Source organism: Olea europaea, chromosome 16 (assembly GCF_002742605.1).
Source record: "Olea europaea var. sylvestris chromosome 16, O_europaea_v1, whole genome shotgun sequence".
NCBI classification, from domain to species: Eukaryota; Viridiplantae; Streptophyta; class Magnoliopsida; order Lamiales; family Oleaceae; genus Olea; species Olea europaea.
Window position 1 is genome coordinate 14,122,376 of NC_036252.1, and position 67,133 is coordinate 14,189,508.

The following is a 67,133-nucleotide window of genomic DNA, read 5'->3' on the forward strand; positions in this document are numbered from 1 at the left end:
TTGTAAGGGGGTTAAAATCGTCCAAAAAATTATTCTCTCTTGATGTTATATTTTAATATATTATAGATTATAGATTAGGCTATTACCCAATTTAAAATTCACACATAAAAGCATAATAATTTAGGAAATTGTATATGAGATGTTGCAATGTCATTTTGTATTAATAAAGACATACTTGAAATGATTTTTTTTGTTAATTATAGTAAATCTTTTTTAAGTCCAAGATAAGGATTAAGTGGCTTACATATCTAGTAGTCATTAATCAAAATCTCCATTTGGTGGGATTAAATTCAAATTTTTAGTAAATTTTGATAAAAGTTAATAAAATGTGTAGTCGAAGAGTTATGGGTTCCAAGGTTAAAATTAATTGTTGGCTTTGACTTTTAATCCCTACAAAAAAGGATCTAAATCAAAGTTCAAAATTTTCAGTTATACAAGACAATGGCAAATAAAGTGGTGCGTCACTTCATTCTGAACTAGAGTGTAGAGCAACCAATGATGCATAGACCCCATCTTTCATTTTCATAAGCACGCCGTGACTTCCCTTTTCAGCAATAATTCCATTCTTCACAACAGCAATGGTGTCTGCCCCCATTATCGTAGTCAGGCGATGAGCTACAACAATGGTAGTTCTGTTCACCATAACTCGATCTAATGCTTCCTGCACTATACGTTCTGACTCAGCATCCAGTGCACTTGTAGCTTCATCGAGCAAAAGGATCTTTGGATCTTTCAATATTGCTCTTGCTATGGCAATTCTTTGCTTTTGTCCACCAGACAATTGAACTCCTCTCTCTCCAACATTAGTATCATATCCTTGAGGCAATCCTGATATGAAGTTGTGTGCATTCCCAGCTTTTGTAGCTGAAATGATCTCTTCTTCCGTTACGTCTCCCTTCTTCCCGTAGGCAATGTTTGTGCGGATTGACTCGTTGAAGAGAATAGGTTCTTGACTCACTAATCCCATTTGTTGCCTCAGCCAACTTAACTTGAATTTTCTGATTTCCATTCCATCCAAGAATATTTGTCCGAAGTTGGGATTGTAGAATCTCTGTATCAAACTGATAACTGTGGACTTCCCACTTCCACTTTCACCAACAAGAGCCATTGTCTGCAAAAACAAAAATGATCTAAATTCAAACAAAACGACAATCTAAAGCAATAAAGGAGAGATCAGATGTTGATCTATTTGGTTGAGTGAATAATACCTTCCCGGAAGGCATTCTCAGGCACAAATCCTTGAAGATTTGGATATCTGGCCGAGTTGGATACTTGAAGCTTACATGTTGAAATTCAATGTCACCTCTAACACTAGCCAATGTTGTGCCTTCTTCGCTATTTGAATCAATTTCGGGTTCACTATCCAGGATCTCAAATATAGAAGCAGCAGAATCCTTAGCTTTGTTCACATCTGGAGCCATTGCACTAGTTTGAGAAACTCCAATAGCTGACATTGTTAGAGCAAAGAAAACCTGCAGAAGATTTTAGTTCAATTGAAGATAAGTTCAGCAAGAGAATGATAAGAACAAGAAATCTTAAATTTACCTTGAACACGTCCCCAAATGATGCTCTCCCATGTTGAATTAGAACAGCCCCAATGTAGAAACAGAAGGAATTTGTGCAAAATAGAGCAAAAGAACCGGCTCCAAAACCTGCTCCACTAACAAGTCCAATCCGAACTCCTTGCTTCACAGGAGCCTCGCATTTTTGCTCATACATTTTCATCACCTTCTCTTCTGCACTAAATGACGCAACAGTTCTGATGCTGCTCACAGCATCATTTGCCACTTGACTAGCTTCTTCATACATCGCCTGAATTTCGTAAATTGCATCTTTACTTGGATGTCTGTATTATAAACACAAGTAGCATTTGAATGATCATAATTTATAGTTATGGTACAGAAAATAACCTTGGCATCTGCACTGAACCCTTTGTAGAACCTCATCTGGAGGAATCCTTGCAAACCAACCAGGGGGAGAACAAGAAGGATTATGATGGCTAGCAACCAATTAGCTGTGAAGGCTATAACGAGACCTGCTATCACCGTCGCTACGTTCTGGACTATTAGCGCTAAAGCATCGCCTACAAGGCTCCTTACAGTTGAGGCATCGGTAGATAACCTTGCACCAACAGCACCACTGCATCCAATGAACACTACCCTTTTAGTTTTAATTGAATACAATTAATGAAATAAACAATTTGATTATTAGCAGGAAAATAATTTACAACCTTGAGTTGCGAGGATTATCAAACCAACTAATCTCCTGGTGCACTACCTTCTTGAATGACAAAGAACGAATTCTTTGTATCAACTTACCACCAGCAATTCCAAAAAAGGAATTTTGTATTGGTACAACCACCAAGGTACATATGCCAAGGACAACTAACATGAGTCCCCAAAACCTGGAATCTTTCCTAAGCTTGTGTGCAGGTTCAAAGAAAATTTTAATAGCTGATGAAAGCAAGAGTCCAAATATTGGAAAAACTACGCCATGTGCCCCAGCTGCCAATGATCCTAGCAGTAAATATGGCAACTCGGGTTTGTTTAAGTATGCAAGGCGTCTAATAGAAATTTTCTTATGTTCCTTTGAAACCTTGAGTTCCTTTTCGTCTCTGGTATCTTCAGTTTGAGCTTCTTGATAGTCAATATGACCAGGAACACCAAAGGGAGAGGGAAGTAATCCGTTGCTTGTTGATCTCCTCATCGAAATTCTCTGACTTGAAGACTTACTTAAGTTGCCTTCTGAGTAAGAATCCATTTTCTGCAAGTCCGTCCCTTCATTGTTATCAACCTGTTTAGTACCTTCTTGCATTCGAACAAGCTGGGAGTATGCCCCGTTGGGATTTCTTACCAATTCAGCATGAGTACCTTGCATAAATTTTTGGCAAAATTATTTCAAATTGATTACATATGCTTAAACTCAAAATCTAATTTAACAAATTGTGATGTTTTTACCTTGTTCTACTAGTTTTCCAGCTTGCACTACTGCTATATGATCAGCATTTCTTATAGTTGTCAGACGGTGTGCAACAACCACAGTTGTTCGGTCCGTCATAACATTTTCAAGTGCATCTTGCACGAGGCGTTCTGACTCTGCATCCAAAGCACTTGTTGCCTCATCAAGAAGAAGGAGTTTTGGATTTTTCAGAATAGCTCTAGCAATTGCCACCCTTTGCTTCTGACCACCGGATAGCTGAGTTCCATGTTCGCCCACCATTGTATCAAGCCCCTGTAAGCACGATGTTGTTATTTTCTAAAAGCCAACGTCAAAGAAAACTGGGTATGCATGGTTAGTTCAATGAATAAAACGGTGAAGACGTGTTACCTGTGGAAGCTTGTCAATGAATTTGGCTGCATTAGCAAGTTCTATTGCTGTTCTAATCTCTTCATCAGAAGCATTTTCTTTGCCATACAATATATTTTCCTTCAAAGTAGTTGCAAACAAGATTGGTTCCTGGCTTACGAGTCCCATTTTTCCTCTGATCCATTTGAGTTTCAACATCTTCAAATTAACTCCGTCTATAAGTACTTCTCCAGCATCAGGATCATAAAATCGCTCCAACAAGCTAATAACTGTGGACTTCCCACTTCCACTCTGCCCAACTAGAGCTGCAGTTTTGCCGCTTTCAACTTGCAATGAAAAACCTGAAAAGATCTGAACTTCCGGCCTTGCCGGATATCTGAAATAAACATCCTTAAGTTCAATTTCACCTCTTATATCTTCCAACACAATTCCTCTGTCATCATTCCCATCAATTTTCGGTTTCCGTTCAATAGCCTCAAACATCTTGTATGCTGCTGCTTGACCTGCTGCGAATGCATTTATGCATGGAGACGTCTGTCCAAGTGATCTGTATCAAGAATATATTAAGTGAGACAGTGTGTTATGCTTAAAATAATAAATGCAAGTTTGGTAAGCACAATTGAACAGTACTAGATAATCTAATAAAAAAGGATTTGATGTTTTACATACATTCCACCAGTCATTATGGCCATCATAACATTGATAACCTTTCCACCACTGTATCCTTTTTCTATTATCAATTTTGATCCATACCATATGGCAAGTCCATAAGTACTAAATACCATTAGTAAAACAGTGCCAAGTCCAATGCCTGAAGCCAACCCTTGCTGAACAGTGGATGCATAGGCTATTTGCAATTTGCTATCGTACTTTTCTTCTGCTTTCTTCTCTCCGGTGAAGGATGCGACCTACAATTGTTAAACAGAAGCATAAAATATTTCAGGAATTCACTTGTAATTCGAGAGCAAATGCAAACTAGTTCTGTATTGATTGCAGCACGTCAATTACCGTTCTGATTGCTCCCACTGTTTGTTCAACCACATTTCCAGCTTCCGCGTAGGCAACTTGTCCTCGACTCGACATCTTCGTCATAAGCAGTGACATGCATCCTCCGGCTATGGCAAGTGCAGGAATGCAAGAGCACAATACTAAGGATAGAAGCCATCCTTTACAGAAAGCAATTATAAAGCCTCCAATGAATGTTGATGAAAACTGAATGAACTTCCCAACCTGTGAAAATCATTAGTTAGCAACGATCTGGTAGTTGGCATATACATGTTTGTTACACACTATCAGGCTAGACAAAATGATAAACAAGATTTAGTTTCTTTATTCTTCTTCAAACATTTGCATGTCCAGTACTGTTAAGTTCTATGATGAAATAGGTAAAATGTACTCAAAGTTTAACTGCTCACTTTTTCGCCCATGGCCTCTTGAATGAGAATGGTATCCCCAGACATCCTCCCAATGACCTCTCCCGTCGTTGTTTGAGTGTCAAAGAACTCAATATCCTGCCTTAATAGGGTTCTCAAGTACAACCCTCTTATTCGAGATGCGCGTCTTTCTCCACTCACCATCCAGCATGACATCTCTGTGATGCACAAGCAAGCAATTTCCATTAAATTCATTTGTGGAAATTCTTGAAGGATGTAAATACCAAAATTCACAAATTATTAAATATGGGAGGAAGTAAATGCAGCTACAAGTACGTACGAAGAAATGAAGCTATGCCAGCTCCAATAGCCAAGTAAACATATTTGAGAGAGACCTGAAAATTTCCAAGATAATGTGAGCAATGTCTATGTCTTCGTAACTTCTCCACAGTGAAAGCAATTTTTTATCCAGCTTTGATCAAGGTATCCTAACTATTTTCCGGATTCAGAACCAGAAGTAAAACCAAAGATGCCTCGAATATTGACAAGAATCATTTTACAAAAATTTACTTAATATCCTTTTTGCTCAATTTACGGAATTGCTTATTGCCACCATAACTTTGTGTTTGTCCCCAATTATGGAAGAATTGAGGAAAAAATAATTTGAAGAAGGCGAAAAAAAAAAATTTAATTTGAAAAATGTATAAGCTCAATATCAAATAATTAGATCGGGTCTAGTTTCCTTCCATAAAATATAAGAGCTCCTTAAAGACGAAACATAATTCCAAATTGTTCGTATCAAAAGGCTTTAGTCTTGTTTATTTTTTCCAACAGATTTCATATTACAATAAATTTATGCATCATTTTAATATTAAAAAAAAAAAAAACTGGAATTTAATTTGTTCATATATTTCGAAAAAGCTTTAAAAATTCCAGTTTCTTCTAATATACAGATGGAAGGAGACCACTCAATTCACATTGCTTATGGCTTAATACGACAAACATTTACTCGCAAGTATAAACTCTATTCTTAAAAGGAAAGAAAAAATGACCTTCGAAACTTCATGCACTACGTGAGATGGCTCGGTCCCTCCGAAAGAATTGATTATCTGGCCAAAAATAAGAGTCATGAGCGGCTGCGTCAATCCATTGCCAATGGCAGAAATCGTTCCGACGATTATAAGAGCAATATCAAGCCTATCTGAATAAGCAAAAAGCTTATAGAATGGAACTTTCTGATCTTTCTTCCCAGATCCTTTCTTCGCTGCCCGCCCTTCATCCGCCATTTTCTTCTATCAATACAATTACACCTAACCTCTCTCTCTCTCTCTGTGTATATATACGTGTGTATGATTTCGATTCAAGAATTGAAGACACGGACTTTGAATGATCGTTAAAGGCAAGATTTGCGATTACGTGTGAGTTTAAGGGTTTTTACCAGTGCGAATTCGTAGTCCCTATTTTTTCGCAAACTTCGTTACTACTCAATTGCATTGCATGCTTCTAGAAGATAATTTTTATTTATTTATTTACTATTTATTCCTCCATTTCTGAATTTGGAACGAATTTGACTCTCCAATCACTCTGTTGGGCTCTTAATTGTAAAGTAATAATTTTCTATCTAATAATTAGTAATTAGAAAACTTTTGAGAGAGAGAGAGAAGAAGAAGAATTTGACACTGAAACTTGTTCATGCACATAATGTGATTATTACTTCTTTCCCCCAAAGAGTGATGAATTTTGTGCCACACACAAAATGCAATGAATTTCTCTAATTAATATTCCTACTAAGAGTAATGCTATTTAGTTTTATTGGGGTTGCAACTCCAGTCCAGATAAAGTTAATGTGACATTAAGTGATAAATGTAATTGAATGATCTATTTAATTTCACCATTCATTTAACCTATCATCTAGCATCACCTAATCTGAGATTAAAACCCCAGCGAGGCTATATAGCATTATTCTTCCATGAATTAATCTACTTGTACCAAATGTCTTACCTAATTTTTTATCGAAACAAGTGGCGCCCCCCCTATTGGAGGGGCGTCTATCCACTCCAATAAGGACGCGACACTTGTCAATTCAGTCATCCATTTGGTAAACAATTTGGTACATATAGCATCTCCCTTCTTCTATTAATACAAAATAACGTTTATGTTTTGTTATTTTCTCTTTCAATGAACTTCACTTCAAAAGTTTGTCTAAAAGCATTTATTCTTTTGTTGAAGAAGAAGTTCTTCCTTTAAATAAAGAATAATGTTATTCGTAATCGCCCTACGTGACATACACATGGCAGGTGATTATTTGATACATTAATATGGTAGTTTTTTTTTATTCATTAATGTATCAAATAACCAGCTGTCATGTGTATGCCACGTAAGGCAATAAGCGATTGCAAATAGCATTATTCTTAAATAAATGGTGAGAATTTGTTAAGCTTTTAATAGGCATAAATGTGTTTAGTTCCAATACTATTTGTACCCCCAATGCCAAAAAAAAGGAAGATAGAAGCAAGATTGTTCATTTTAGCATTTCATCTTTCCTACAAATTGAAAAATAAGAAAGAAATTGAATAATATACTCTTCATTTGAAACAAAACATATCCAGTTGCTTGTTACATGTAGTATTGAAATTTTCTTATGATCTTTTTAACTGCAATCTTTGGTTGATTCTCTTCACATTTTGCATTGATATATTGTTCCCACGCGAAGATGAGTAAAGACCTTACTCTTTATAGATAACTAATGCCTATAAAAGTGGAAGTGAGGATAAATACTCTGTGGTTTGTAAAGATTCCTCTTTTAAATAAAAAGTTAAATTCTCTCAAAATCTATTGTTATTCTTATTCTTTTATATTTTGTTCATAATTTTCTTAAGTTTCAAGTGTAGTGATTTAATCTCAAAGGTTAAATTCATGCTTGGGGTTAAAGACCGACTTCACGTGAATCTTGAAAGAAAACTATCCAATCAAATTGACATACAACAAACAGCGTTATAAAATATCACTAACTAGACAAATATTTTATAAGAGTTAAAATGAAATGGGATGCGCTTTTTTTCATAATTGTAATGATTTTAGAAATAGCTGAAGGAACTTAATAATCAATTTTGTTAAATTATTTATCGTCATCCTAATTAACATTTTTCAAAGATTTAGGATGTAAACTCACTAGCATTAACAAGTTACACTTTCCTAATAATATGATCTGAAAGTTATGCTCATAACTTAAAATTTGAGGAAGAAATGTCGCAAGTTTCAAATTGCGAATATGTAATAATACCAAGCAATCATATTAGATGTATTATTAGGTACAGTTAATATTTAAATGATCAATATGGAGGTTGATGGAGTCCATATTACCCTATTAATTCTGAAATACAGAAAATTCATTTCAAATTTTAGTTAGTAGAGGTCTACTAGTAGACATGCCCTGAGAACAAAGAACACAAGTGAATCCATTGAAAGGATCTTCTAGTTTTTTAACATCATTATTGAGCGGGAAAAGTTAAGTGATCATGCCAAAAGGTAAAATCATTTCAGGATATTGAACATCTAGTTCAATATACTATATATTTCAATTGTACTTATAATTGTAAATTATGAGTACATATTTGAAACATAACCTATTTCTTTTTAATATGGTGAGAGCAAATGATTAAGGATTTAAATTTTGGTCGCCCATGTAACAAAATAATGATTATTTTAGAACCTTCAATCACATCTGAAAAATATACTTATATGGATCATTATATGAGATTAATTATATTAAGTTTTGACAATTTATGACTTAATTAGATGTTAATTTTGTTTATTAGATAAAAACTCGAGACAAATTGGTGGGATTGGAAGAAATGAGTAAAAAATTGGCCAAAATATACTGAATACAAAGTTTGGGGACTAAATCACAGAGTGCTAATAGTTGATTCGGACCTAAGATTGGAGAAGGTGTGGAGTCAATTAGGGTTCTGTTTGAACCACATTCTTTCAAAAAAATGTATTTTCAAATAATGAATTGACATCATTTTAACTACACATTTTTCAATAAAATTATATTACACGCAAATTCAAAACTTTTTTTCATTTTTTAACAATACGTTCTTCATCAATATACTATTCCAAAATACATTCTTCCAAAATAATGTGGCTCAAACACACAATAGATAGAATTGGAAGATAGATGATCAAAAAGATATCAAAGAGAGCTAAAATGAATGAAGAAAGAAATTGAGGGATTAAAGTGCAACAAATGGAAGATTTTATAACGGTGCGTTCGGGACCTTGTTGTGCATTTACCGAGAGTAAAACCAAGATGGCGTATGCGCAGTGGAACATATGGCACGTGCACGCGAAGGCCATTTCTGGGCTCTAACAACCCAGCATCCTCTTTTAACCTAAACTTGTATGGAAATCAATTTTAAGCTAAAAGGGATAAATTGAATGGAGAAATAGATGTTATACATATTTTTCTCCATAGAAGAAGGATAGCACGAGATTCAAAGGTGATTTACATAAGAGATTGAAAATTAACAAAGAAGAAATTGATTTTTCACTTTTCAATCATTGTTTTCAGTTCCGAGTGATTTTTTCCAAATCTTTTTGTATGATATATTAGATAATATGCTAGCTTAATTCTTTTCATGTATTGGATGAAGATGAAACATTTTATTATTTATTTTTAATTCAATACAAATAGCTTAGTTATTCTTGCAACTCTTGATTAATCTTGCATACTTAATTTTATTATTTGATTGATTGATCACCAATTGAATATATAGTTGTTTGTTATAGTGCTGGAAGGCTCACAATAAATTTAGAACACTGCTTAATTAACATACTTGCAATAAATGTTAGGAATAATATTTATTACGTGTGCAATCGTTAATATAATTGTGAAATAGAATGAGTTCTATTCATTTGAATTCGGACAAGGAATAGTTTCGAGTCGTGACTAGAATAAATTTAATTTGTTTGAAAAAGAAAATTAGAATACTTGAGAGAGAGAGAGAGAGAGAGAGAGAGAGAGAGATCATAATTTGACTCTGAAACTTGTTCATGCATATAATGTGATTATTAATTCTTGCCAAAGGGTGATGAGTTGTGTGGCGCGCTATGGACACACTAAATGCACTGAATTTCTCTAATTAATATTTATATTAAGAATAATGTTATTTAGCCCCCACTATGGTTGCAACCTCGGTCTAGGTGGTATTGATGTAGCATTAACTGATCAGTGGAATTGAATGACCCATTTAATTTCGCATTTTATTTAGCCTATCATTTAGAGTCACTTACCTCAGCAGGGCTACAAAGCAATATTCTTTTATTAATACAAAATAAAGTTTTATGTTATGTTATTTCTCTTTCAATGAATTTCACTTCAAAAATTTGCATAAAAGCATTTATTCTTTTGTTGAAGAATAAGTTCTTCCTTTAAATAAATGGTGAGAATTTGTTCAGCTTTATGTGTTTAATTGTTATAACATTTGGACCCCGATGCCAAAAAAAGGAAGATAGAAGCAAGATTGTTCATTTTAGCATCTTTCCTGCAAATTGAAAAATAAGAATGAAATTGAATATAATTGTCATTTGAAACAAAACATATTCATTTGCCTGTTACGTGTAGTATTGAGATTTTTATGATCTTTTTTAACTGTGATTTTTGATTGATTCTCTTCAAATTTTGCATTGATTGTTCCCACGCAAAAATGGGTAAAGACCTTACTCTTTATAGACAACCAATGCCAATAAAAGTGGAAGTGAGCATAAACACTATGGTTTGTAAAGACTCCTCTTTTAAATACAAAGATAAATTCTCCCCGAACTCTATTGTTGTTCTGATTCTTTTATATTTTGTTCATAATTTTCTTAAGTTTCAAGTGCAGTGATTTAACCTCAAAGGTTAAATTCGTGCTTTGGTTAAAGACTGACATAATGTGATTCTTGAAAGAAAACTGTCCAATCAAATTGACAGACAACAAATTACGTTATAAAATATTACTAGCTAGACTGATATTTTATAATTCTCAACATTCTTTAATGTGTATATGGGTGCACTATAGTGGAGAGATACATTGCATTATCAAAAAACATTAGATATCAATTATTAGGCTTTGAGCATAAGCTAGCTATAGCATAGAGAATTTTGGTTTTAGTGTAATGCTTATAAGTATTGCTCCATATAATATAGCAATCCCCGGAAAGAAATGGGATGCATTTCTTCATAATTGTAAAGATTTAAAAAATAGCTAAAGGAACTTAATAATCAATTTTGTTAAATTATTTATCGTCATCCTAACTAACATTTTTCAAAAGTTTTGGATGTAAACTCTCTAGCATTAACAAGTTACACTGTCCTAATGGTATAATCTGAAAATTATGCTCATAATTTAAGATTTGAGCAAGTAATGTTGCAAGTTTCAGAGTGCGAATATATAATAATACCAGGAAATCATATTAGGTACAGATAATAATTAAATGATCAACACGGAGGTCGATGGTGCGAGTGAATTACCCAAACGGTCACTGAACTTTGCAAAAAGTTTCCACAAGGTCACTGAACTTTAAAAATCACTCAATTCATATTTGAACTTTGCAAAAGCCTGGGAACCTTTTGCAAAGTTCAGGGACTCTGTGAAAATATTTTGCAAAATTTAGTGATGAATGATGTGATTTTTAAGATTTAGTGATCCATAGAAACCTTTTGCAAAGTTCAGTCACTAACCCTGGGAACATTTTGCAAAGTTTAGTAATGAATTAGGTGATTTTTAAAGTTCAGTGACCTCGTGAAAACCTTTTGCAAAGTTAGTGATGAATTGGATGATTTTTTAAAATTCAGTGATTCCTTGGAAACCTTTTACAAAGTTCAGTGACCATTTTGGTAATTCACTCTTGATGGCACCCATATACCACCCTATTAATTCTGAAATAGAGGAAATTCATTTCAAATTTTAGTTAGTGGAGGACTACTAGTAGATATACTGTGATAACAAACAACACAAGCGAATCCATTGAAAGGATCTAGTTTTTTAATATCATTATTGAGCAGGATGAGTTAAGTGATCATGCTAGATAATGATTATTTTATAGCCTTCAATCACACCTAATAAGTGTATTTTGGACCATTAAATGAGATTAATTGTAATAAAATTTGATGATTTATGACTTAATCAGATGTTAATTTTGTTTATTAGGTAAAACTCAAGACAAATTGATGGAATTGGAAAAAATAAGCAAAAAATGGCCAAAATGGACTGAATGCAAAGTTTGGAGATTAAATCTCAAAGTTCTAATAGTTGATTCGGACCTAAGATTGATGATTGGAGAAGGTGTGGAATTAATTAGATGGAATTGGAAGATAGGGGACCAAAAATATATCAAAAGGAGCTAAAATGAATGAAAAAGGAAATTGAGGGATCAAAGTGCAACAAACGGAAGATTTTAAGGACACGCGTGCATAGGCTAATTGTAGCCTACGGAACCTTGTTGTGCATTTATCCAGAGCAAAACCAATAGATAGCGTGTGCGTAGTGGAACATACGACGCGCTCAGGGGCCATTTCTAGGCCATTTTGACCTAAACTTGTATAAAAATCAATTTTAAGCTGCAAGGGACGGCTAAAATGGAGATCCCATATTATACATATTTTTCACAATAAAGAGGCTAGCACGAGATTCAAAGGCGATTAACACGATAGATTGAAGATTTAAAGTTCGGGTTGAAGATTAACGAAGAAGAAATTGATTTTTTCACTTTCCAATCATTGTTTTCAATTCCGAGTGATGTTTTTCCAAATCTTTTTGTGTGATTTATTAAATAATATGCTAGGCTAATTCTTTTCGTGTATTGGATAAAGATGAAATATTTTACTAATTATTTTTAATTCAAGACAAGTAGCTTAGTTACTCTTGCAACTCTTGATTAATCTAGCAAGCTTAATTTTATTATTTCATTGTTTAATCACCAATTGAATATATGATTATTTGTTGTAGTGCTGGAAGGCTCACAATAGGTCTAGAATATTGCTTGATTAATATACTTGCAATAGATGTTAAGAATAATATTTATCACTGTGCAATCGTTGAGATGATTGTGAAATTTAATGTAATTTATTCATTCGAATTCAGACTAGGACTAGATTCGAATCATGACTAGAATAGATTTAATTTGTTTTAAAAAAAAATTAATTACAATAGAATTGTCGACTGTCAGGAATGATGAACAAGACTAGCTACGTAATTTAGAATTGAAATAGATAATAATAGGTAGATTCGTAATCTGATATACTCATTCCATACACATACACAATTCGAATTTTACAAGCTTTCGTATATTAAGTTAGAATAATTAATAACCACAGATCACTTTTGTTTGATCACTTCGAATCTAATTAAAGACTACTACAGTCAATTGAATTTTATTCCTCATGAGACTATACACGTTACTTATCATATGTATTACTTGTCAACAATCTCGTACACTTGTGAGATTTTACCTAGCTACATCTACAAACCTGATATTGTATTAATATTTATTTTTATCAATGTTTTATTTCTCCTTCAAGGAGCTGTAATAAATTCAACTAGATAATTGACATATTACATGTATCAAAAGTAGGTAAGAGATCAAATTTGTAATTGTGCTAATATTATCGTTAGCAAGGAACTCGTATACATGGAATAATAAATTTAACATGTTAGATCAGATTTTTTTAAAAGAATAGTGAAATATCCAAACAAAATTGCTCAAATAATCAGTCGTATAGGTCAAATATCGGATTTATTTAACAGAAGTTTATCAAATTTTCAATTGTATTAATTAAAGTCTATTTTATGTGTCAATTCAATTTTGTGTAGAATAGTAATAAACACTAAAAGAGTGTCGATCTTACAATCGATCCATTTCAATAAGGCCTTTATATTTGAAATTAGATGTCGAGCTACCTTAGATTACAATGACCCCGAATTCTGTTTGGTTCGGTCTGAAAATATATATTTATGTAGTTAAACTAAAATTATGAGAATTTTTTAGGTTAGTGGTTGTTCCATCAGCCTGATCCCATAGCTCACAACCGATCCATTCAGGGGTGCAGGGGCAGAGAGCCTGTAGTATATATGATGTTTTTTCTAAAATTTTGTTATATTATTCGGAGTATACCAAAAACGCTCCTCTCTTTTACTCATCTTTGATATAATGAATTTTCTCCACCATGATTTTTTTCCATTTGGAGTTGTCACGTAATTCTTTATGTTCTTGATCTTAATTTTTCTATTGCTTATTCTCATTTTTGTTCTTTAACAAGCTCGTTCTTAATATATGAGCCCAAGTCATAGATGCCCCTAAAGTTCCAGAAAACTAATTTTGGTACAAAGACAAAAGTAAACTTATTCAACTTTTAAGTCAAATATTCATATTGTCACATTTATGAATGTGATACTTCATTACAATCTTTGTCAGGAAACTAAATGGGAAAATGAGTTAAGAAGTCCACCACTCAAAAGAAATCAGGTACATTGTCACTTGAGCGAATTTGTTGGAAATCGATGTTATCATTCTTTCGAAACTCATGTGTTTGAAAGAATTTTGGAGAAATATGCTTTGTCCTATCATGTTTGATATAATTCATTTGAGTTGTGTAATACAAGTTACATTGTTTTCATATATAAATTGTTGGACTATCTTTTGTTGAAATTAACCAACGTGATGCTTGGATGTAATTAGTCATGTTCCTCAACTATATACATTCTTGACCTACTTCATGGATTGCAATAATTTCAGAATGATAGATATTGTTGTTAAAGATTGTTTCACAAATCTCCATCATATAAATGTTTCTCCAAGCGTAAACATATATCATGTTTGTGATTTAACTTTACATAGGTCAAATAGATAACATGCATATGCATTCGCACTAAAGCAGATCCCGACTTTTAAGAATATAATAATCCCAAATAAATAGAACCCTTTAAGTAACAAAAATATGTTAGCATCATTCCAATATCTTTGAGTTAATGTAGAGTTATATCTTGCCATGAGATTTATAGAAAAATTATGTTAAGTCGAGTGCAGTTTGCAAAATAAGTTAATGCTCCAATTACACTAAGATATGACACTTTAGGACCAAGAATATTTATCATCTTCAAGTGAACAAAATGGATTTTTTTTCACATCAAGTGGTCGAACAACCATAGGTGCTGTCAATGAATGTGCATTATCCATATAACAACGTTTTAAGATTTTTTCTATATATGCAGATTGATGAACAAATAATCATTTCTGGGAAGTGTTCAATTTGCAATCCAAGACAAAATTTGAATTTTCCCAGATCCTTCATCCCAAATTCATTTTTCAAATAATCAACAGTTTTGTTGAGCTCTTTCGAAGTTTTAATTAAATTTAAATCATCAACATAAACAGTCACAATTACAAATTCAATATTTTTTTTTCTTTATAAAAACACATGGATAAACATTGTTATTTTAATAATCTCCCTTCAACAAATATTCGCTAAAGCGACTATAACACATGCATTCAGATTGTTTCAATTCATACATTGATCTTTGCAATTTAATTGAGAATATGGTTCTCGGACATATATCGTTTGTTTTTGGCACTTAAGTCCTTCAAGAACTTTCACGTTTATGTCACTATCAAGTGAACCATATAAATAGGCAGTTACTATATCTATAAGGCGCATATCGAGTTTTTGTGACACAATTAGATTAATTAAGAATAAAAAAGTAATGGTATCTATTATGGGAGAATATGTTTCTCATAATCAATTCCTAGTTTTTGTGAGAAACCTTGAGCTACAGTAGGGTTTTATATCTTATAATTTCATTATTTTAATATCTCTTTCATACAAAAACTTATTGTATCCAACATGAATTATATTTCCAAGTGTTCGAACTACATGTTCAAACACTTTTCGTTTCTCTAAGGAATTCAATTCCAGCTATATAGCCTTTTTTTCATTTTAGCCAATCATTTCTATTTCCACAGTTTTTAACAAACTATGGTTCAAGATCCTCATTTTGCATAATATTAAGAGTCACGTTAAAGGCAAAAATATTATATATAACAAAATTACTACATTCTCATAATTTATTAGATAACATATAATTTATTGAAATCTCATTATTTTCGAACATTTATAATTTTTCAGGATTCATATTTTTAATATTTGATTGATCAATCATTTCTAATATTAGATTTTCTAAAATTTTTGGTCGATTTTTCTCTTGTACTTTTCTTTTCAAGGCAGAGAGTTTTTTGAACTAACTGGTCGACCACGCTTCTAACATATTTGAGATTCATTTGCTACAGTAGATTGTTCTGCAGGGACATCAATTTTTGCTGAATATTTTTTGATGGTATATATGACTTCGTCACTTTTCGTCTACCAACAAATATAACGGGTAATTGATTTACAATTTTTTGCAAATAAATTATTTTTTCAACCACTTTTACCAATGATTGCTTGAGAATCAAAGTGAGATATGGTCATTTCATTCCAATAAATTTTACCTTGTTTTTCATGATATAATTTTCCTCTCCTAAAGTTGGGAAAGTTATTCATCAAAATGACAATATGTAAAACGTGCATTAAATAAATCACCCGTTAAAGATTCAAGATACCAAATAATAGATGGTGAATCAAAACTCATATAAATCTCAAATCTTCGTTGGGGACCTATTTAGTATGTTGTAGGGGTGAAATAGGGACTTGAATAGTATAACCAAAAACGCGAAGGTAAAAAATATCGGGTTTATGACCAAATGTCAATTACAAAGGAAAATATTGATGATAGATGGTCTTATAGAACTAATCATAAAGATGTAATATGGAATGACCCCAAACAGAAATTGGGAGTTTTGTTTACATAAGTAATGGTCTAACAATAAATTGTAGACATTTAATAAACACTCTGCTAAACTATTTTGTGTATGGACATGCATAATCGAATGTTCAATTACAATCTTAATTGACATACAATAGTTATCGAATGTTTGTGATCTATATTCACCAGCATTATCCAGGCGAATAATCTTGATTGAGTAATCGGGGAATTACATTCGTAATGTTACGATTTTAGCAAGTAGTCTGGCAAAGGTTACATTCCTAGTAGAAAGTAGGCAAACATGTAATCATTTAGTAGAAGAATAAATTAATATCATAAAATAATAACGAAATGGTCAATGTGGTGGGTCTATTAGCTCACATATATCTCCATGAAATCCTTCCAAGAAAGTTAGGCTTCAATATTGACTTTTGTAGTCGAACGTCTAATGACTAACTTGTTTTGCAAACAAGGTAAAAGAATATTCTAATTCTTTAAAGGATGTGCATGTGAGTTATTTATTATTCAACGCATCATTATAGTTCCTGGATGTCCAAGTGGATCGTGTCAAAGAATAAAACTTTTTGGGTCAACGAACTTCTAGTTTGTGACAATATTTAATTCAACAATTCTTATAAATATATAATACATACGAGATGGAAGTGTATGTAATTTTTTTTTATCTACTTTTGACTAGATATAAAAGAAGTTATGCAAAGATATTCAACATCGTTTTCTTGTACCGTCTCAATGTCATATGCATTGCAGCGAATATCTTTAAAACTAAGTAAATATCTTTTGAATTTGCTAGAATAAAATGCATCATGAACATATAATTTTGTATTATTTAGTAAGATAAAACAAGCTCTTCTGAAACTTTCAACTATATTCGATGTATCTGATATTGTATTAATATTATTTTCTGCTAATGTTAAATCGAAAAATTATTTTTTGTCTTGAAGAATAGTGTGTAGTTGACTATCAATCAAACAGCTATTTTAATAATTCATCATGAATCAATAAATATAAACAAAATAGATATATTTAAAAAACAAAACATGAATTTAAATTTAAAAGAGTAAACATAATTCAATACTATGAATTACGATACATAATAGAGTTTTAATTTTTTATTTTTTGTGAAAAAAGTAAAAATATATTTCAAACCAAAATTTTAAAATAAACGAAAATACTAGATACATAGAAAATAAGCTAATCTATATCTTCAATCGCACTATCTCCAATCAAATGGTCAATATTCTCATTTGGATCAACGATTGGAGCATTCAAATAAGTCACATCAATCGGACTATCAAAATCAGTAAAATTTGTCTCCACTTTTCTTTTCCCTTGATTGAGTTTTCGTAAAGATCAACAAGGTGTTTCATCGTATGACAGTTATATGTCAAATGCCCATTCATTTCACATCTAAATCAACTTTTTTCATCCTCTTTTTTAGATGTGCTACTTTTGTTTGCTTTGTACCTTTTGAAATTGATGCCTCGTCCACATCCATGTCATTGTCTTGATATTGCATTTGATTCAGGTAATGCAGTACCATTTGTTTCGATTAATGGTATAAAATTAGTTGGACGTAACCCATGACTTTTCCTCAGTAGTTCATTATTTTATTCAACTACAAGCAAGTAAGATATGAGTTTTGAGTACTTTTTGAAATCGTGCTCACGATATTACTGTTGCGGGAACATATTCAAGGTGTGAAAGGTGGAAAAAAATCTCTACAACATATCTTCATCTGTGATTTTTTTTTCTCCATACAATGTCAATTTTGAACATATTCTAATCAGTTCAAAATTGTACTCACTAACAATTTCAAAATATTGCAAATGAAGGTGCATCCATTCATAGTGGGCTTTCGAAAGGCCTATATTCATCCGATGATGAAATCTTTCGGTTAATTTTTTTTCCAAAAAATCTGTAGATCTTTCTAGGTGAGATATTCGATTTTCAATCCTTTGTGAAAATGATGACGAAGTAAGATGAGTGTTTTTGCATGATGCTGTAGGGATTTTTTTGTTTCATTCTTTTATTGTCTCTTCCGGACCTTTTAAGACAATATGGATATTAGCATTGAGTATCCATGACAGATAGTTTTTGCTAGATACATCAAGTGTGGTAAACTCAAATTTTGTGATATTTGTCATTTGATTAACTACACAATAAAAAAAATAAAATTAGTTTCAAAAAATATGATTAATCACCATGTGATGGTTAATCAAGTAGTGAATATCAATATGACATAAGTTACGTGTTTTTCTTCAAGGATAAGCAATAATTTAAAATAATATGTTCTTCAAAACATGTGTCACTTCGGGAGCACGTTATATTTTACAATTGTTTCTTCAAGAACGATATGCTAATATTCTTTTGAAATATTAAAAAAAATATAATTTATGCTTTTAAAAAGCAAGTAATATCAATTATAATGTTGTGTTATTTCAGGAGCAACAATAAATTATTTGTAATCGATAGATCTATAATTAATATTCTTCTAAAATATTAATTATATAATGTTGTGCTAATTTAGAAGCAACAACAAATTATTTTTATAATAGATAGATCTACAAGTATTAAATTAATATATTATGTCGAGTATTAAAAAGAATAAGAACGTGATAATTAATCGATAAAAAAATCTAAGACAAATATGGAGTAAAATAAATTATTCGTCACTAAACTTTAATTTGTGTAACTACTTACTAATCGAATTTTAAAATGAAACTCAATGCTCACTCAAGTATCATAAACGTAACCCATCCATCACTGAGATGAAATCCGTTTGAAGCCTTGGACGAAACTGTCCACGTGGCGGATGAAAATCTGATGTGGTATTATTTAATCGTTAATAAACTCCACTTCAACAACTCACCCTTCCAAACACCTCCTAACATCACGTAAACAATTGACAACACGTTCATTAACATTTGAGAGGATTAAATCTTGATGGTCGTCAGAGAATCACTCCCAAATCCTAACTCTAACCCCAAATCTTCATTCTTTCTCTTAGAGATGCTTAATTCATCAAGACATCCCCAAATTGTGGAAGGAGTATCATGTCTTTGTGGAGAAGTTCCTACTGTGAAAAATCATAGGCAAAATAATTTGGCGGGTGTTTAATGGATGCAGATTCATGGGCATAAAAAATTATAAGTTTGGATTTTGGGCTGTTTTTGTAAATGTTCTTATTCAATTTTGGTGGTTCAAAAAGTGAAGAGGGTATATCCATTGAGATGGGAAATAACCAGAATGATTTGTCTATGTATTGTTTGTCAAAATGCCTCTTAGAGCATTTGTTGTATGTTGGCCTATGTTTTATGGTCCAGTAGTTTGTATTAGGTATTTTGTGTCATTTTTATTTTTATTATCTATGTAAATCTACTTTGCTATATTTTTCTCTATAATACAGAAGCATTCCTCGGCTATGAGTTACATAAATGTAAAAATGAAGATTTCTAAATAAAAATAAAATATAACTATAGAGGCAACTAAATAGCAATGCTTCCATTACCACAACAATTCTAAGAAAATGCACATATTTCCATGAGTAGAAATATGGAACCATAGTTTAGAATCCAAGAATTTGCAAGTACAGACAATAAAAAACACATCAAGCAAAAGCTTCAATGAATTGGTCCATTGCCAATCAACAGGAATGTTGTTGCTTGCCAATCCTCTTAGTGCATTGCAAAAAGAAGTTGAATTTTGTTTTCACTTGGTTATGGTTGGGTGTCCAGCAAACGAAACAAAACCTCTCACAATTCTTCTGTTTGTAGATATTGCTTCTCTCATTTTTTAGTTCTCCTCAGCATCAAATTCTTGCAAGTCTTTTACCAACTCATCAACAGAAATGCTCTCAACCCGAACATGACTAATCTCGGGTGCTGCCACTCCTTTTTCATTGTCTCCTGAAATTCCAAGTGCATCAGAAGTTGGTCCTACCTTTCTAAAGATTGCAGATTGACTTGAAACAATCCCGAGTGTGGGCATGAACATGAATTCTGATATTGAAGGTCGTTCTTGGTTGGTTGGCATGTTATTCCTCCTCTGAGGTACAAGTTTGTTCTATGCCAAGAAACAAAAATGAAGATACAATAAAAGTGAATCAACCAGCCTTCAATACAAATTAAGCAAATAAACTTAGCAATTTTTCTATAATCGGAATATAAAAATTAAACTGAATCTTCAATACATTACCTGCCTTTCACCCTTATCTGTAATGGGACTTGTCTTATCATTCTCGTACCGATCCTATCAAAAATGACAATGATAATAACATATTATGAACAATGTACAAGTAAATCTTAGCATGCTCCTGGGAAATGTTTAGTGACTTATCGCAACAGGTGCATCATCTCTTGCATGGTACCTCTTATTATGGTCAGTCAATCCACATGCACCACAAGTCATTTCTACCATATCTTTTCTTTTCATCTTTGATGTACCACCAATATGAGTAATTACATCTTTAGCTTGTCCTCTTCTTTTCGTTTGCTTTCTTCCCCTTTTAGGTATATACCAGCCAGGTGGTTTGATTGGGAGTGCATCAACCTTAGGCCATAGGTTCTTTCCATTTATTGGATTGACAATGCTCTCATAGTAGTTCAGATTATGTTTTCACTTTATAGCAGTCACGAACATATACATCCATTTGAGGGTTATTGTAACGGTCTTTAATGGCAGCCACTGCATGTACACATGGGATGCTTGATAGTTGCCATCTCCTACATACACAAGTATGATTAGGCAAATCAACAACATACTCCCTTGATGGACATACCACATATGACTGAGGGCCCCCAGACCATTCTACCTCACACTCATTTGCCATGTCAAAGATCTTGTTTAACCTCTTTTGAATTTTTGGACATAATGGTCCTTCTACCCTCCTCATTTGAATCATTTTCATGAAACTAATTTGGAATTCTATTAGCATAGTCAAAATCGATTTCTCTCTATCTTCTAAGAGAATCTTATTGAAACACTCGCACGAGTTGTTCAAGAGAATGTCACATTTGGATTTGGCAGAGAAATGAGACTTACTCCACTCTGATGGATCCTTTTTCATTATCCATCCATAGGCACGTTCACTGAACTTCTTTATTTCCTCCATTCAAAATTTGTAATCAGTAACTGTAGTGGATTTAGCTGTTCTCCATAAGTAGTCTTAAGAGTTTTATCCTTGAAGCCTTTCCTAAAGAAGTTCGTGTACATGTGTCGTACACAGTACCTATGTTCAGCTAGAGGATAATTAGCACTAATCACATTTTATAACCCTTTTTGCCTGTCGGTCATAAAAGTCCACTCATTGTTGTTATCGATTCGAAGATCTTCTCCCAAATGCCTAAGGAACCAACCCCAAGTAGCCATATTCTCCCTCTCCACAATAGCATATGCAATGGCGTATATACAATCATTGCCGTCTAAGCCAACTGCTGAAACCTATCAATGTCCTACAACCCCGTATAAAATCTTTCTTACATGATTCTAAGCATACATATATGCCTTGAAATTTTGAATCCTTAACAGCAATTATAACCGTAGACCCAGGATTTGCTCTTATGACTTCTGCAGCATATGATCATAGTAGCCCAAATTGATGCTCATTTGACCCTTCTATAAATAATCTAGCATATTTCCTAGTCCTACATACAATCATCCTATTAATCTTCAACTTCAAATTATCTTTGACTGTCTTTACAAAATTACTGGTGTTCCAATCGGGATCAACCTTTAATTTCTCCAAGTATTTCTCAGCAAGATACTTATATGTGCAGTGCCTATTTATGCCATTTTTACTACATGTATGTGTAGGAGTGATTGACTTTATTTGCACACATCTTTCCTTTTTGATCCATGAAGCCCATACCCTCCATTTGCATCTTGATTTACACACCGCTTGTACCCTTTTAGCGTCATTAATTTTGAATCTAATATTAGTCGTACTTATAACCCATAGTTTCTCACTGCTTTCTTGAACTCCTTAAGTTCGCAAACTTCTTGCCGACTTCCAGCTTAGGATCCATCAATTCCTTCTCTGAACAATATTCTGGAAATCTAAAATTGCCTTCTTCTTCAGAAGTATAATCAATATTAAGCTCCTCAGGTGATGGATAATACAATTCTTCTGGCTCTAAATCACCTTGGTCTTCTTCACCCAAAACATGGTTATATTCAACAGATACACGTTCTCGAACAGAGTTATCTGTTTCAAAATTGTCATCATCAATCTCATTATCAGAATTGTTGAGCTCACCATCTATATCAACAACTGTGTCATCCTCAATATTGAAGCGTGCACAAAGTATAGGTAGGGTTAGGATTTTCTTGTGTGCTGCCTAAATAAACAAAAATTAAGATCCCAAAATCTTAAAAAAAATAAATATTTACTAAAAGTTAGCAAATACAAAACACAGTATTGTGCATTTTTAATGGTTTTGATTCAAGTCCAAGAACAAAATAAAAAATAAAATAAAAAACACAAAATCCAACATTTTTTAACATCCCAAAAAAGAGTGTTTATTATATATAGTTTGATAGAAAACATTAAATTCAGATTTACAAATTGTGGTGCTTAACATGTACCTTCTTGTGGTCCTTGTGGTTGCAAAAATCTATTTTCATTCATGGTGTTGTCTTCAAACTCAAAAGTATATGGATCATCCATATTCAAGAAATTTATGGAAGTAGGGTTTCTTTGTTTTGTGAAAATGGGAGAAATTTTTTGTTGCAGGAGGAATGAAGATTTGGGATTAGAGTTAGGATTTGGAAGTGAAGATTTAATCCTCTCAAATGTTAATGAACGTGTTGTCAATGGTTTACGTGATGTTAGGAGGTGTTTGGAAGGGTGAGTTGTTGAAGTGGAGTGTATTAACGGTTAAATAATGCCACATCAGATTTTCATCCACCACGTGAACAGTTCCGTCCAAGGCTTCAAACGGATTTCATCTCAGCGATGGATGAGTTACGTTTATGATACTTGAGTGAGCATTGAGTTACATTTTAAAGTTCGATTAGTAAGTAGTTACACAAATTAAAGTTTAGTGACTATTCATTTATTTTACTCGACAAATATGTATGCAATGTAATGACGACGACCACCATTAATGATGATGGCAGCAATTAATAATGGCAGCAATAGTAAATCAAATTTACACAAATCAATTTTGAATTCGCATACCCATTTCAATTGTACGGGCAAATTTATATGTACACAAATTACGAGAAGCAAATAATGGCAGGATTATTTGTTGTATGAAACAAAAATCTCGTGTTACCAAATTAATTTTGACATACACAATAGATGATTACACGTCAAAAAAATTACTACCTTCATTAAATTTTGAAGAATTAACCTTTTGTGCTGATAACGTATTATGAAGAGAGAGAGAGAGAGAAAAAAAAGATAAAAATCAATAGATTTGTTTGTGTTTTATTAGGAATAAAAGACCTATATTTATACGAAAGAATTAAGGATACAACGATAATAATTTCCAAAACTGAAAGGGTACAATTGTCATTTATTAATAAACTTATCATTTATAACATTATGAATAAAAATTGAAGCTCCCTACGTACAATAATCATTCAATAATTAACATTTAATTTACAACATAAAATACTTTATTTTTATTTTTATTTTAAATAAAATCTCTTTTAAGAATTTTTAATCCAAAATTTTACTTTTTTGAAACTAAATTACAAGTGTGTAGCTAAACTAGGATTCTGTTTTTACTTTTTTATTGACCATGATAAATGGATCACATTACATCTATTCCTAATGGCCCAAGTGAGACAAAATTTAGGCTTACGGCCCGGAGTATTATGCCAATACCACAAAGGAAACCATGGATTTAAACGTGTTCTCAAATACATTGCAGAACTGAACCAACATATCAATCTCATAATATACATTTGTATAAGTGCATTTTTAAATGAGAGGGTGAACTGCCAAACAAATTGAAAAAGATTTGGAATATTTGAAATATTGAGCACCGGCCGAGCACGAGGGCATGGTTCAATAGACATCAGCAGCTGTATAATTTGTGGGAATTCTTTGGCGTTTCTCGACATATGCAGTTGGGAACCAACCTGCTCGGCCTTTGCATTCTCCTTCCGACCATCCGGACGGATTCACCTGAATAAGGCATAAATATATTATAAAATACTGTACAGCAAACCAGGGAATGTCATGACTAATACAAAAAAGCATTGTAAAACAATTGCCATCATGTATATGTAGCGAGACAAGTATTTAAGAAAGCCGTTAAATGGATGTGTTGCTGATAAATATAGCTATTTAGATGTTTAACTCAGACAAAAGACCAACCAATCTATAAGAATCTCGAGATTGGGACATTGAACGCTGAATGGAAGACATATTGTGCATTCAAGCGGATTCTAAAGTTGAGGTTATGACCATAGAACTAAATATGATAAGCGGAGGTATACACACTCATGCATATGGAAAAAATAAATAAAATAAAATTCAGCACGGGAAAAATATTTATCAACCTTACGAACAACGATATAATCTCCTACTGCCAAGCTCAGTTCCTTCTCTGATGCAGCATCAAAAGGATGCGTTGCCTGCAAATTGTATACACGTGTTATCAGTGAATCACGGGAAAGCAAGGATTTGCCCCCATCAAATACACTGTTAAGGCACCACAAGAAGACCTTCATGCACTAGATAACATGGTATGCTGAAATATTATGCTACCCTAATAACCAGTGTATGTGTCGTACAAAAACTGTTGTGAATAGGAAATAAAATTCAGACAAATTACAGCCATGTGTAATCTATTTGCTTTTTCTTTCAAGAACCAGCATTACCCTTGTATGGAGTTTTCGTGCTTTAAAAAACTATAAAATATGCAGAAGTGAAACTTGAACATACCTCAGCGAGAAAGTACTTCGTCTTCTCCGAAGAGTGATTGAGAGGAGTTACGGGTGGAGCAGCCTCCTTCCGTTGTTTGTCCGAGACAATCTACACAAAATTGCTGACTACCACATTAAACACCATAAAAACAGATCTTTTCTGAAAATATACAGATAACCACAGACCTCAGCTTCAATATTACCAAGAATGGTAGCTACTCTCTCATGATATATCCTTTCACCTTCAACCTATACAGAAAAAATAATTTAAACACATGGCATTCACGAGATCACAGGAAAAAAATATTGAGTATCAATATTAAGAGAACCTGCAATACATACCATAGCAACGAGTCTCTGAAATGTAAGCCTCTGCTGCTGTGATTCTACAGCAGCCAATGCAGCCGCTGCTTCTTTACCAAGTACTGCCATGTTGGCTTTCAGTTCGTGCATTCTAGATTCTGCTGCATGCAGCTTTGCTACATTTTCTGGTATAGGCGATTCCCTTACCCGTGCTTGTCTTCTAGAAATTTCTACTGCCTATGCATGTAGTTTGGTTAGTTAAATTATGGCGTTACATTATAATGACTACAGAATAGGAGATGATTTACATATGTTCAGGCCCAAAGCAAACTTTCTGATTCTCACTACTGATTACCTGTGCCTCTGCGTCTTGTCTCATTTTACTGTAACGTTGAGCAAGATGACGAGCATCTTCGAGAGGAGAACCACCCATCATTGCCCTCAGGGGTTCTAACACCTAAAATGGCATGTTTGGAAATTATCAAATTTAACTAGTCAAATAGAAAAAATTTCAAAAACCCAACGATGTCGACTGTTAAACCATTCCCAAAAAGGACATGCAGTGCTGCATCAAACAACAATCAATAGTATGTTCATACATCAAATATCATTACAGAGAGAAATATTATTAGAGTAAGTGTCGGACACTTGTTGTGTCGTGTCAGATACTTACACTAGTTTTAACTCAAAGTAATTATAATATAACTAATAGGTAGTCTTAATCGAAAGATTTCAACAAGAAAAAAATAATAATAATAAATGTAAAACTAAAGTTGTACTATACGAGTGAAAAATTTTACAAAATTTTATTAATGTGGCATCATAGAATATCAAAAAGATGCTTTAAATAATATGTGCACGCGTGTAGCAGCTGAAGTGGATCAAACAACACTTCAAGGAAATTATACATTCATAGATAACAATAGTAAAATAGTTACCCTTCCAGAGCGAGTAGACCGGTACAATTTCTCCAACTGTTGATGCGTTTGCATCTCAATCTCATCAATAACCATAACCTCCGAGCTTTCATAGCCGCTCGCACTGAATTGTTTGATTACAGCCTAGAATTCACACAGCCCACATCAAGAATAACTCAAAAAATCGAAAATTCATAAAAAATTATAGGTTATTGTATATTATAATTTACTCCATAATTCAAATCTATAAGTAAAAATGTAGAAGGTAGAAGGAATGGGAAACGGGACCTGTTGTTGTTTGGCGACTTGTTCTCTCAGTTTACTGGCTTGCTTCCTCAAAGCATCCATTGCTCTATGTCTTTTAACGGCAACAACGATTTTTCGATGTACAGGTATTGGAAAAACTTTGTTTCGATCTAGACCACGTTGTTTGTCAGATCTCAACAATTGCAGGGTTTACTCAGTTCAATGCCACAGCTCGCTGAAATTTCCTCCTATCCCCGACAAATATGCGACTTTGATAAATAACGGAAGCGCGAATTCTAGAAACGTGGATGTATGAAAATGCGACATTGGTCCAAATTGGAGAAAAAGGCAAAAACGAAAAGCGATTGTCCCGAAAACAAGAACTTAAAATGGTACATTGCTCGTCTCTTTTACAGGCTGGCTTTTACCTGGATAGCAGTGTCATATGTCTCGTTTTGACAATTTTATGAACGGTTTATAAATCCTATAATAAACTAAATAAAAATTCATTGTTCACACTTTCATCTAATGTAAAATGACGTCTTTCGTGTGGAAAATGTGCAAAACGATGTCATTTTGTATTGGGATAAATCGAGAAGTGATGAAACCCTACCTCATTTCCCGTCTCTCTTGGCCGAACATTCTCACGTTTCTTCTCTTTTGTGGTGGGAGAGTGATGAAAACCCTAAGTCATTTGACAAATGCAGGTTTATTGCGCTTATTCGGACCATTAAATTTAGATATTTGCGAGTTTTATTAGTGATTTATTACTTAATTTTCTTATTTTTATTTTGTAGGTGAAAACTCAAGATAAAACGATGAATTGAAGGAATTTATGCAGAAACGAGCTAAAAATGAAAGCAAACAAAGAAGAGGACCAAAGACGCCGCCAAAAGAAGATTAAAAAAAAAAATTCAGCAGCGCCCATCCCAAACAAAAAAACAGAAACTGTGGCGCCCAGGCTCCAATCGGGCCATTTTTAATTATTTTCAAAGTTCCAGGGACCAATGCTGCAATTTCCTTTAAATTTTAGGTTAAAACATTCAACCAAACACAAAATTTTTCATTCTTGAACTTGAGAGGCAGCTAGTTCTTCTTCTTCATCTTCTTCTTATTTTCTTTCTTTTTTTTCCTATTTCCTTTCACCTTTATTTTTCTAAGATATTTTGGGGAAGATTGGAACATGGAAATGGTGTATTAGCTTGGAGAAGATGACTCATTGATATTGAAGGATTTTCAATCATTTCTCTCTTTATTAATAAGTTTTCCTTTTCACTTTTTCCATCAATGTTTTGTAAGAAATTGTTAATTATTTGTGATTGATATTGAAGGATTTTCAACCATTTCTCTCTTTATCAATAAGTTTTTCTTTTCACTTTTTCCATCAAAGTTTTGTAAGAAATTGTTAGTTATTTGTGGATATTTCATGGGTAATTAATTATATTTTGTGATTGGGGATTATTTCAAACCCGAGTTATGATTTTTAATTAATTTGTGCTTTATAATTCTCTTGATTAATTTGTTTAATTCATTGTGTTAAATGTCTCTTTTGTTCTTCTTGATTGTTTAGGTGTACAATTAAATGGTTAAATTGTTTCGATAATGCTATTTTGGAATTAGTAGTACGTAATAGCTATTGATTCTAAAACTTAATAGCAATTACATTTCGATAGATTATGAAGAATTTTCAAAACAATTCTAAGAAAATGCACCAATATTTCCATGAGTAGAAATATAGAAACCATAGTTTAGAATCCAAGAATTTGCAAGTACAGACAATAAAAAAACACAGCAAGCAAAAGCTTCAATGAATTGGTCCATTGCCAATCAAATGAAAAATAAATTTCTTTGGCGACTTGGTCCATTGCCAGTCAAAAGGAATGTTGCTGCTTGCAAATCCTCTTAGTGCATTGCAAAAAGAAGTTGAATTTTGTTTTCACTTGCTTATGGTTGGGGGTTTGGCAAACGAAACAAAACCTCTCACAATTTCTTCTGTTTATAGATCTTGCTTCTCTCCTTTTTGAGTTATCCTCAGCATCAAATTCTTGCAAGTCTTTTACCAACTCATCAACAAAAATGCTCTCAACCCGGACATGACTAATCTCGAGTGCTGCCACTCCTTTTTCATTGTCTCTTGAAATTCTAGGTGCATCAGAAGCTGGTCCTGCCTTACTAAAGATTGCGAATTGACTTAAAACAATCTCGGGTGTGGGCATGAACATGAATTCAGATATTGAAGGTCGTTCTTGGTTGGTTGGTATGTTATTCCCCATTCTTTGAGGTAAAAGTTTGTTCTATGCCAAGAAACAAAAATGAAGATACAATAAAAATGAATCAACCAGCCTTCAATACAAATTAAGCAAATAAACTCAGCAATTTTTTTGTAATAGGAATATAAAAATTAAACTGAATCTTTAATACATTACCAGCCTTTCACCCTTATCTGTAATTAGACTTATCATATCATTCTCGTAGCAATCCTATAAAAAAAGACAATGATAATAACATATTATGAACAATGTACAAGTAAATCTTAACATACTCTTGGGAAACATTTAGTGACTTACCGCAACAGGTGCATCATCTCTTGCATGGTACCTCTTATTGTGGCCAATCAATCCACATACACTACAAGTCATTTCTACCCCATCTTTTCTTTTCATATTTGATGTACCACCAATATAAGAAATTACATCTTCTTTAGCTTGTCATCTTCTTTTCATTTGCTTTCTTCCTCTCTTAGGTATATACCAGCAAGGTGGTTTGATTGGGAGTGCATCAACCTTAGCCATAGGTTCTTTCCATTTATTGGATTGACAATGCTCTCATAGCAGTTCAGATATGTTTTCACTTTATAGTAGTCATGAACATATACATCCATTTGAGGGTTATTGTAACGGTCTATAATGGCAGCCACTGTATGTACACATGGGATGCCTGATAGTTGCCATCTCCTACATACACAAGTGTGATTAGGCAAATCAACAACATACTCCCTTGATGGACGTATCACATATGACTGAGGGCCCCCAAACCATTCTACCTCACACTAATTTGCAATGTCAATGATCTTGTTTAACTTCTTTTGAATTTTTGGACATAATGGTCCTTCTACCCTCCTCATCTTATCTCTCCTCATTTGAATCCTTTTCATGAATCTAATTTGGATATCTATTAGCATTGTCAAAATTGGATTCTCTCTATCTTCTAAGAGAATCTTATTGAAACACTCGCACAAGTTGTTCAAGGGAATGTACTTTTGGATTTGGTAGAGAAATGAGACTTACTCCACTTTGATGGATCCTTTTTCATTATCCATCCATAGGCACGTTCACTGAACTTCTTTATTTCCTCTATCCAAAATTTGTAATCAGCAACTGTAGTGGATTTAGCTGCTCTCCATAAGTAGTCTTTAAGAGTTTTATCCTTGAAGCCTTTCCTAAAGAAGTTCGTGTACATGTGTCGTACACAGTACCTATGTTCAGCTAGAGGATAGTTAGTACCAATCACACCCTTTTTGCCTATCGGTCATAAAAATCCATTCATTGCTGTTTTCAATTCGAAGATCTTCTGCCAAATGCCTAAGGAACCAACCCCAAGTAGCCATATTCTCCCTCTCCACAATAGCATATGCAATGGCGTATATATAATCATTGGCATCTAAGCCAACTGCTGAAAGCATCTGGCCCACAAAGCTTCATTTCAAGAAACAACCATCTAAACCTATCAATAGCCTACAATCCTGTAGAAAACCTTTCTTACATGCTTCTAAGCATACATATATGCCTTCAAATTTTGAATCCTTAACAGCAATTATAATCGTAGACCCAGGATTTGTTCTTATCACTTCTGCAGCATATGATCGTAGTAGCCCAAATTGATGTTCATCTGACCCTTCTATCAATAATCTAGCATATTTCCTAATCCTACATACAGTCATCCTATTAATCTTCAACTTCAAATCATCTTTGACTGTCTTTACCAAATTATTGGTTTTCCAGTCAGGATCAACCTTAAATCTCTCCAAGTATTTCTCAGCAAGATACTTATATGTGCAGTGCCTATTTTTGCCATCTTTACTGTATTTATGTGTATGAGTGATTGACTTTATTTGCACACATCTTTCCTTTTTGATCCATGAAGCCTATACCCTCCATTTGCATCTTGATTTACACACCGCTTGTACCCTTTTAGTGTCATTAATTTTGAATCTAATATTAGTCCTACTTATAACCCATAGTTTCTCACTGCTTTCTTGAACTCCTTAAGTTCGCAAACTTCTTGCCTACTTCCAGCTTAGGATCCATCAATTCCTTCTCCGAACAATATTCTGGAAATCTAAAATTGCCTTCTTCTTCAGAAGTATAATCAATATTAAGCTCCTCAGGTGATGGATAATACAATTCTTCTGGCTCTAAATCACCTTGGTCTTCTTCACCCAAAACATGGTTATATTCAACAGATACACGTTCTCGAACAGAGTTATCTGTTTCAAAATTGTCATCATCAATCTCATTATCAGAATTGTTGAGCTCACCATCTATATCAACAACTGTGTCGTCCTCAATATTGAAGCCTGCACAAAGTATAGGTAGGGTTAGGATTTTCTTGTGTGCTGCCTAAATAAACAAAAATTAAGATCCCAAAATCTTAAAAAAAAAATAAATATTTACTAAAAGTTAGCAAATACAAAACACAGTATTGTGCATTTTTAATGGTTTTGATTCAAGTCCAATAACAAAATAAAAAAAACACAAAATCCAACATTTTTTAACATCCCAAAAAAGAGTGTTTATTATATATAGTTTGATAGAAAACATTAAATTCAGATTTACAAATTGTGGGGCTTAACACATACCTTCTTGTGGTCCTTGTGGTTGCAAAAATCTATTTTCATTCATGGTGTTGTCTTCAAACTCAAAAGTATATGGATCACCCATATTCAAGAAATTTATGGAAGTAGGGTTTCTTTTTTTGTGAAAATGGAAGAAATTTTTTGTTGCAGGAGGAATGAAGATTTGGGATTAGAGTTAGGATTTGGAAGTGAAGATTTAATCCTCTCAAATGTTAATGAACGTGTTGTCAATGGTTTACGTGATGTTAGGAGGTGTTTGGAAGGGTGATTTGTTGAAGTGGAGTGTATTAACGGTTAAATAATGCCACATCAGATTTTCATCCACCACGTGAACAGTTCCGTCCAAGGCTTCAAACGGATTTCATCTCAGCGATGGATGAGTTACGTTTATGATACTTGAGTGAGCATTGAGTTACATTTTAAAGTTCGATTAGTAAGTAGTTACACAAATTAAAGTTTAGTGACTAATCATTTATTTTACTCGACAAATATGTATGCAATGTAATGACGACGACCACCATTAATGATGATGGCAGCAATAGTAAATCAAATTTACACAAATCAATTTTGAATTCGCATACCCATTTCAATTGTACGGGCAAATTTATATGTACACAAATTACGAGAAGCAAATAATGGCAGGATTATTTGTTGTATGAAACAAAAATCACGTGTTACCAAATTAATTTTGACATACACAATAGATGATTACACGTCAAAAAAATTACTACCTTCATTAAATTTTGAAGAATTAACCTTTTGTGCTGATAACGTATTATGAAGAGAGAGAGAGAGAGAAAAAAAAGATAAAAATCAATAGATTTGTTTGTGTTTTATTAGGAATAAAAGACCTATATTTATACGAAAGAATTAAGGATACAACGATAATAATTTCCAAGACTGAAAGGGTACAATTGTCATTTATTAATAAACTTATCATTTATAACATTATGAATAAAAATTGAAGCTCCCTACGTACAATAATCATTCAATAATTAACATTTAATTTACAACATAAAATACTTTATTTTTATTTTTATTTTAAATAAAATCTCTTTTAAGAATTTTTAATCCAAAATTTTACTTTTTTGAAACTAAATTACAAGTGTGTAGCTAAACTAGGATTCTGTTTTTACTTTTTTATTGACCATGATAAATGGATCACATTACATCTATTCCTAATGGCCCAAGTGAGACAAAATTTAGGCTTACGGCCCGGAGTATTATGCCAATACCACAAAGGAAACCATGGATTTAAACGTGTTCTCAAATACATTGCAGAACTGAACCAACATATCAATCTCATAATATACATTTGTATAAGTGCATTTTTAAATGAGAGGGTGAACTGCCAAACAAATTGAAAAAGATTTGGAATATTTGAAATATTGAGCACCGGCCGAGCACGAGGGCATGGTTCAATAGACATCAGCAGCTGTATAATTTGTGGGAATTCTTTGGCGTTTCTCGACATATGCAGTTGGGAACCAACCTGCTCGGCCTTTGCATTCTCCTTCCGACCATCCGGACGGATTCACCTGAATAAGGCATAAATATATTATAAAATACTGTACAGCAAACCAGGGAATGTCATGACTAATACAAAAAAGCATTGTAAAACAATTGCCATCATGTATATGTAGCGAGACAAGTATTTAAGAAAGCCGTTAAATGGATGTGTTGCTGATAAATATAGCTATTTAGATGTTTAACTCAGACAAAAGACCAACCAATCTATAAGAATCTCGAGATTGGGACATTGAACGCTGAATGGAAGACATATTGTGCATTCAAGCGGATTCTAAAGTTGAGGTTATGACCATAGAACTAAATATGATAAGCGGAGGTATACACACTCATGCATATGGAAAAAATAAATAAAATAAAATTCAGCACGGGAAAAATATTTATCAACCTTACGAACAACGATATAATCTCCTACTGCCAAGCTCAGTTCCTTCTCTGATGCAGCATCAAAAGGATGCGTTGCCTGCAAATTGTATACACGTGTTATCAGTGAATCACGGGAAAGCAAGGATTTGCCCCCATCAAATACACTGTTAAGGCACCACAAGAAGACCTTCATGCACTAGATAACATGGTATGCTGAAATATTATGCTACCCTAATAACCAGTGTATGTGTCGTACAAAAACTGTTGTGAATAGGAAATAAAATTCAGACAAATTACAGCCATGTGTAATCTATTTGCTTTTTCTTTCAAGAACCAGCATTACCCTTGTATGGAGTTTTCGTGCTTTAAAAAACTATAAAATATGCAGAAGTGAAACTTGAACATACCTCAGCGAGAAAGTACTTCGTCTTCTCCGAAGAGTGATTGAGAGGAGTTACGGGTGGAGCAGCCTCCTTCCGTTGTTTGTCCGAGACAATCTACACAAAATTGCTGACTACCACATTAAACACCATAAAAACAGATCTTTTCGGAAAATATACAGATAACCACAGACCTCAGCTTCAATATTACCAAGAATGGTAGCTACTCTCTCATGATATATCCTTTCACCTTCAACCTATACAGAAAAAATAATTTAAACACATGGCATTCACGAGATCACAGGAAAAAAATATTGAGTATCAATATTAAGAGAACCTGCAATACATACCATAGCAACGAGTCTCTGAAATGTAAGCCTCTGCTGCTGTGATTCTACAGCAGCCAATGCAGCCGCTGCTTCTTTACCAAGTACTGCCATGTTGGCTTTCAGTTCGTGCATTCTAGATTCTGCTGCATGCAGCTTTGCTACATTTTCTGGTATAGGCGATTCCCTTACCCGTGCTTGTCTTCTAGAAATTTCTACTGCCTATGCATGTAGTTTGGTTAGTTAAATTATGGCGTTACATTGAGTCTCTGAAATGTAAGCCTCTGCTGCTGTGATTCTACAGCAGCCAATGCAGCCGCTGCTTCTTTACCAAGTACTGCCATGTTGGCTTTCAGTTCGTGCATTCTAGATTCTGCTGCATGCAGCTTTGCTACATTTTCTGGTATAGGCGATTCCCTTACCCGTGCTTGTCTTCTAGAAATTTCTACTGCCTATGCATGTAGTTTGGTTAGTTAAATTATGGCGTTACATTATAATGACTACAGAATAGGAGATGATTTACATATGTTCAGGCCCAAAGCAAACTTTCTGATTCTCACTACTGATTACCTGTGCCTCTGCGTCTTGTCTCATTTTACTGTAACGTTGAGCAAGATGACGAGCATCTTCGAGAGGAGAACCACCCATCATTGCCCTCAGGGGTTCTAACACCTAAAATGGCATGTTTGGAAATTATCAAATTTAACTAGTCAAATAGAAAAAATTTCAAAAACCCAACGATGTCGACTGTTAAACCATTCCCAAAAAGGACATGCGGTGCTGCATCAAACAACAATCAATAGTATGTTCATACATCAAATATCATTACAGAGGGTTAATGATTAAAAGGGAAAAAATCTTTCAAGAATTGCATATCATGAGAATTAAAATACAAATGGACCATGACACAGCGTTCTCAGGAGCAAAACCAATTTATGGATGTAACCACATAAAATTGCCTGCGTGCAAATGAGATCATTTTCCACGATATCTACTGTGTAAATTTTAATCGCCATCCCATAATTAGTCTGCTTGAAGCTTTTTGCTCAATGTTTCTATACTTCAGTCTTGCAATGTTAGTATCCGCCCCAAACAACTGAGAATTTTTAAACCTAAACTAAACTATGTAAATTGACTAATTTCATTCAAGTATTACGAAATCGTGTACAGGCAAGCTCAACATAGATATTACTAAATTGTGTAACTCAAAAATATAAAATACAAAAATAAGTAAGTAATGGTAATCAGATGTACAAGCAACAATGTCACCTGTATACCAATCCACATTGCCTGAAATAAATTCCTCAATTAAAATATTCCTCAATCATGGTCTATGAACATGTTATAAAAGAACTATACAACCGACCTGGTTAAACAACTGTTTGTTCAGATCTTCTTGTTCCTTCTCCACATGTTTACGTGCCTCACCGTATATGGCCGCAGCTTTAGATAGAATCTGATCATGGGCATTTTCAACCCCATATTTGGAACAATCTTCTGATAACTTTGTTCCTGAATAGCATAACACTATTGAGCATTAACATAAATGTACATGATGAGCACTTTACAAAGATAATATCCTGCCAACAATTTAAAGGCTCATGTAAGTTAACATCAGAAATTATCTACACTCACCGGCTTCTATGTGTTTATACCCTACAGCACTGAATGCTTCAGCTGCTTTAACAAGATCTTTCTGAAAATCCTGCATAAGGAAATATGAAGCTCATAAGTACCTGAAATTATCTTTCGTCGATGATTATCACCAGGCTTGAAAGATTTATAACAAAATTAAGATTGTATTAACATATTAGAAAAGGAAGCTTGAACAAAAATCATTAACTTCAACAATCACTACATCACCCTTTAATATCTCAAACATTTATATACAAGACTGCATAACCTTAGAACAGAAATATTATTAGAGTAAGTGTCGGACACCTGTTGTGTCGTGTCAGATACTTACACTAGTTTTAACTCAAAGTAATTATAATATAACTAATAGGTAGTCTTAATCGAAAGATTTCAACAAGAAAAAAATAATAATAATAAATGTAAAACTAAAGTTGTACTATACGAGTGAAAAATTTTACAAAATTTTATTAATGTGGCATCATAGAATATCAAAAAGATGCTTTAAATAATATGTGCACGCGTGTAGCAGCTGAAGTGGATCAAACAACACTTCAAGGAAATTATACATTCATAGATAACAGTAGTAAAATAGTTACCCTTCCAGAGCGAGTAGACCGGTACAATTTCTCCAACTGTTGATGCGTTTGCATCTCAATCTCATCAATAACCATAACCTCCGAGCTTTCATAGCCGCTCGCACTGAATTGTTTGATTACAGCCTAGAATTCACACAGCCCACATCAAGAATAACTCAAAAAATCGAAAATTCATAAAAAATTATAGGTTATTGTATATTATAATTTACTCCATAATTCAAATCTATAAGTAAAAATGTAGAAGGTAGAAGGAATGGGAAACGGGACCTGTTGTTGTTTGGCGACTTGTTCTCTCAGTTTACTGGCTTGCTTCCTCAAAGCATCCATTGCTCTATGTCTTTTAACGGCAACAACGATTTTTCGATGTACAGGTATTGGAAAAACTTTGTTTCGATCTAGACCACGTTGTTTGTCAGATCTCAACAATTGCAGGGTTTACTCAGTTCAATGCCACAGCTCGCTGAAATTTCCTCCTATCCCCGACAAATATGCGACTTTGATAAATAACGGAAGCGCGAATTCTAGAAACGTGGATGTATGAAAAGGCGACATTGGTCCAAATTGGAGAAAAAGGCAAAAACGAAAAGCGATTGTCCCGAAAACAAGAACTTAAAATGGTACATTGCTCGTCTCTTTTACAGGCTGGCTTTTACCTGGATAGCAGTGTCATATGTCTCGTTTTGACAATTTTATGAACGGTTTATAAATCCTATAATAAACTAAATAAAAATTCATTGTTCACACTTTCATCTAATGTAAAATGACGTCTTTCGTGTGGAAAATGTGCAAAACGATGTCATTTTGTATTGGGATAAATCGAGAAGTGATGAAACCCTACCTCATTTCCCGTCTCTCTTGGCCGAACATTCTCACGTTTCTTCTCTTTTGTGGTGGGAGAGTGATGAAAACCCTAAGTCATTTGACAAATGCAGGTTTATTGCGCTTATTCGGACCATTAAACTTAGATATTTGCGAGTTTTATTAGTGATTTATTACTTAATTTTCTTATTTTTATTTTGTAGGTGAAAACTCAAGATAAAACGATGAATTGAAGGAATTTATGCAGAAACGAGCTAAAAATGAAAGCAAACAAAGAAGAGGACCAAAGACGCCGCCAAAAGAAGATTAAAAAAAAAAATTCAGCAGCGCCCATCCCAAACAAAAAAACAGAAACTGTGGCGCCCAGGCTCCAATCGGGCCATTTTTAATTATTTTCAAAGTTCCAGGGACCAATGCTGCAATTTCCTTTAAATTTTAGGTTAAAACATTCAACCAAACACAAAATTTTTCATTCTTGAACTTGAGAGGCAGCTAGTTCTTCTTCTTCATCTTCTTCTTATTTTCTTTCTTTTTTTTCCTATTTCCTTTCACCTTTATTTTTCTAAGATATTTTGGGGAAGATTGGAACATGGAAATGGTGTATTAGCTTGGAGAAGATGACTCATTGATATTGAAGGATTTTCAATCATTTCTCTCTTTATTAATAAGTTTTCCTTTTCACTTTTTCCATCAATGTTTTGTAAGAAATTGTTAATTATTTGTGGATATTTCATGGGTAATTAATTATATTTTGTGATTGGGGATTATTTCAAACCCGAGTTATGATTTTTAATTAATTTGTGCTTTATAATTCTCTTGATTAATTTGTTTAATTCATTGTGTTAAATGTCTCTTTTGTTCTTCTTGATTGTTTAGGTGTACAATTAAATGGTTAAATTGTTTCGATAATGCTATTTTGGAATTAGTAGTACGTAATAGCTATTGATTCTAAAACTTAATAGCAATTACATTTCGATAGATTATGAAGAATTTTCAATTGAATGTATGTGGATTAACACTTAAGTTTGTAAACCGAGCTTGCGAGTTTACCCTTAATTCAATTCATCTCTTTTGTCGTAATACGTTTGTTAAATTAAATTTAGAGAACTTGTTCTAGGTTGTTTAATGAATAGGGTTGAGTAAAGAGCTTGTTTTATTCAACTAGCATGTAAGAAGATATTGAGGTAATTGAACTTGTAATTATTCTCGAATTGTTTTTAATCTTGAAAACGAAAATATATTGTTGTAATTGATATGAAAATCATTCTCGTGGTGACGAAATATCCCCCAATCACATTTTCTCGCATTCAATCAAGAACCGCTTTGTTTATTTCAGATTTCAAGTTTTTTTTAGTTTAAATTTATCGCTTTCCTTAGTTCAACAAACCAAACTCCCCCATTTAATCTATTTCGTCTATTAATATTAATTTTACTTTTTAGTGCACAATTGACATAATTGAATCAATCCTCTGCGGGAAATAGCCCTTACTTGCCATATTACTATTCAAAACGACACATTTAAGTTAAGTAAGGAAAACTAATTGGAACGTGATATGCAACATATCAATTTTGGCGTCATGTCGCCGGAGATTGTTCTATCAAATTGTTAATTGCAATATTTTTCTTTTTGTTGTTTTTCTATTTATTTATTTATTTATTTATTTTCTTTGTCATTTAGGTTGTGAATGAGCAAAAGCCTATAACACACTACAACCTAAGATCAAGAAAAGAAGCCGACACATCGAAAAGTGGAGAAGACATTTCTCCAACTAGACATCTAAGGCAATTGAGCATTGAATCCTCAAGTGACTCCGAACACATAGAGCCCGAAATGGCGGATGCAAATCGGACCTTAAACGAACTTGTAGCTCCAACTTTTGTTCAACAACATCTATGCATTCAATATCCTCAAGTGGAGGTGAGATTTGAACTAAAGTCTGGGATGATTCATCTACTTCCCACATTTCATGGATTCGCCGGAGATGATCCAAACAAGCATTTGAAGGAGTTTCATGTGGTTTGCTCAAGCATGAAACCTACGGGTATATCGGAAGAGCAAGTGAAATTACAGGCATTCTCTTTTTCTCTTGCAGACATTGCTAAGGAATGGCTATATTATTTGTCGGCCGGTCTTGTTACCACGTGGAATGAAATGCAAAAACTCTTCTTAGAGAGGTATTTCCCAGCTTCAAAGGCTACAAACATCAGAAAAGAAATCTGTAGCATTTGGCAATATCAAGGGGAAAATCTCTATGAATATTGGGAGAGATTCAAAAGGCTATGTGCTAGTTGCCCAAACCACCAAATCAGTGAGCAATTACTTCTACAATACTTCTATGAATGATTGCTCTTGATGGAGAGAAGTATGATTAATGCTGCCAGTGGATGAGCTTTAATGGATAAAACACCGGCAGTTGCTAGGAATTTGATAGCCAACGTGGCCGCAAACTCACAACAATTTGGTAGTAGAGAAGTGACACCAGTTAAACAAGCAAGTGAGGTAGGGGCAACCTCTCAAATTGAATGACAATTAGTTAGTCTTACATTTGTGCAACAAATGGCACTTTGGACAATGCAACAAACAAAAGAGTGAAGGAATTGTTCTATTGTAGGACATCCTACCTATGCATGCCCGACACTACAAGAAAGAGCCTCAGAGCAAGCGAATGCCGTTGGGGGATTTTCAATGCAACAAGGACATAGATATGATCCATATGCTAACATTTTTAATCTTAGATTGAGAGATCATCCTAATCTTAGTTACGGAGGAAATCATTTCATAGCTCCACAATCACAGTTTAATCATTCCTGGGGTTCAATCAACAAAGGCAACCACAACACTTTCAACCTCGTCAACAAACTTCATCTCAAAGTTCAGAGATATCTCTTGAAGATATGGTGAAGTCCTTAGCTTCTAGTACAATGCACTTTCAACAAGAGACAAAAACCTCAATTAAGAATTTGGAGACACAAGTGAGTCAATTGGCCAACACGATGGGTAAATTGGAGGCTCAAGGATCAGGAAAAACTCCGTTCTCAAGCAATCAACTCGACAGAAAATGCCAATGCTGTGACACTAAGAAGCGGAAAAATTTTGGAAGAGGCACCAAGGAAAGTGAAAGATCAAGTTGAGGAGTCAACGCAAGAGAAGAACTTAGCATGTGAGAAAGATGAAGCTAAGACTCCAACCTCGGGATCTAAGGTAGATTCTAAAAGTCCTATTCCTATTTACGTTCTCTCCCCTCCATTTCCTGGCAGGTTTGCAAAGTCCAAAAGGGATTAACATGAGAAGGAAATTTTGGAGACTTTTCGCAAGGTTCAAGTGAACATACCACTTTTGGATGCCATTCATCAAGTGCCACGTTATGCAAAGTTTCTCAAGGAATTGTGCACAAACAAGCATAGATTGAAAGGTAATGAAGTGGTGAGCGTAGAAGAAAATGTCTCGGAGGTCTTGCAAAAGAAACTTCCACCAAAATGTAAGGATCCAGGAACGTTTACCATCCCTTACATTATTGGTAATACTAGGTTTGAAAAAGCAATGCTAGATTTAAGAGCATTTATTAATGTCATGCCATATTCTATTTATGCTTCTTTAAATTTGGGATCACTTAAGGAAATCGGTGTTATTATTCAATTTGTTGATAGATCTAATGCATTTTCAAAGGGTGTGTTAGAGGATGTTTTGGTGAAGGTAAATCAAGTGATTTTTCCAACAGATTTCTATGTTTTTGACATGCAAGATGAATCAACATCTTTGATGCCACCATTTCTCTTGGGAAGACCATTTATGAGGACTGCACGTACAAAGATAGATGTACATGACAGTACTTTGACAATGGAGTTTGATGGCGAGATTATTCACTTCAATATCTTTGAAACAATGAGGTATCCTAGTGATGTTTATGCTTGTTTTTCAATAGATATAATGGATTCATTTGTGCAAAAAAAATTCAATTTATCAAATGAAGATGCATTGGACACCACTTTGATTAAAAGAATTGATGTTGATAATCTTATCGGGTTGAGAAAGAATCTACAACCGTGTAAGGATATTGTTAAAACTGTGGCATCACTTGAGTCACTATCGAGTATTCCACCAAGGTATAATCTCTCCTATATTACTCTTCCGATATCTAAAGAGAAACTTTTACCTTCGGTGATGCAGGCCCCCACCTTGGAACTCAAACATTTTCCCCAGCATTTGAAGTATGTTTGGGAGAGGGGGAAACAATACCGGTGATCATAATAAAGAACCTCACAACACCTATTTTTGTTTTTGTGAACTTTTGTCGCCAATGGTCCCCAACCATCATCACAGCCATCACCGTCAACACCACTAGGGGAGTATTTGAACCTTTTGCGCTTCCTATTTCTTTTTGCTTTTACATTGAGGACAATGTACAATTTAAGTTTGGGATTGAGGAGGTGGTATGTGCTAAATTTTTTGTGGAATTTTGTGGTTTATGCTAATTTTGTTCTCACTAAAAACTTAAAAATTCGGGTTAAACACTTGTTTTTATGCTTATTTGTGTAGTTTGATAGTTTTGTCAATTGCATTTTGAGTATTGCATTGCATTGATTTATGAATTGGGAACATGAATGCTAAGTGTTGTTTATTTTCATCCACTTATTCCATGATTAACTCTTTATTGAGCACTTGGGTCATTAGATTCATCACATGCACTTGTTGGTTGCACTTGTAGGTTGTTAACGAACTTAAATGACCATGCTCTTAGAAATTCTTCAATTACTCAACCAATGAAAGGATAAGTTTGGGGGTGTTGAACCGGTGAAAGAAATTATTTAGAATTGTATTAATTTCCGACTCAATGATTGATTTTATGGAATGTTCTTAGACTTCAAATGAAAGTTAGATGTTGTTTTTCATCTATTGATATTATAAAAAACAAAAACAAAAAAAATCTGTAGAAAAAAGTTGTCTACCCTAAGGAGTGTGAGTCAGCATTGAGTAATCTGACCCTATGCATCACCAATGTGTAGGAGACGATCTACGAATGAAGAAGGCTACCCTTAGGGACTAGAGCGAGAGCTACCTACATTGGAAAAAGAAAGAAAAATAAAAGGGATGCTATAAGCATCTAGGGGTGATTTTGTTGAAGAATTGATGGATTGTGAGTAATTTGCCTAACATAAATTGTGGTCTAAGCACTCAAGATTTTTGGTGAATTAATACATGTCTAGATGATCTATTTTTTCGGTTCAAACCAACCAAATTTGAGAGGGAAAGATTGAGTGATTTGAGGGCAACCTTAAGTTTTTGATACCTTGGGTTAGAGTGAAAATATCAAGTTTGGAGGAGTGTGCATCTCACGAGTGAGAAAGAACAGTTTGACCATTGAGAGTTGGGAAAATCATCAACTTGTGCATTGTGATGAATTGGAATGACCACACACACACACGAGTCAAGCATGGTGTAAGTTTAAAAGTGTTTGCTGTAGCATTTTTGTAAACATTTCATAAGTTATTTGCACAATGTAAGAATTGTAGCAAAGTGGCAAAATATCGAACAATTAGAGTGTTTGTTATTATTATAGTATTATTGTTTGGTTTTAACTTGTGTGTTTGTATGCTTGTTTGTATTGCTTTGTTCAAGGACTAAGAAAAATTTAAGTTTGGGGTGTGATAAATGCGAGTTTATTGCGCTTATTCGGACCATTAAACTAAGATATTTGCGAATTTTATTAGTGATTTATTACATAATTTTCTTATTTTTATTTTGTAGGTGAAAACTCGAGATAAAAAGATGAATTGAAGGAATTTATGCGAGAAACGAGTTAAAGATGAAGACAAACAAAGGAGACGACCAAAGACGCCGTCGAAAGCAAAAATAAAAAATAAAAAAAATCAACGAGCTGGGCGCCCCGAACAAAAAAACAGAAATTGTAGCGCCCAGGCTCCACTCGGGTCGTTTTTAATTATTTTCAAAGTTCCAGGGACCAATGCTGCAATTTCCTTTAGGTTTTAGGTTAAAACATTCAACTAAACACAAGATTTTTTTATTCTTGAACTTGAGAGGTAGCTGGTTCTTCTTCTTCTTGTTTTCTTTCTTTTTTTTCCTATTTCCTTTCACATTTATTTTTCTAAGATATTTGGGGGAAGATTGAAATATGGAGATAGTGCATTAGCTTGGAGAAGATGACCCATTGATATTGAAGGATTTTCAACTATTTCTCTATTTATCAATAAGTTTTTCTTTTCATTTTTTCCATCAATGTTTTGTAAAAAATTGTTAGTTATTTGTGGATATTTCATGGGTAACTAATTATATTTTGTGATTGGGGATTATTTCAAACTCGAGTTATGATTTTCAATTAATTTGTGCTTTATAATTCTCTTGATTAATGTTTTTAATCCATTGTGTTAAATGTTTCTTTTATTCTTCTTGATTGTTTAGGTGTACAACTAAATGGTTAAATTGTTTCGATAATGCTATCTTGGAATTAGTAGTACATAATAGCTATTGATTCTAAAACCTAGTAGCAATTATATTTCGATAGATTATGAAAAATTTTCAATTGAATGTATGTGGATTAACACTTAAGTTTGAAAACCGAGCTTGTGAGTTTACCCTTAATTCAATTCATTTCTTTTGTCGTAATGCGTTTGTTAAATTAAATTTAGAGAGCTTGATCTAGGTTGTTTAATGAATATGGTTGAGTAAAGTGCTTGTTTTATTCGACTAACATGTAAGAAGAGTTGAGGTAATTGAGCTTCTAATTATTCTCGAATTGTTGTTAATCTTGAGTACGAAAATCTATTGTTGTAATTGACATGAAAATCATTCTCGTGGTGATGAAATATCCCCTAATCACATTTTCTCGCATTCAATCAAGAACCACTTTGTTTATTTCAGATTTCAAGTTTTTTTTAGTTTAAATTTATCGCTTTCCTTAGTTCAACAAACCAAACTCCCCCATTTAATCTATTTCGTCTATTATTATTAATTTTACTTTTTAGTGCGCAATTGACATAATTGAATCAATCTTTTGAGGGAAATGACCCTTACTTGTCATATCACTATTTTAAAACAATACATTTAAGTTAAATAAGGAAAATTAATTGGAACGTGATATGCAACGTATCATCATTTCTCTTCATTCTTTGGCTAATTATTTCCCATTCTTCTTTTGTTGCTTGAAATTCTAGCCGACATCTCATTCTCTTTCAAGCTACGATCTTTAGGTGAAGAGAAATGTTTGGGGTTCGAAAATTTGAATATTGGCAGCTAGTCATGATGGTCATCGAAAAATTATATGCTGCTCTTTAACTTCATTTCTTTTTAACTTGTATCTTTCTTTACTTTCATATATGAAACATAATTTTACATTCGCGTTCTCCACCTAATTCTAAATTTCATTATTGATTGATTTGTCACTCAATTTGTAGTATGTACCTGGATACTTCGCTCGATTATATCTACCAAAATTTGTCCACAATGTTCTAATTCATAATTCTTCGTATCACAATTGGTCCATACGTACAAATTTAAGAAGAAATGGTGATATACGATGTCTCATTGTAGGTTGGACAAACTATGCTAAAGAGAAACAAATTCAAATAGGTGACGCACGCATATTTGAACTTTTGAATAATGAACTGCCAATGTTCATGGTGTTCGAAGTGTGCCTTGCAGATGGAACTTTGATTCCTACATGAATTGTACAATTTTAGTTACACCTTTCATGTGTACTTAATATTAAAAGTGAATTTTCTTCTCCTACGTATGAACACTTCATAACTAAGTCTTAGGATTTAAATTCGAATTTGTTCATATTATTTTTCCTTTCAGTTTGCTCCATTGTGTGGTTCACTTTTATTCAAGTATATTATTTAGTTACTTATATTTATATCCCTTTTATATACACTAAGTTCATAGATTGAATTTAATCCAAGAGGTCATTAAATAAATTGGATTTTAGCACTTCCAATTAACATGTATAACAAAATCCTATGGGCCTGTTCGGTAGTGATTTTGAGAATTGATTTTTTGACCAATAAGAAGAAAAGCGAGGGCCACCTGTGAGTGAAGAAGTAAAAAATGATGCTGGAATAGTGAAATAATAGTCAAAAAATCAATTTTTTGAAATGAAAATCCACTCCCAAACGGAGCCTATATTTGGATTTCAACCAATGCTATGTCATCACCATTCGAAAACAGGGATCCTTCCAACTGGAACTATTTTGTGTAAGTATTTGAAAAACTTGCACTTTTGTGTATTTTGCATTTTCCTTCATATATGCTCTTAATGCTTTCTCAACAATTTCAACGGGTGGTTGTTAGTATATATGAAGAATTCTTTGTCCCAACTTGGATCTCTTATTCTTCTCTTGCCATTTGTACCTTTGGCTTCCTAAACTTTACTTTCATCCAACTAAGAAGGTTCGTCCTTCGTTTAATCCTTGCTCTATTGTGTACTTGTTCTTCTCTGCATATTTAAGGTATATTATTATTTTTGCACTTCCATTTAGTTCATCATGCTATAAGTAATTTCCTATTTAATTATGCAAAAATTAAACTAACTTTAGTAAAGCACGCTTCAATTAATTAAGCCTATAACCCTTGAATTATCGTCCGATGTGTTATTTTTTCCTTTTTTCTTCTTTTTTAAATTTTCTTTAATATTATTTTACATGTATAATTCGCTCTAAATTTGTTTCCCTTTAAATTTAGTTGTATTATATATGTTATCCTGTTAAAGCTATTTCATGTCAAGAAAAAATGATTATTCATCAAACATGAGTGTGGCACATACACTGCCTCTTTAAAATGCATCAATAAACAATAAAAAAGATTATACTAAATCATAAAATTTACGGTATGCATGAGTGCAATTTTAGAAGTATACCCATTATGAAACTACCATGTTTATTTTATTTACTTTCTTTAAATGATGCAACACAAATTGATCTTTTGAGAAATTTACGGATAAATTTTAGAGGGTGAGAAAGAGAGAAATTTCAACTAAAATATTTTCACTAATATTTTTATTTGTTCTTCACTTTATTCTGCAGGTACCACAAAACTTTAATATTCACGTTGATAATTGAGTCTCTTCCAAAGCAGTCATCACTAAATTTAGAAAGAAATATCCCTTAATCCCACCAATACCATAGTTTAAAAGGGTAATCAAATATCTTTATAGAAAAGCTCTCCTTTTTTTGTCACTAGAAGATGAAGAATATAGAGCACAAACTATAGAAAACTTTTCTATTAAGACATTTAATTACCCTTTTAAACTATGATATGATTTTGAGAGACTTCTTTCTAAATTCGATGACGACTACTTTGGAAGAGGCTCAAACTCCACTCCAAAAAAGATTCAACATTGATAGGTAATTTTTTAACTAACATTTACTACCATATGTTAGTCTACTCACCGAGACACCCTCATAGTGCCATGAGTATTATACCTTGAGGTTATTGATCTATTCCCACTTAGGCAATTCTTGTTGGGCATTTACTTAATCATGTACAACGGGAAATAAAATAGATTTCAATTCCCACAAATGATCTCATTTGTGTTTTGATAGAAACTGTACATTTCTTTGATTCTACAAATTCTTTTGTTGTTCATTCGTTCCAACAATTTTGTTTTGTCACTCACAACTTTTCAATTGTCCAGCCTCCGATGGAATTCCACACAGGAAACAAAATTGAGAAAGAATCAGGATTTACTTTTTTTGTGCAAGCAAGAAAAATGAAAATTCTCTACAATTATAAATCCCACCTACTTATTTATAAAAGCTCAAACGGACTTGGCCCATCTCCTAACCCAGTCCAATATTTAATTAACACATTTAATTAAATTCGGTTCATGAATTAATTAATACAATTAATTAATTCAAGCTTATTAATAAGTGACCCAATTAATTAATTTATCCAACACTTGTTAAATTAATTAATTGGTAAAAATACAATTTTCTAGTTCTCCTTTTGTGTGCGACACATCAGATTCCTAATCACAATACTTAACGATGTGAATTATTATTTTGATCTAATCAAAATCGATAAATTAAAACGCACTTTTAATTTATCATCAATTCACATTTGCCGTCCCAGATTAACATCTAATAATGTATCAGGGCAATATATGTGACAGAAAATATCAAGTGGTATGATAAAACAAAACTTGTTTGTTTACCATGAAATTATAATCACCTCGTCAATATGATCCGATCAATTATGAGATATGGATAAGTGTCAATTTCAATTATCGATCATATTTTTCATTCTACTATTAAATCAATTTAAGTAGAAAACTCATTTTCAACTTATGAATACACTTTGACCAATGATTTCGTTATCAATTTAACTGAATGAAATATAGATCATAATCTCTTACTATCTAAAAGTAATGAATCCCCTATTAATCATGCATATGATTCTTGATATACCCGAACGATATTGTATTAGCAGCCCTTGGCAGAGTAACATCCAACATCACCAAAGTATAGCTGTCCTCATACAAGGTACCATGATGACCTCAAGTTAAAGGACTAATTTCACTATCAAACGTTAGATATTAATCACTGACACTCCGATACTTATCCATGTGAAATCTCATAGCGGTCTCCAATGCTTTGTTCTATAATAAAACATCCACGTATTCATTTAAGTGTTACCACACTTTAACTTGTGAGATCAACTATTTATTTCACAAGTAAGAAATGTCACATGTGATGGTCTATCCGTAATAACAATATCCATATTTCGTTATTACTTACAACCATGAGTTATTTAAAATTCAATCATATGTAATTTGTATCTTACAATTACAACTTCTTGTAATTAACAAATTACTAAAATTTGAATCTACGGATTCCATTATTTAATATCACTCATTACAATATTGATTTAAAGAAATAATAGATATTGCCAAAATAAATGTTTTAAATACATAAAAAGTGTTTACTACATAAATCGATTGAACTTAGAGCATAACACTTACAATTTTTATGAGATTTTCATTTAACTTTTAAATTGAAATGAGATCTAAAATATTTTTTCCTCAACATTATCTTTTTCCTAAACTCCTATTTCTTGTATCCAGAGAAAACCTTGATGCCAGAATACATATTCTTTCCTAAGTTATGTGCTAAATTTGGTATCGGTTGACCCTTTTGCAACTAAGTAATTTTCACTGAGCTCTCATGTGTAACAATAATATCAATTAGAAACAATAATAAAGATAATGATGTTATCAGCAAGGCATTAATAATTAGTAATATTTAAGCAAACATGTTATCGGTCTTTCTTATTGCAACTTCTCTCTTTGTTTTCTTAAAATCTATTTGTATGGCTTTTGACAGGTCTGTATCTTCTTTGTGAGCATCTGAAAATAAAGCAAATATATTGGTTTAAGAATGTAAGAAGCACATAGCAAGTATGCGTGGGTAGATGGAGTTGCTGGTCTTCACCTTGATTTCTTCATCTTAGCATTGAAAGAGCTATCATTAAACTCAACAGTACTTCCTCAAGCCATCAATATATATTACTCTAAAGATGATAGAGAGATTTATGAAATGGTTACTTACTGTACAAACATTTACAAAAATGTAACTTTGCGATTTTAAAACTATTTTTTGATAACAAGTGTTTATTGGGCCAGATGATCATTGTGTATCATATATCTGTTTGATGTGGGTACTTTTTATCAATTTACAAATGAAATATTTCAAATGATATGATTAATCTTGACACCTTCTTACTTTCAAATTGTCAAATTTCTGTGAAGAATGTATCGGAATACTTGCAATGCTACTTTACTTGAGGTACACTTTATACTTCAAAAAGAAATTATTTTTTGCAAATAAATTATAATATAAAATATTTGTTAATTTTCTATCAATATTTGCAGGGAAGATGTGCATATCAGGAATATTAATTAATGTAGTTACAGATTAATTTACTTGATAATCATCTACTTTACTTTTATAATATTTTACCATGTTGTAGCTGTTATGAAGTTTTTTTTGGGGATAAGTACAAATAATTATTAAAAAATTTACTTGTTTGATTGTCATCTATTGAGTTACTCTGAGATCTAAGTGAATGTTTTGTGGTTTTTACTGTTTTAATTTGCATATTGATTTCACTATAATTTCCTGTTCATGCTACAATCTTTATGATGTTTGGATGAGGCTTAATGCACTTGTAATGTAAACAAGGCAGATCATGAAATGAGTGTTAGGTATCAAGTGGCAGTTCCTTAGGTACATGTATCTCGTTTCTTGTTATTGCTTTCAATATCTTGAACGTAATTCATTACATATTGTTATTCTATTCTACTCGATATTTGTTCTTTTGTTACAATGTATGACCTATTTTTTGGAATTAATGCTCTTTTTGTTATTAGCGTATTTTATTGGTAGTTTGGGTGATCTAATATGTATATGTTATAGTATTTATAAGACCATCAACGCATATTTAAATAGTCGCTACACATCGCGAGTGCCAAAGGCTAGTAATAATATAAAAAGTTATGACAATGATTTCCACAAAATATGTGAATAATAACAATAACATTAATGAATATGTTATTAAAATTAATGTTTACTGAATTTATAAATCGTATCCAAACAAAGGCTAAGTTATTAACAACATAAATCAGTGAATCTCAAACAAAAATTTAAGGTATTAGCTGCATACATTAGTGAATAATGGGTTTGATTAATAAATTAATGAGTTGATAAGTTATAGTTGTACTTTTAAATGGGAAACTTAAAGGATTAAAATCAAAGCTTGAACAAAGGGAGATAAATCATTCATTATGCTTTGGCGATAAAATGGACGATATTATTAAAAACGTAATTAAATACAATGTATTAAAAAAATTGACTTGAGCTAATTATTTAACCTTGGTCTGGTTAAGCCTTCAGCCATAAAAGTGGATTAACATTTAAGTCAAAGTCAACAATTAATTATGATCACACATTTTATGATATCCACAATTTTTCAACTACATATTCCATCAACTTTATCAAAATTTATTAAAAATGTAATTTTTATCTAAATGAAATAGGGACTTATGACTAACTAATTGTGGGACATATTCAAAGCGAACCTTGAGGCTTGGTGCAATGCATTTCGAGCGCATATGTCAAATGTTGCATTTGGTCATTTTCTTATGGGTCGTTTGAGCTCATTTTTTCTAGAAAAACACATTTTGAAATAGTGTTATGACGGAAAATGTGTGGTTAAAAAATAAGAAAAAAATTTAAATCTGCGTGTAATATTATTTTATTGAAAATTTTGTAGTTAAAATAATGTTAAATCACTTTTAAATAATATATTTTGATGAAAAAATGGGGCTCAAAAATAGACTTATTCCAGACGTGATGTAAATATTTGATGATCGAATGTGATAACAAAATATGAGCAATCAAATAAAGACAAAATGATGCAGACTTTACTACTTTAGTATGTGGTTTCAACTTTCAAATGTCTAATCTTAGCTAACTTTATTCAATTACTATCAACTATCAAATTGATCTGTTATAAAGAAAAACTTGTTCAAATTTTAAAGAGAAACGTGATAAGATTGTTCTCTGTCGATAAAATTGACGTGCATGTTAATGTGAACTCGACTTGTCATTTAAATTTGTCTTGAGCACTATTCAACTATGATTACTCAACAAATTATCCTTATTATTTATGAAATGATGTGTTTAAATTTTATCGATGACAACATGACTTGAATAATCGAAAAAGAAAAACGCGTTTTTATAGACATTGATGATTGAACTGTCAATTTGACTCCCGTTTAGCCGCCATTAATTTGAATTATAATGATAGTAATAGTGTTTTTATTTTTATTTATTTATTTATTTATTTTTTTGAAAAATGAGTGGTTGTAAAAGAATGAAAAATTTTCAATTTACGTGTAATATTATTTTATTGAAAATTGTGTGGTTGAAAATGAGAGAGAGAAAAATTTAATTTAAATTAATGAGATTTAAATGGGCCAAACGGAGGCTGAATTAATGGGATATTTTAATCTTGATATTATAGTAAATTTATGATATCGGTCACCTAAATTTGTTGAGTTACATTCAGTAATTTAATTAATTTGACATATTTTTTAATGTGAAATTGATTTTTTAGCACTTGTTTGATCCTCATTATTTCTAAAATATCTCTCTTTCTCTCTCTTTTATTTTAAACCACACATTTTTTAATCAAATAATATTACACGTAAATTCAAAATATTTCCTTATTTTTTAAGCATTCATTCTCCATCAAATTACTATCTAAAATGCATTGGTGAAGAATAATGAGGCTCAAACAGGGAAGGAATGTGATGTTGTCAAGTATGAATTATCAATCAAAATTGTCAAATTAAATTGTACACAAAACGTAATTCTTTTGTTTCAATTATGCTATTTGTACAATAATGTTTGACAATATTGATGTCGTCAAAATTCGGGCCATTAATTTTTAAAATAATTTTTAAAATGGAGGAATATGATATTGTCGAATATGAATTATCAATCAAAATTGTCAAATTAAATTGTACTCGTAGCGTAATTCATTTCGTTCACCTACCCTGCTTACATTTGCTCGGCCGACTTCAAGTCCATTGCGGCCACGACGATGAGTGGATGTGGCCATACGTAATAAAAAGCCCAAAGCCCGGTTTAAACAATATGACAAAATCATGAGTTGGCACAACAGAAGCCACTCAACTATATAATAATAATAATAATAATAATAATAATAATAATTATTATTATTATTATTATTATTATTATTATTATTATTATTATTATTATTATTATTATTAATTTCAATCGTGACCTTTAAACTCTAGCCAATAACACTTCGCTTCTTGACATCCCATCATTCATGATTTTATTAGTTTTTATTTTTGTACAAAAAACTATTAGAAAATTAATAAATATTGGTATTTATTTTATGTAAAATAACTTCTTTTAATGTTCATGTCAAATTGGTTAATCAATTCTCTCATTGGTCTCATCATGATTAGATATAAAGATGGCATTAAATGATAAATTAATTTAAATATAGAGTCAAGTGATTAATTTAATTGGATATATTAAGTGTGACCCCTTGTGCAGATAGTATTATTCTTATTGTTTATGATATTAAGTCTCTGTTAGAGTCTCATTTTTGGGTCGAATAAATGAGACTCGAACTGCATTTTAGAATAAAATTTTGTTGGGGAATATATGGTTAAAAAATTAATAAAAATTTTGTGTTTGAGTGTAAAATTATTTTATAAGAGAATGTGTGGTTAAAAATGAGTTTTTGAAAAAAAAAATTAAGTTTAACATAGGCTAAGAATATTATTAGTTCTTGTTTCAATTAGATAATATTTCAGATTAGTCAACCAAGACAACTATTAAAAATAAAAATAAAATTTATTATCTTAAATTGATGGTAATGTGATTTACAAAGAAATGGACAAAATGAAAACAAGACCAAAAATAAAGGTGTGTTTGATACACCCAAACTTTTCCTGAAAAATGGAAAATCAATTCCAATTTCATGTTTTTGTTTGTTTGATGGCTCTATTTTTCCATGGAATTTATTTTCTAGCTTTTCACTCTACCTAAGATTTTTCTTGCTTTTCAAGGAATTAATTCTAGGTTACAATTTTTTTGGATTTTTTTTTCTTTTTTAAGCAATGGAAACAATTCTAATAATTACTGTAAGAAATATTTTCTTTTAACTGACAATTTTCATGTAAAATAAAGCCAAACAAATACCAAAAAATGATTTTCTTGAATTTTTTTTGTTGATAATGGAAACAAATTTCATCCCCAATATCAGTAAATTCTATCCCTTTAATCGACAATTTTCGTGTAAAATAAAACCAAACGAACATCAAAAAACACTTTTATTTTAACATTTCTCACGTGAAAAATTATACGAATCAAGCACAATTTACAATTTTCAGGAAAATAATTTCTAGATAACTCAATTTCTTAAAATTCGTTTTCTTTCCACTTAAATTTCATCTTTGTAATCAAACGGATACTAATAGTTACATAACAAGTTGATGTGGCAAGAATGAATCCAAGGGTTTGAAGGCGAGATTGGAAAACAATTGCGCTACACAAACGGACACGGGGATTCCCCTGCAAATCTACGAAGACCCCACACCATTCTCGCCCCCCACCACGAATCTGCCAGTCCCATTTCATTTTCCTTTGTATTGTACACTGCTACAATTTTGAATTTCACACCCACACAAAATCAAGAAGTAGCAGAGTGAAAGTTCTAGACAGAATCAAGAATTTCGATAGACAACCCACGATCCATTAACCCATTTGCTGCTTGAACTAAGAATCATGCCATCAGGTGCTAAGAAGCGTAAAGCGACCAAGAAAAAGAAGGAAAACGAATCATCTTCCAACTCCAATCAACCTGTTTCTACTGTTGACTCTCATGGTATGTCTCTATGCCCCACCCTTCGGAATATATAAGTATTTGAGATGGAAAAGAACCGTTTTTGAGTTTACTTTAATCGCTTTAGAACCATGTGCTTCTCAATAATTCTCTTATCTGGTTGAACTTTACAGTTGTTTTCTTTATTTTGAAATGTGGGTACCCCTATTCTGGTTGCTTTAATTGATTTTGTGCCATTTCCATCTATATCTATGTTTACTCTCTCAGATTAGTATATATCTTTATTTTGAAGCGTCTTTATATGGTAATTGAAAATGGTTTTAGAGATTTGGTGTGAATTTAGATTTTTTATCAGTGTTTTTTGGAGAAGGGCACTTATAGTCTGTATAGAGATATAGTGGTGGGTTTTTTCTTAATGGTTACTGAATTTTTTTGATTGATCTTTTTTGGATGAGATTGCTTTCTGGATAATTTTTAGTTTGTGTTACGTCTCTTGATTTTGCATCAAACTTTTCTGTACCAATCAAACTATGGTAGGAGATGATGATTTGAAGCACCAAGATAATAAAGAGACGGACGTTGGAGAGCTCAGCTCTCCTGTGTCTCAGGACCACCGTAGCCACCAGCAACATTTTGCGGAGGAGGAGGAAGAAGTGGATAAGAGAGAGGACTCTTCAAATTTTGTGTTCATTGAAGGAGTGAAAAATGAGGGTGTCGAAGAGCAAAAAATGGTGGCAGAAGAAGGGAGTGTTGTTCAGGTTGAAAAGGAATTGAAGAATAAGGGCGAATACCAAAAGAAAGACATTGTGGTTGGGTATGATGAGCTCCCGGAGAAATCTTATGATGGAGGTGTGTCAGGAAGCTCTAGTAGTAGCAGTGGCAGCAGTTCTGATGATGAATCACGTGGTCTTGACATGGATAAAGCTACCGTATTTGATGCTTCAGTTGATTTAGCTGAGGCAGCGGACTCTTTGTCTGAGAGGCCGGCTCAAGCTATTCATGTTGCTTTGGAGGAGGAGGCTGGTGATTCAATTGTGCAAACTTGCACTGTTATTGGTTCAGAGAAAGTTTCACTGTTGAACGAGGAGGTGGAAGTAAATACGAGTGCTTCACTTGATATTTCGGAGGCTTCTCATATCTCAGAATCAGAATTGAAGGAAAATTTGGAAAATTTGAAGTCTGTTGAAGAGAATGTTGTCTTTTCTGCTGCTAGTATGGATGCGGCACCTGTCAGGGAGGCGGTGGAAGCAGCTGTTCAATCAGCTGAAAATGCTGCTGAAACTTCAGATGCCAAGGAGTGCACAATACAGGAGACTGATGACAAATTGACTTTGTCATGCAGTGTACCTAGAGTTAATGATAATAATGGAGCAGAACATGAGAAAGATTCTGAATTATCTAAGGTAGGTGACCTCATTCTTCTTTTACTTGATTATTTTACTCACACAGTTAAATCAAATGAGAAAGCTTAATGCATTACTAATTAATCTTAACCTTTTCTTTTTCTTTTTTTAAACGTTTGCAGCCAGTGGTAGCTCCTACTCTGCATCCAGTGCAAACTACTTCCTGGAAGAGTTGTTGTGGACTGTTTGATTTGCTGACAGGGTCTGGTAGATAATTCAAGGTTAGTGTTGCCCCCAAGCTTCAAAATTTCTTTATCATCTTTCATTCTTGAAAATTTGCTAAACGTAAGATATTGGTTTAGTTTATGTTTTTAAAGTTTTCCTTTTTTTTGGAAAATTACGCACGCACGCGCGTATGCATTTTAGGCTTTTTTTGATGCTGAAGATAGTTAGTTAGGGGGGATTGGATTAGAATTTTTGAGCTGCTTAGTTTGATTTGAGGGTCTGTTGTGGAGAAATTGAGTGTGACAAAAATGAGTTTTGAGTGCGGCTGAGGAAGGTTCAGCTTGGGAAATTCATCTTCCAGCTGATATATAGATTGGGAGATGTTGGATAAGTCAAGTTTTTCTTCCTCATGGCAGTGCTATTTTCGGGGGTTCCGGCAAACTTTATCCGATAGCGGTGTGGAAAACGCACCAGAAAGTGGTGTTGAATGAGATTTAATCTCTCAAAACGGGGAGCTTCATTTTAAAATTCGAGGGATTTAGAGGATTTCACAGTGGATTCAGGACTTCCTCGTGGGATTGATTCCTACTCAAAAACAAAGATGAGTAGCATTTTCATTGATCTTATATCCCCGTATTTTTACATATATTTGGTTTGGTTTTCAGGTCTATAAGCATTCAAAGTTTTGGAATAATTTGATTTTCATATTTGAGTACATATGAATATCGCAAACAATTAATCAAAACCCTTTTTGTGTTACCATGGGGTATATACAGTATTTAACATGCAAGTTGAACTTGTTTTATTGTAGCTAAGTAAACCCAACGGCTCTTAATGCTACATATGGATTAACAATGAATGAAGCATATTTGGGTATAGATAGGTAAATGCACAGCATGAAGTGGTTAAGGTCTACTTGGTAAAATGTTTTTATTTATTATAATAACTATGAAATTTTTTATTATATGCAACTCGTGTGCTAGTAAAGTTCTATAACTTTTCTTTGTCCTAAAATCTCAGCATTCTAATGATTCTTTATAACATAAAAAGTAACATGTTAAAAAAAATTACTTTACAAGAACACAAACAATCAAAGAACCTCTGTTTCTAAAACGTACTATTCTAAAAATTGTGTAGTTTCCAGTAAACAATTTTGCACAATATTATAAATTGGATGTTCAGATTGAATCTTTTCTAAGTCAGTCTGAGTGCTTTGCTGGAGGGAAAATCTTTGAGAGTTATAAACTACTATAGAAGGTTGTATCAACTAAGTTCACTTGTGGTTGATAAATTTTTAGTGAAATGTCATGCTAGTCACTGAACTTCATTTAGATTCAAGCTGTTCGACAAGTAATTTCATTATCTTCTGTTTTCCGTACTCTCCGTGGTGGTCCCTGCTTCTGCCGGCATTCCCAACGAATAGGGGCTAGGAACATGGTCTCTTCCCTGAAACTTCCCCGTCTCCTTTTTTAGTTTTTTATTTCTTCTTTTAAGCCGTGTCTGCTTTTATATTTAAGTAGCATTTTAAAGATGAAAATAATTGACGTTGCATGGTATTGGGATTTTTCCCCTTGCCTCTCCTCCGGTCACTCCATTGACATCCCACTTTTCTATTCAGTTTTAAAACAAGTATGTTTACTTAAGCTCAATGACCAACTTGAATTTCACTAACATGGCAACATCTACTTTGTTGCTTTCATACATGGCATTGTTGAAGAGGTCAATCTTCATTCATTTCTGTACATCTCGTGCATCTCTTCAGTCTCTAAAAGCGAAGACCAGATTTCTTGTCTGAATTTCTTCTTAAATTCTGATATCTTCCTATTGATGCAGATTCAGAGCAATCGGCACATTGAAGCTGGGAAGGATTTTCATTTAAGAAGTTTGCAATCAATTCTTCTTTTATAATCAATGGTGAATAATAATGGAGTAGATCTGACGACAGAAACAAAGAGAGTTTTTCGTTAGTATTATCCTGAAAGCAGCTTTTGACGAGTTTCTCTGTCCTTTCTTTCTCATTGTTTTTGCAGCCCATAGACTTTCTTTATTGTTGTGTGTGGTGTAACTGTTTTCGTAATGATTTAGGAAGCAGTGGCGTTTGAGATTTACAACGTATAATCTTAAAATTATTACAGTTTAGTTTATTGATATATTCCTTGCTAGTGATGTACGAATAATCAGATTGATGTCTTGTGTTGTGTGACTCGACTGCAATATCATTCTTGCTGGTTAGGATAACTGTCGTGTTGTGGTTTAATGCTCTAGTTGAGATTAAAAAATGAAGAAAAAAGAAAAAGGAAAATGAGTTTATTTGGTCACAGTATGTGTAGGGTGGTTAAGTAGCTTCACTCGCGCCACTTGCGAGCCGAGCAGTAAATCACTTGAGCGATCCACTTGTTGGCCGAGTTGGCTCACAAGCGAGGTGAGCCAGTTCGCTCGTGAGCTCCCCGAATTGCATGCGAGCCAGCTCCTTTCAGGCTCATGAGCCACCTGCAAAGGGCAATTTTCGACTTAGGTAAAAAAATTAGGCAGGCTGCTGGTAGTTCGTCCCACCAAAGGGCAAGCTTGAGGCGAATTGCTCGCTCTCGACAAATCCCTATTAACATCCTCAAGTATGCACAACCTCAAATGAAAATTTTTGTGATTTTAAGTTGTGTTTTTAACTGTGGCATTAAAGTTATGGTTTGATATTTTCACTGTGGGTGTATTTTAATAGTGACTCGAGTTTCATGTGACAATAATTCGCTGTCCTCTTTTACTCTTCTTAGTTCATTTGTCTTGTTGTCTATACTCAAGCCAATGATCAACTACTCCAGGCCCAGTTTTCTCACGCTTTTGCTGACAGTGGAAGTGTGGGGGTTCGATTCCTGAAACATGGAATTGGACTTCTTGTAGGCGCAGTGTACAAGTAGGTCTTGTTCCCTGACCTATTGAAGCACATTCCACCATTTACCTCCCTCACAAAACTCTAGAGGCGGAGCGGTGGGAGTCCTCAAGTTGAGGTTCAATCTTTTTTTCTTTTTTTAACTACTCCAGGCCCAGTTCTTTTGCACGCCAAATCTGAATTCCAACTCACAGCTGTCAAGTGAAAGTTTGAATTTTGTCCAATGTCAAAAAGAATTCAGAGTTGATAGGACAACAGACAATGGAATCATGTCGACTTGAATGAATAGCATTACTCAAATGAGCAATTTTTTACTGGAAAACCTTTTCACGCTTCTATGTTCTTTACGCTCATTGCGGCTTTGCTTGTTATTTAACAAGTTCCAAATCTCTGTCTTCACCAATCAATCATCAATAAATACCCGTGAAACTAATGAACTTTCTTTAGATACCATAAATTGCAATAACATTCAAATGTATGGAGAAGTACATGTAATCTATAATATATTAAAATATTATATCAAAAGAAAATCATTTTTTTTGGGACAATTTTAACCTTCGTACAATTCAATTATTTCAATAATATCTTACTTTTTATTTTTCAATATGTAATAAATACTACATAATTAGTGTCATTTATGAAATTTGTGTTATTAATTTTCAATTAATTAACATTTACATTAACTTAGATTCAATGAATTTTCACTTGATTAATTTTGAATTACATGAATCTAGAGTTATTATAGATAAATTTATTTATATTCATGTATTTAAAAATTTTAATGAGTGTTTAAATTTGTGTATTAACAATTAATTTTTATGAATTAAATGTAATAAAAAAGATTACTCATTTATAGTATTTCATCCTTACAAAAAATTTGAATTATAAAAATTGAGTTTTGAGAGTACAATTTTATTCTCTCAAATTTCTATACTAAATTTTATTTTCTTTAATTTGTTCGAAACTCATCAAATCCTCCAACAAATTGATACCAAATATTATTTTTACATTACTTATTAGAGATGGCAATTTACCCTATCACGCACCGAATGGAGCAAAAAAACTAGCCCCGATGGGTTGATGAGGTGGGGCGGGACAACCTTACCTCGAACCCGTCCCGTGAATATATTTTTTTTCAAGTGTTTCTTGAATATTAATGTTAATTTGAGCATTATTTGTTTTGAATTTTCAAATTTTGAATTTGTATGTTATAATTTAATAGTATAACTTGAAATTTTGAAAATGTGTAATAATAATAATAATAATAATAATAATAATAATAATAATATAAAATGGTACAATAAACAGGGCAAAAAATTGCCCCGAACCCCCTGCCCTGTTTAAGGCGAGGCGAGACCCGTTGCCATCACTATCACTTATAAATTTTTTTAGAATAACATGCAATGCAATTTTAAGTTTGACTAGTATTAGGGCTGTAAGCAAAAATCGACAAACCGAAAAATCGAATCGAAATTGCATTTTAGAAATCGTCGATTTGGTGTCACATGGACCCGATCAATGAAATGGTTTTGAACCAAACCAAATCGGTCAAAATGGTTTAGTTTATGTTTGAGAATTTTAATTACAGTTTAAAATTAAACCGAACCGACGAAAAAATATGTAAAATAAAAAAAATAAAAAAATGAAATTTTTTGAAAAATCATCCAAATATGTAAAATTCAATAGTTTTGTCATTTGTGTGTATTTTTGTCAATTTCTAATTTTCTAATACATATATATTATTATTATCCAATAATCCTAATTTACATATAATAATCTCAAGACTAACATAATATATCAAAAACTATATTCCTCTTTAAAATTTAGATGAACTCCAGTCGACACCCAATACAATCTTGAGCCAACGGCACCCCACATTTCTTTTTCAGATTTTTCACACCTCTTCAAAGTTGAATTGAAGTCCATTATACCAAATCGGAGAGAAAGAGATCCTAGACCTTTGGGTGATAATATTTATTACAAATAAAGATTCAGATCAATAATTTTTTTGGAGCAAACTAAGGTAAGAATCCGAAATTAAATGCATTTCGTAACATCATACAAATGTAAACTTGTGTAGTTGTAGATATTATAAATAATTGTTTTATTATTGTGGTTGGTTATTCTCTTTGTCTAATCAGTATCATTTTTTTTCCAAATATGATGATTATGAGGTATTGTTAGACATCATTATGTTTTTTGGGCTTTATATCTATTTTAAGAGACTTGTATTGTAACTTTATGCATCGTCATTAACCTAAAAAAGGTGAACAGAAATGAAAAAAAAAACTATATTTTAGTGTATTGTGATTTCACTTTGATTTAGTTGGTATTTAAATTTTTAGTATATATATTTAGCCCCTATTTGAGCTATATCATCAAAATGAAAAAATTGACCGTTGGAGAGGAGGCTATGTCCCACACATGAAACAGTAGATCAACAAATGCGGCTGGACTTGTGGGATAACGGTCCAAATTTTCAATTTTTCTGTCTCAAAAATTTGGTTCAAATAGGGATTTAGTTTGTTTTATATTTATTGCTAGTAAGATATAGATATATATTGAATTCAATGAATTAATGACATAAAAATAGACAAGCAAAAAAATATATGACGATACTAGCGGTTTAAAATCGGACCAAACCGTTAGATTTAAGTTTGAGTTTTTTTCAAACCGTTCAAAATGATTTGGTTTAGGTTTGAATTTTTCTCAAACCAATTTAAATGGTTTGATTTGAAAATATGTCAAAAATAGGTAAAATCGAACCGTTTACAACCCTATATTGTATCACCAAATATCACCAATCTCTTGGTCCGAGGACGTTGGTGGACTTATTTAATGGACCAAATATCACTAATATAATGTCCATTAAAACTTCATAACCTGTCGCATCGTGTTGGGAGTTTTCCAAAACATGAATCTGACAAATTGAAATACAATTAAGGTTGGGTATATTCCAATTCGATTCAAACGAGAATCGAATCGAACCCAAATTTTTTTCATATTTAGCCTTGTTTGAGTCTCATTTTTCATTAAAATACATTATTCAATAGTAATTTAACTTCATTTCAACCATATTTTTCAATAAAATAATATTACATACAAATTCAAAATTTTTCCTTTTTTTTAATCACATTTTCTATCATAACACTAATTCAAAATACATTTTTTTGAAAACAATGGAGCTCAAACAACCCTTTAATAAGTGGAATCGTCGTGTCGAAATCTAATTTGAATTTTTCGGGTTCATTCCATTCGGTTCTTGGATTCTGTAATATAATTAAATCTTTTAATATTTACAAAGCTACATTAATTTAATTAATGACATGTTCGATATTGACTCTTACAAAATAACATAATTCAATCTTATGTGTCTTTTGCGTCTCTCTTGATTGAGTTCTTCATAAATTTGATTGTTAAAATTACAGGATGAGAAAGATAGTGAACTTACAATAATTAAGAGATGCGTTGTCGAGTTTCAATTCAATTTCTCTAGAACGGTAGAAATATCACTACGGTAGAATAATAAAATTTGGTAAAATTTAGGCCAATTTGATTAAACTTGTTTTGATCAAAAATTAGAAAAGGAAAAATAATATTTTTGGGTTTGAGTTAAATTAACTAGTTAGCAAATTTATTTAGAAAAAAATAATTTAGCTTATTTAAGATAAATTAATTAAAAAAATTATGGAGATTCGATTTTTATTCGATTATTCGATTCTTGAACTAAAATCGAGAACCGAACCGAGCCTGTCGATTCTCGATTCAGAAACCTATTCGGATATTTAATTTAAAAAGAACTTCTGGTTCGATTTAGGTCAAATTCGATCAGTTCAATTTCAGAATTTTGTCCAACCCTAAATACAATAGTTTATAATGGAGTTAATAGATAAATTTTAATGGTGGTTTTGTAACCTATAATTTAATTTATGTATTCTAAAAGGCAAATCATTTAAAATTTGGAAGAAATAAAAGGTCATCACCAATGGCGTTACATTCTTCCCCACCATCTTTTGAGTCCCTAATGGCAATATATTTTTTCTATTCAATAATGAATACGGAATAGAACACATTATTACACATTATTGTTTTTTGGAAAAACAAATATATTTATATACAAGTAGTCATATTATTTAACAGTATATTATAAACTATCATTAATTATACATAAATAATATTATATTTTTTTTTTTTTTGATAACCCAGGTGTCCCAGCTTAGCCGGACTAAATCCTGGACCTCTAGCCCTCGGCCCCTCAGTGACTAGTGGAGGTAAATCGCAGGTTGTGCCCTTATTGGTTCCCAGGTTCCCACAGGGCTTTTACTCCTTCTCCAAAGGGACCCTCCTCCATGGTTATTACATCACCAGGCTGCTCCAACCCTTCCTCTGGTTATTACATCACTTGGCTGCTCCAACCAGGAATCGAACTCCCCACTCTTGGTTCCAGAGCCCCCCAATGTGATTGTTCCGCCAATGAGAATCCAATCCTAATTCGTCTTCTCGATCTCCTTCCAGTCGCCTTAACATCTTTTCCAATCGATTCAATATCGAGCCCCAACTACTCTTCCATTTCCTTGCTGAATTTTCCATCCTTCCTAGAATTGAGGGCTCTAATACCAATTTGATAGGTTCCTAGATCTGCTGGTAAAGTTCCCGTAAATTGGATGCTGCTGGTGATATGATCCCGTGAAGCTGCTGGTCAATAGATTGGTTGGGAAAACAGATGTTGTAAATGATTAAGAACAATTGGAGATGAACACATGGAAGTATAAATCTGTATTTGTATTTCTTATTGTACTGAAATGGAAAACAGAAATTGAAACACTCCAAGGCATTCGAGAGGCTTGGCTCTCACTACTTGCTTGTATGAATCCCTAAATCCCTTTCCCTGTCACATTTATAGACAACTCCTGACTGACTCACTACCCTTTCCCCCAATAACAACAAACTACAGACAGCAATAGCAGACTTCCTCTTATTTCTTATTGAGGCTTATCACAACAACATCAAGCTGGGCGGCTCGCTCCACAATTTCTTTCCTCTTTTTGGTAGATACATTGAGAGCAATTTCAGCACAGTATGTCCTGATTCAATAGAGCCAACTCAATTAATTCGTAGAAAGTAGATAAAGTAGACAACCATAGCTATATAAAAGCTAATCAATCCAAGAGAGGAACTTGGAATAATTTTACCTGTTGTGCATCATCAGTAGCTCTAGTTTTGTGGCGTTGTGCACAAGAAACTTTTGAAACCATTGGGAAGATAGTGGCGAGTCTTCTTGTCAGACCCATATCCAATGTTAGGCATCAAAATAGACCCCTTAAACTTTCTTCGTACCCGAAAATCTTTACCCTTTGGCCAATGGCAATTTTCGCTATATCAAATTTTCAAATAACAAACTTCCCATCAGTTCAAAGTGAACTGACAAAAGCCAAGGTGTTAATGCGAAGTGAAGGAATTTCCGAAACTTCAGTCCGCTGAAATTAATTCGAATCAAACATTCCACAACTTAATTGGAGAACAATCAAAAACTGAAGTATAATTGAATAAATAGTATAAACAATGATCCTTTTTAGTAGTGAAAAATGTAAGCAGGGTTAAAGTAACAGAAAGCTTATGAACAGTAAAGCTAACTGTGTCGCAAGACCTGTTCTGTAGCTCATTTATGCCCTCAAAACGAAACATCCAGCAACAGAATAAGTCTGGACATTAGATACCATGGGCAGACACTTTTATAAACTTACTCATGAACTTCAAGACTTTTTGTGGAAAGAAAAATGGGTCAAAAAAAAAAAAGAAAGAGAAATCTGTATCAGCGATCTCAGCCGAAAGATGGTGAATACTTTTTGACATAATCACTGGAAAGTCAGGATCTATTATTAGACTTCATCATGGATTGCATGACCAGATTCCAAAACTTTGATTAAGAAAATTAATCTTGAATAAATGTACAATAGATAAAAATTCAAGAAAATTATTGAACAAGAATATTGAGATAAACAACAGAGATCAGATGGTAGTGCATGTTGTTATAATCATCAATCAATTGCAGAATAGGTGGATAAGCATCCTCACGCCTCTTTTTACATATCTCAATCATCTACAGTACTAAAAAAAACCAATATTATAAAACTCGAAAATCATGAACAAAGGAAGCAAAATCAAATTTGAAGAGGAATCGGATCAAATGTCAATCACCACATTGCATCTAGTGAATAGATGCAAATTAAGACTGAGGCGACAAGAATCTAGCATCACTTTCCCATCAATTATCACATTTTATGCTGTGCTTCAAAAGATTCATTGCTGTGATATGAAAAAAATATATTAAGCCCTTCTCTGTAAGTGTTCATTTGAGAATTGCTTTTAGCCCCGCGCATTTTAAACCACACACACTACAAAAAGTAATTTTTAAATCCTTGTCAAACAAGCGCTGAGTCAGATCTCCAAAACACCAGACAAAAATACCTTGAGAGAAACACAGCGGTCGCTCTGGGTTCTCTTGAATTTCTTGACCATTTTTCTTCACAATCTTCTTTCCAAGAAGAGGCAACGCCATCGCTAATTACCTATTAACAAATTCAGAGCAAAATTACACGGATTTACAAATTTATGCAGACAGATACAAGTACGTGCTTATGTATACAGATGATACAGATTTGCAAATGTATTAGGGTGATAGGAAGAATAAGCGACGCAAACGATGGGTTTCTTAGGGTTTTGTGTTCAGCTCGGCCGCCCCAGGATACGGAGACTAAATACTTCTGGGGAACTTTTATAGAAGCTGTTTATCGCCCTAGGGTTTTGACTTGAGAGTAAAAAGTCAAACATTTACAGATTAAAATCTGAAATAAGAAGTACTTTTAAACGTAAAGACAGTATGAGATAAGGGTTGTATCCAAGGGCCTTCGTAGACGTATGCATCTGATTATATGAATAAAGGGGGAAATTTTCATCAGCGGTCAATAAAGTTTCGCCGAAGTTAAATTCGGTCACTAAACTAGATACAAATTAAAATTTAGACTCCATTTGGTACCTATATTTTTCAAAATACATTTTTCTCTCACTTTTTTTTAACTACGCATTTCTTATTAAAATAATATTATACTTTAATCGAAATTTTTTTCTTATTTTTCAATCACACATTTCTCATCAATTTACCAATTTAAAATACATTTTTACATGAAAATGGGGCTCAAACATCCTCTAATGGACTAATTGAAGTTCAAAAAAATATTTATTTGGCGTCTTTCTGAAAATAATAATAATGATAATAAAAACTCTTAAAGAAATTTAGGAAAATTGGTTCAAATAGTCCCAAATTTTTTGCTCATATTACATTTTGGTCAATACCTTTAAGAAGTTGCACAAATGACTCAAAAACTTTTCATTTTAGCGCAAATGGTCTTTGGATAAACTCCGTCCAAAAATACTGTTACTTAAAGCAGGAAAAAACCATGCTGCCAGAAGCCATTTGCCCACCCTTTTGACAAATCCTCACAATTATATGGGACCCGTGCCGACCCCACCAGAATAAAAAATGTAAAACCCCTCACCCCACCCACCTCGACTCTGAGTATTTGTCAGTTGGTGTGTCAAATTTGTTCTAGCACCTTAGCACGGTTCTTTAAAGTAAGCCCTTTTTATTAATATTATTTAGAATTACAAATTTATCATCGTCTTTAAATGAACTATAATTAAATATACAAAAAAATAAAAGAAAGAATTCACCTCCTCCAACAATCAACTCAACCACTTCACATCTAACCACCGCCATCACCACCATCCCAAACACCACCCATGCCAAACCATAGCCACCTAACCACTTCTATATGTCAAGTTCTTAACTTCGACCCCATCTATTGCAAAGAAATTGCTTCGTACAAAGTTGGTTTCATTTTCTTTATATAATTGCACACATTAAGAAGGGTTTGGACTTTTTCCAAAGTGAATAATGTTATTTATATCAGTGGTGTTAAAACACTAGTTTAAATTATGACATTTGATAAATTTAATTAAATAATCATGTGACATTGTATTGAAGTGAATCCATCACTTAATGTTATGTAACTATCGCTTATGCTTGTGCTTGATACTAATAGTGTTAAATAATAATACTCTTTCAAATTAAGATTGTGGTACTGATATTCATATTTCATAAATGCATGAGAGCAGGAAAACCTACATTCAACCATAAATGATAGTAAGTTATGAACCTAGATCTTTCAAAAAAAAAAAAAAAAATTACAGTTGTTTCTAGCAAGAAGTAAATGACCATAAAAGTCTTGCCTACAAACTCCATTGTCAATTGTGGCAACCCCAAAAAAAATAATAATAATAGAATAAAAAAAGAATTTGTTTGTTATATTTTTAAAAGTTGGAGACTAAAATGGAATAGGATTTTAATTTCCATTTTAGTTAGATTTGATAATCAAATAATGATGGAACAAGATTTGGTCTATTGATATTGGACTCATTTCGAATGTCTTAATTAATTAGAAATTTTTGGCTCGAGAAAAAGCTAATTTAGATAAGTTAGGTCAAAAATATTAAAGTTTAAAAAAGTTTTCTTTATCAATATTTGTTAATTAGTTAGGTGGTTGGTACAACGCGTGAGTGGCTACAACTACTATTGCTTTTTCATTATATTCTATCTTATTTGATTAAAATAATTAGTCAATTCAAACTTCTTTAATAACTCGACCACCTTTTATTACTGTAAATACTATACAGGGGTTTCATATTTCACCACACCAAAAAATTTACACACACACGTGAGAGAGAGAGGTACTTTTGGGAGTTAGAAGACAAGAAGCCAATTTGCAACCATTGTTCACTAAAGTAGAGAAAAGATTTCGAGCACGTGCATTCATATTTTCATTTTATTTAACGAGGTAA

The 67,133-nt window shown here is 32.8% G+C and overlaps 5 protein-coding genes across 7 annotated transcripts; 2 read left to right on the plus strand and 3 right to left on the minus strand.

Moving 5' to 3' along the window:
* Positions 1-347: 347 nt before the first annotated feature.
* Positions 348-6,125, minus strand: LOC111412200 (ABC transporter B family member 9-like). The gene is made up of 12 exons (XM_023043012.1): positions 5,732-6,125; positions 5,020-5,074; positions 4,722-4,897; positions 4,315-4,536; positions 3,976-4,214; positions 3,328-3,853; positions 2,958-3,231; positions 2,231-2,870; positions 1,911-2,139; positions 1,546-1,812; positions 1,209-1,472; positions 348-1,111 (listed from the first exon to the last, which is right to left on the minus strand). The coding sequence occupies exons 1-12, from the start codon at positions 5,963-5,965 to the stop codon at positions 467-469; spliced, it is 3,771 nt and encodes a 1,256-aa protein (XP_022898780.1). The 5' UTR covers positions 5,966-6,125; the 3' UTR covers positions 348-466.
* An 18,234-nt stretch (positions 6,126-24,359) lies between these two features.
* Positions 24,360-27,179, minus strand: LOC111412663 (SH3 domain-containing protein 3-like). The gene is made up of 9 exons (XM_023043591.1): positions 26,926-27,179; positions 26,629-26,781; positions 26,262-26,285; positions 26,076-26,177; positions 25,760-25,957; positions 25,604-25,666; positions 25,437-25,526; positions 25,052-25,126; positions 24,360-24,674 (listed from the first exon to the last, which is right to left on the minus strand). Exons 1-9 carry the CDS (start codon positions 26,983-26,985, stop codon positions 24,555-24,557), a joined length of 885 nt encoding a protein of 294 aa, XP_022899359.1. The 5' UTR covers positions 26,986-27,179; the 3' UTR covers positions 24,360-24,554.
* A 5,782-nt stretch (positions 27,180-32,961) lies between these two features.
* Positions 32,962-37,062, minus strand: LOC111412201 (SH3 domain-containing protein 3-like). 2 transcript variants are annotated; one of them, XM_023043014.1, is made up of 11 exons: positions 36,836-37,062; positions 36,569-36,691; positions 35,973-36,042; positions 35,704-35,849; positions 34,908-35,009; positions 34,614-34,789; positions 34,362-34,383; positions 34,206-34,268; positions 34,039-34,128; positions 33,654-33,728; positions 32,962-33,276 (listed from the first exon to the last, which is right to left on the minus strand). In XM_023043014.1, exons 1-11 carry the CDS (start codon positions 36,893-36,895, stop codon positions 33,157-33,159), a joined length of 1,047 nt encoding a protein of 348 aa, XP_022898782.1. In that variant the 5' UTR covers positions 36,896-37,062; the 3' UTR covers positions 32,962-33,156. The 2 variants fall into 2 exon arrangements, with proteins under 2 accessions (XP_022898782.1, XP_022898783.1); XM_023043015.1 differs by lacking the exon at positions 34,614-34,789 and having other exon boundaries at positions 34,362-34,559.
* Positions 37,063-39,782: 2,720 nt separating this feature from the next.
* LOC111412664 lies at positions 39,783-41,630 on the plus strand. The gene is made up of 4 exons (XM_023043592.1): positions 39,783-39,882; positions 40,000-40,285; positions 40,397-40,645; positions 40,793-41,630. Exons 1-4 carry the CDS (start codon positions 39,783-39,785, stop codon positions 41,628-41,630), a joined length of 1,473 nt encoding a protein of 490 aa, XP_022899360.1.
* Positions 41,631-53,478: 11,848 nt separating this feature from the next.
* LOC111412202 lies at positions 53,479-57,542 on the plus strand. Of its 2 annotated transcripts, none has more exons than XM_023043017.1 (4): positions 53,479-53,825; positions 54,321-55,186; positions 55,309-55,407; positions 55,768-56,407. In XM_023043017.1, the coding sequence occupies exons 1-3, from the start codon at positions 53,726-53,728 to the stop codon at positions 55,399-55,401; spliced, it is 1,059 nt and encodes a 352-aa protein (XP_022898785.1). In that variant the 5' UTR covers positions 53,479-53,725; the 3' UTR covers positions 55,402-55,407; positions 55,768-56,407. The 2 variants fall into 2 exon arrangements, with proteins under 2 accessions (XP_022898785.1, XP_022898784.1); XM_023043016.1 differs by lacking the exon at positions 55,768-56,407 and adding an exon at positions 57,185-57,542 and having other exon boundaries at positions 53,480-53,825.
* The last annotated feature ends 9,591 nt before the right edge of the window (positions 57,543-67,133 follow it).

Coding starts and splice junctions, on each gene's coding strand:
- LOC111412202 (XM_023043017.1), top strand. CDS start 53,726: ATGCCATCAGGTGCTAAGAAGCGTAAAGCGACCAAGAAAAAGAAGGAA. Junction 53,826..54,320: donor TTCTACTGTTGACTCTCATG/GTATGTCTCTAT, acceptor AAACTATGGTAG/GAGATGATGATTTGAAGCAC. Junction 55,187..55,308: donor AAGATTCTGAATTATCTAAG/GTAGGTGACCTC, acceptor AAACGTTTGCAG/CCAGTGGTAGCTCCTACTCT.
- LOC111412663 (XM_023043591.1), bottom strand. CDS start 26,985: ATGGATGCTTTGAGGAAGCAAGCCAGTAAACTGAGAGAACAAGTCGCC. Junction 26,782..26,925: donor AAGTCGCCAAACAACAACAG/GTCCCGTTTCCC, acceptor TGTGAATTCTAG/GCTGTAATCAAACAATTCAG. Junction 24,675..25,051: donor ATTATATCGTTGTTCGTAAG/GTTGATAAATAT, acceptor TGCCTTATTCAG/GTGAATCCGTCCGGATGGTC.
- LOC111412201 (XM_023043015.1), bottom strand. CDS start 36,895: ATGGATGCTTTGAGGAAGCAAGCCAGTAAACTGAGAGAACAAGTCGCC. Junction 33,729..34,038: donor CGAAGTACTTTCTCGCTGAG/GTATGTTCAAGT, acceptor TACAATTTGCAG/GCAACGCATCCTTTTGATGC. Junction 33,277..33,653: donor ATTATATCGTTGTTCGTAAG/GTTGATAAATAT, acceptor TGCCTTATTCAG/GTGAATCCGTCCGGATGGTC.
- LOC111412664 (XM_023043592.1), top strand. CDS start 39,783: ATGGATAAAACACCGGCAGTTGCTAGGAATTTGATAGCCAACGTGGCC. Junction 40,286..40,396: donor AGATATCTCTTGAAGATATG/GTGAAGTCCTTA, acceptor GGTAAATTGGAG/GCTCAAGGATCAGGAAAAAC. Junction 40,646..40,792: donor TCCCCTCCATTTCCTGGCAG/GTTTGCAAAGTC, acceptor AAACAAGCATAG/ATTGAAAGGTAATGAAGTGG.
- LOC111412200 (XM_023043012.1), bottom strand. CDS start 5,965: ATGGCGGATGAAGGGCGGGCAGCGAAGAAAGGATCTGGGAAGAAAGAT. Junction 2,871..2,957: donor TGGAAAACTAGTAGAACAAG/GTAAAAACATCA, acceptor AATTTATGCAAG/GTACTCATGCTGAATTGGTA. Junction 2,140..2,230: donor GATAATCCTCGCAACTCAAG/GTTGTAAATTAT, acceptor CATTGGATGCAG/TGGTGCTGTTGGTGCAAGGT.